The following is a 60,948-nucleotide window of genomic DNA, read 5'->3' as shown; positions in this document are numbered from 1 at the left end:
CAGACTAATGATATGTTTCAGAGTTTTGATAAACCAGCAGAACCAGCATGAAGAGACATCGCATCCCAGTACTGGTGAACTACATATGTACACCCACATTGGTATGCCTATAATACAGTTAGTTAGTCTCCTCAAGGTCTGGTACAGTAGTAATGTGAGAAAATTAAACAGGTTCAGTTTCATATACTCATAACCTGAAATCACTCCATTTGCACTGCAGTACTTTTTGATGATGCGCTGTTTTTGCTTCCTTTTCTTTGCCTTTCGACTATTTTGATTCCTGATGACTAAAAGATAAAAAGAGGAAGTGGGTAAAGACGTCTGCAGTAATTCTAACACAGTAGAGCAACAGGATTATCAGTTCTCCACAGCACAACAACAAAGAAAGGTAAGATGACTAATGTCTCCTGGCTCATACTTTCTTGATACTTTTTTCTTGATTTGGTTGTGATTTGGTTGGTTGTGAAGCTGTCTAATGTTAAGGAAGTCATGATTTGAACGCGAAGTTTGTTCCACAGTTTAGGAGCAGTCACAGAAAAGGCTTCTTCACTCCTTTCTTCACTAATCTGGACCTCGGGAAAGCTAGGAGCATTTGGTCCACAGACCTCATTGATCTTGCAGGACTGTACCAGTTCAAAAGGTATGAGTGTGCTAATATAATAATAATAATAATAATAATAATAATAATAATAATAATAATAATAATAATATCATAAAATCATAAAGTTAATGCAAAAACTGACTGGCAGTCAGTGTAAGGATGTTAGTATGGAACATATGTAATCTCACTTGCATGTGTTCAGTTAGTAACCATGCTGCAGTGTTTTGGACCAGCTGCAGTCAGCTAACCGATGACAGACTGACACCTAAATAAAGACTATTACAAAAGTAAAGGGGTGTGCATTTCAGAGGGTTGTTGACCCACTTTTAATCATGTGCATCACTAAATGAGCCACTGTGAGACCTTGTCTCACCCTATCATGGAACAAACATGTAACTAAAGAAGCCTCTTCAGTGAGGTGAAACATCTTCCAAGTCCCGTTGCCTTCTTTTCAGCCTCATAAGACTGTTGCCTTCTCTCTTTTTACTGCAGATAAAATGAGATTCATTGTCTTGATCACCATCCTCGTCACTGTAGCCCTTATTGGTGGAGGCAGCAGTATGATTGCAGAGCCTTCATCACCGTGTCAGGACAAAAGCCCCAAAAGTCATTATAAAGAATTTCTCAGCAGACACATCCTTCAAGAGGAATTTGACAGAAATTCCCTAGATGCTTGGAAAAGGTAAATTAAAAGTACATCATTCAAAAAAGTTTAGTTTTATTGTGTGCAGTAGGAAACAACCTTTAAAGTAACAGCTTACAGGCTCCAGAGGGTTACATGCTGCTACACCACACGGTGCTGCTTTATGAGCATCTTCATGTGATGTCATTAAACTCAGCATTTTATGTGTCTAGAAACTAGAAGGTTTAAAGTAATAATGTTGTGGAGGAATTGTGTTACAAATAAGCGAACAGATTTCTGTATCCTGCTCCACATCGAGGCTTAGTGTTTATGAGTGCATATTGTTACCTATTAGAGGAATTGTAACACTGGGAACATTAGAAAATATTGAAAACTAAGCAGAAGTTGTTTAGCAAGCTGAAAACTGGCGTACTATCCATGATGTGATAATATGTACTGAATTATTGATCTATTAACGCAGGTATTTGAAAAAAGAACACCTCTGGTGCAGAACTACAGTGCAATCGTTCCTCAATAAAAGTGATCTGGAGAACGTGATCAGAATCTGCAGCAAAGACGGTCGACGCTTAAGCAAGACGGATAACTATGCAGGGAACTTGTGCATCAGCAACTCAGAAATGCTGATATATGAAGTCATATCCACAAAAAGCAACAAGGATTGTAAAATTACAGTTGGTGCAAAGAAAAGGGTTGTGATTGTGGCATGCAACAAGGTTGGAAACCAATGTCTCCCTGTTCATTTTCAGAAATATGAACAGCAGAGAGCAAGCAATATACCCTGCAGTCCTGCAAGGAATTTCAGTATTGTGGTAGAATAGCTTTCCACAGTCAGACCAATGATTCTGTGACAAACTTTGCTTGTTGCTATACTGATTATTAAAATTTCATGATGAGTTAAGATACATTTCTAAATTCAGTGACTTTGGATGGTGTTAGTGCTAATAATGAATTTAGTTTTCTTTTTGGTCCATTATTGAAATAATAATCACACAGATTTCAATAACAAATGCTGATTCCACATTTCTAATATTTAATCTATGAAAGAAACATCTGATTGATGAGCACTTCTAACTAGCTGTCTAATATTTGGATTTTGGAGCTACTTGGTTTGTACTTGTGTTTTTGACTGTATGACCACTCCCACTTGTAAGAAAAACTGAGGGATTTTTTTTTTTGTATCCTCGAAACAGAATTGTGTAACTTTGAGTTCCCTTTCTTCCTGTTTATTAAAGAAAGAAGTGTAACAGGAAACGGTATATTTGCTGTTAGACGTACGCATGCAAATGTTTGTGGTCACTATGTCCTCAGCCAATTTATTTTTAATTTGTACACTGTTGATTTTGGTTTGTGAAAATTGAAACATATACATGAGGTGTATTTAAGTTTCAGCGTTTGTCAGTTAAATAAGTTAGCACAACCAGACGAGACCAGGCCTTGGCTCATATGTTTTGAGGCTGGGGATTTGACATTACTGTGAATCAGTTTCTGTTTTAAAGGCTGTTTCTTGCTATAGCTACTCTGACCGTCCTCTGAACTTCCTTTTTTTTTTTTTAATTAAACTTTAGGCACGTATTCTTCTCTTGGTAAAATGTTCATCAGCTCTTCTGACTCTCCAGCTTTTATTTCAATTAAATATAAAACCCTCATTACCATTACATTACCAGGAACTTCTGATATCCTTACAGTTCCACAAATAAACATATCAGAAACTTGTGTAATCTGGTGTGGTGCAGTGTTGTTTTTTCTGTCCACTAATGCTCATTAAAAGCTATGGTTATCTTTGAATGCAAAAAGGAAGGAAAATGCAGTTAAAATGTTTGTCGTATTTTTGCACAAGACACAGTAGCAGTGAGATGAGATCAGTATCATATTCTTAACTGGCTGACTAAACATAAAATACAGAAGTATATTCAACACATAGAGGAAGTGTTACTTTTAAGTTAACCCTACCATCTTACATTTTTACAAGGGAAATGGTTGATGAAACATACACACACTGTCATGGTCCTGGGCCATGTGGGCCCAGTATTCTTAGTTTTCATGTATTTTTGTATTTTGTTCTTTATTTAGGCCATGCTTCCTGGGTTGATCTGTTACGTTGTTCCTTATGTGTTTTCCCTTCGTGACTCTTACCCCCTGTGTGCCCCTCTGTGTATTTATGAGCCCTCGTCTCTCTTTGTGCCTTATTCTATGTTTTCCCCAGCCCGTTATGTCTGCGTTCTCCCCGTGCTCTCTCTCCTCCTGTCTGAACCTCTGTGCCTGTACCCGTCAGCGTTATGTTCACCCCGCCCTGTCTCGTTATGGTTATCTGTGTCACCTGTGTTCCCCGTGTGTTCCCACTTTCCTCGTTAACCCTCTGTGTATTTCTGTCTGCGTCTTCCTCTGTTCGGCGTCGCGTTCTCCCTCATGCCGTGTGTGGTTCTCCCCGTGTCTTCCGGTATATGTTACTTTAGCTTTTCCCAGTTTAGTGTAGTTTTGTATTGCTTTTGTATCATCGTTATTGTTTATCACTTATCAGCAATAAAGCTGCATTTTGAGTTTATCCCCCGTGTCTGTGAGTTTGCAATTTGGGTCCTCATTCTGCCTGCCACACGGCCGAAACATGACACACACAAAAGCTTTAAAACCTTAAAACCACATTAAAAAACCTTCCAGTCAAGCAAACAAGCAACCGGTCAAGCTGTAACTTACAGCCATATTTGCCCATAATCACAAAACCCTGCTTTAGTGTCAATAAGTACTTGACAAAAAGCTTTGAGTCAAAAAAGTCACAAGTGTTTTATGTTATTGAACATTTGTGTGAACTATCAAAGTCAGAATCACAATCAGAATACTTTAATCATGTGGGTTACAGTTGCTCCAAGGAATAACAGCATAGCTGGACTGGCCATCAGGCATACCGGGCATTTGCCCGGTGGGCCGCTGGCGATTTTTCGTTTTTATGGGCCGATGGATTTTTTTTTTTTTTTTTTTTTTTTTTTTTAGGAAGGGTGTATATAATGACAGGTGTTGGATTGGCCAATTGGTCATGATCGACTCTGGGCTGGACCAATTACAGCCGAGGAGGCTGGATGCACCCTCCCCCTTGTTTAGCAATCACGTGATTTTCGCGCATTGCATGCCGGGAACTCGTGGCAAAACAATCCAAGTACCGCATCAAATGCAAGCATTTGCAGCACCGCAAAACGTTCATTCTCCGGTTCCAATATCACCTTGTTTTTTCTTTGCCGCACAAAAAAGGAATGTACAAAACAAAAGGAGAACAATGCCGGTCCGTACAAAGACAGACTCGACGAAAAGACAAAGAAAAATACGAGGAAAAAATCAAACCAGTGAAAGGGTCAGACCCATACGAGCACACAGAGTGGACAAAAGACGTCAGCGTGCTGCCCAACTTTCACCACGCTCATATTTATAATTATACGGTTCTTGGAGTGAGTGCATACACTCATGAAGTTTAGTAACTTCAGGTCACTGCAATAAGCCCAGGTACAGTTTACCGACGGATGGGTGCAGGACCTTGAAATGCACCGTGTAGAACGAAAGACCATCGTACGAACAAAGGTAAGTTTACCAGTCTCACAAATCGTCGTCATAGATACACATTCGTTAACCGTTTATTAATATAACCTTTGAGCTCAACGGTAATTAATTAGTAGTGGAAATAATTTCTGGTAGCATTACAGAAATGTAGCAATGACAATAATATTGTATGTTGTAATCGCACTGGACAATTAGTGATACAAAACAACTGTTTTACCCTGTGAATAAAAGTATATGTTTTTGTCAATGTACCATGGCAATAACAGAAGCGAAACGCAATATTGTGTCAGGACAATTCACTATTTATGCACAATAAACACAATAAATTAAGGAGCATAGCGCAACAATTTCTGTTCAGCGCCAGACTTGCTTGTAACCTATATCACCAATTATGTTAAGAAAAATGACGTATTAACTACTACAAAACTCTGACGTTTGTGGGAATGCTTGGAGCAGACTAACATGTGAGCTGGAGTGTTCTGAGACATTATATTTGGTATATCCAGACCATCTGTCGGCTCTTACTTCGGAAACATGGCTTAAAAAATTTCTCTTCAACAACGTAATCCGATAAAAAAACAAAAAACGATCTCTTTACCCGTCGGCTTCCCGTGGCTGTCATGCGACCAGCTATTGCAGTTAATAATACAACAGCTTCTTGGCATTTTTTGGGTTTCTTTTTATCGCTAGTACCTCTTGCCACAAGTTCCCAGAATCCTTTGCGGTTTTACCCCTGAATGACGTCACATTTTCAATCTTTATCCTGGTGGGCCGGTCTCTAGTCAAAATGCCCGGGCCGATTTTTTGTCCCAGTCCAGCCCTGAATAACAGTAACACACTAAACTTAAGCTTAAGATTGCAAACTTGTAAAGTGCATGATTAAAGATATTCTTCTGTTTCTATACTCCTCCCCTACATATCAGATGGTGGGGGAGGTTATAGCTATAGTGTTTACTGCAGGCACATTCCATGTGAAGACTCTGGTTTCCTTATTTGATAAGGAATGTTTACTTCCAGCCATTTAGGGGCATGCCTATGCTTTTATACGGTGTACCATTAAAGTGAAGCCATATACGGGTGAGCTGTAGAGTTAAAGAAGGGGCATACCATAACAGCAGATTTATGATTAAGGCCACCTTCCTGTGAGGAGGATGTGAGGAAGTGTTATGTCTCTTAGCTTGTTAAGCTTGTAACCCTCCATGCCTTTTATGAACAAATATCATCATGACAAATATCAACACGTGTAGTATCCACAGAAATCTCAGCTAAATACTAAGAGATAAGATAAGATAAGATAAAACTTTATTAATCCCTCGGGTGGGTTCCTCTGGGAAATTTGGTATAAATTCGGTGGTTGTAGATAAACCATATCTACAACCACCAAACACAACAAAAACAAGTGATGATTAAATGTGCAAAATTACAAAAATGCAGACTACACTCTTAAGTACTGTTACGTTCTAAGTCTAGGCAAGGATTGAACGAAACAAGAAAATGGCCCTCACTCATGCACCACCCAAGAAAGAGCAAAACAGGGGAGTTTTGACAGCAGGAGTAACTGAAACAAGCTGCCTGCTTGTTGACACATGCGCACAAGCAACTACCTCATGATAAGCAAAGGCTAGCTGCTTCCTATTTTTCTGTGTTATGCTTCACCCACAGTGACCCAGATAGCAAATTTCACACGTACACTACAAGATTGCACTTCTTCATATACACAAATAGCACTGATCATTTTCCGACACCCAATTTGTATCAGGAAATGGCCCCATGTTTCCCTGCACGCTAATTTACTGGTAATGAAAAATAAGAAAGATCTGAAATAATTAGTCTGGGGTTTTTTTTCTTTTGTTTTTTTGGTTTTCTTGTCACCTTACCGGGACTGTTGTGTCTGTTTGCTTTTCCAAGCCAGTGATATTACAGTTTACATCGAGTTGTAATATGTTGTTTGTCCAGAAACAACATATTACAAGAAAACTGTATCGGCATTATGGCTTTTTAGTCATTTGTATAAAATAAAGCTATAATAACTATATGTGTGGATAACATGCATGATAACAACTAATTTCACGCTTACAATGTGTTCTCACTAGACTGAACTCTTTTTTTTACACAAATAGCATTCCCGCTATTGGGTGCTGTCAGTTTTGGTCAAGACGTAGTCACGTGTTGGCCTACTTCACACTAATTTACTGATAATGATCATCACCACATGCTATATACTGAGTGGTAAGATTGCAGAACTGTGAGTGGCTGCTTGCTCTTGTGATGACTGGTTGTGTGCTAGCATAGATAAGACGAGAGCAGGTTTAAAAAGCAGAAGCATTTCTGAACTTTTGTCAGAAAGTAAAACTTCATATCTCCTCGTACTACAACAGTTACGCTGACAATAAATAGCATCTATCTGATTGAACAGGTAAGAAAACAATTTTAATTATTACGCAAATGTTTGCAATTTTACCAGTTTACGGCCTTTTGTCATCTTTCTGTTAGTTTATTTATAAAGCAGAAGTGTTTCATATAAAATACATGAAAAACACAAATGCAAAAGCTGATAGGTGGATCTGCATAAATGGTTTGCTAGGTTTACTATTAAGAAACACAATGCCAGCATAAAGAATAAGACTGGAGATGAGGCCTGGATAAGTGAGAGAAAATGGATTGATGGATGGATAAACTTGCAAAATCATGTAGCTTACTAAATCGGCCTCGGCAGACAGTATGGGTGAAGTTAGCATAGACAGTGGTTCTAAACATAAGCCTCCAGCATACAGTAAACCCACATCTAATTGTTTTTTCTCCATTATTGGCTTCTCCTCAATGGCTCCCTGTTAAATCCAGGATCAAATTTAAAATCCTTTTTTAGGTTGCTTGAAGACGTTTCACCTCTCATCTGAGAAGCTTCTTCAGTTATACAGCCACTGGTGGAGAGTCCCAGACTTTAAGCCCTATGGGAGTGTTCCCAAGAGGGACATGGGCCCCCTATTGATCTCCTACCAAATCACCGGCGCCAAGGTGTGAAAATAGGTGTAGAACACAATCAGCCAAGGTTTTGGGTGAACCCACTGTGAAACCTAGTTCTACCCTATCATGCAATTTACTGAGGTCAAATCGCGCAGGATGGCAGTTGGCATCAAGGCGTCTGGGAAGGGACCTTCAAACTGGATCGTAGATGGCAGACATTTGGTGTATTAAGCCACCGCCTCTGTTCAAAGTTGGTTGTTCAGAGTGGACATAGATGGCTTCTTCCACTCCTCTTTCAAACCATCTGTTTTTTTTAGCAAATGAAAGCTTATGTTTGACAATGACTTATATTATCCTTATAATCAACAAAATGAAATAAAAGACTTTTATCCATCCTCTTCCACTTATCCTTGTCATTGTCACGAGTGGGGGGGGGAGGTAACGTGTCTAGCTTTTAAAGGCTAACTTCTCGTCTGTAACACAAGACAGCAAACATTTTGATACTGAATGGCTGTCGGTTAAAATGTTTACTGAACGTCTATTCATGTTTGAAAAACTGTTCCAAAGTGAAAGTGAAAATCTGGGTCAGATAAACCAAGTTTAGTTTATTTTCGTTGTGCTGACTTTTTACAGTTAGTCACAATAACTCATACTGTGTACTAGCTAGCATGACGGAGTTTCTATACAGCTGGGTGGGTGCTATGATGTTACTGATAGTGAAATTTATTAATAAGGTTAGTTAGTAGAGTTGCCAACCGTCCCATAAAAAACAGAATCGTCCGGCATTCAGAGAAAATATTACGCGTTTTGTATTGAGCTGAAATGGAACAGTTTGTCGCGGACCTCAGCTAGGATGAAAAAGACACAAAGCTGCGGTTATTCTGTTTCTTTACGCTGTCAACTGCCTCTTATTCTCTCATTCTCTCCCCCCTCTCTCTCCTGTTGCTACTTCAATCATGAAACTGATCAGTGATCAGCTGATCGGCTTTTCTCTCTTGTTTATTTATCGCCCACTTTGCGCCAGATAGAGGAAACCAGCGGATGTCGCGCTAAACAACAGCAGAGCATTTAAGTTTGATCAGCTGTTGTTAGAATTTATTTAATATTAATTTCTAGTATCAGCTGATGTTTGCTGGAGCCACAGCTGTAAACCTGCTGGTCATGATGTCGGTTTGTATATGTGGTGAGAGGGAAAAAATGAAGATGAAACCAGGAGATGTCCTTAATGAATCATCAGAGCTGTGATGGAGAAACAGGTTTACCTTTTAGGTGACATGAATGAGTTGAAGGGAAGTTATGAACTGTTTCTGAGAGACAAATAACACCAAGATCCTTTTTTATGTAGCTGACAGCTGGTAACTGTGCAGGGGCGGGTCTAGCAAAGTTTTGCCAGGGGCCAGGTAGGGCATTAACAGGGAAAGGGGGGCACAAAGAAATACTTTTCTTTCTTATTAAAATGTCTAGCTTTTATTAAATAATTATCTGAATCTTACAACCAAAGTTTTTTATCTGATGTAAAATGTATAGAAATCATACATACATCACACAATGAAAACAAATGCTGTCACAACAGCGTTTGTTTTCATTCAAAGGCTTTATGGCTTTTCCTATAGTACCTGGTGGGCCGGTCTCTAGGCAAAATGCCCGGGCCGATATTTTGTCCCAGTCCAGCCCTGCCAACTACACATCCAAGTCCTTGCCTCACAGTATTGATAATGCTGTGCTCTGTGACTAGGCCTCCATATGCATTGGTTCAGCAGTGTGCATTGTGATAACATGATCATTGTTGACCCTGGAAATTTTGTTTTGACTTAATGTGGCACATTACAATGCTAATATTACAATGTGATCTTAAAATGCTACAAAGATTTTTAAAAATACCACTCTTATGTAACTATCTGTGTTTTGGGTGCTTTCTTTCTTTCAGTACAAGTAAAATGAGCATAAACATTTTGACTGCCATCATCTTCACTGCATCCTTTTTCCCCTGGGCCATCAACATGACTGAATATCCAACATTCCCCTGTTACAACAAAAGCTCAGAATACAAATACAACAAATTTGTCAAAAATCACATCCTCCATGACAGCTTTGACAGAAATTCTCTAGATGCTTGGAAAAGGTAAGTTAAACACAAAAAAGCCTGAAACTGTGTGAAGTTCATTTGATTCTTCTATTTCTCTACACTTTGTTTGCTTACTCTGACTTACTCTCTACTATGTAATAATAATAATAATAATAACTATAATAGTAATGATGATGATGATGATGATGATTATTATAATTATTATTATTATTGTGCAATGGAATCTTGATTTATTCCACAGGTATTTGAAAAAGGAAGGCCTCTGGTGCCGAACTCCAGTGCAGTCCTTCATCAGTGACAGTGAGTGGAATGTCGACAGGATCTGCAGCAGTGATGGTCGTCGCTTGGCTGACTCAGTTACCTACGCAGGCAACTTGTGTATCAGCAACTCAGAAATGCTGATTTATGAGGTCACAATTAAGAAAACCAACAAGGGTCGTAAAATTAATGTTACTCGAGCCCAGAGGCCTGTTATTGTTGCGTGCGATAAGGTTGGAAACAAGTGCCTCCCAGTTCATTTTCAGAAATATGAGCACCAAACCCCAAGCAATATACCCTGCAATCCTGCAAGAATTGTCAGTATTGCAGTAGAATAGGTTTTCATTATCAAACGAATTAATCTGTTGCAAAAGTTTCAACTCATCATCTTTGAAGGGTGTTATGCTATAATCACTATGTCCCTTGTTTGTTACATTCTAAAAATAACCCACGATAGGTGAAATCTGTGAAGTAGTCACCTTTATTTTATTTTTACAAATATTATAGATGTTTTAAGGCTGTAAAACCCCTCACTATACTTTATACACTTTTCTCAGACAGGCATGAACATTTCTCTCCTTTTTAAACCTACATGTATAGTGAGTTCATTAGAACAAATTGAAGACTCTCTAGCACAATTCATAATTTATTCAAAGTCAAAGTCAAAGTCATTCATTGCTGAAATAAAGATTAACACATCTTCCACGTTACCTTCAGAGTAAAAAAAATGCATTGCTTAAATATCTTATGTCTTGCCTTCTATCAGTGTCTGTAAAATAAATATTTTATTATTTATTAAGAATGATTATTCATTAATAGCTCTCGACATTGAGGATACTTCAATTTATAGTTGTGAGTAAAGGAACCAGTCTTAATTTTTGCCTGCGATTGAGTTCTTATTCTATTAATTTTTCATTGTTTTCACACTCATTCACACATGTTCCAATTAAGAATGAACTATGAAAATGTTTCTGTGCTCAGCAAGCAGCTTCACACTGTATTTATTATGTTAAACAGATTTATCATTTCGGTAGTACTTTATATTATAGCTCGATGATAAAGTGTTAATCAAAGATTAACAAGGCAGAAGAACGTTTTGTATTATATTGTAAGCTTGTAATGTATTACCACTCAATTACCAAAGTAATAGCCAGGGGGCGTTATACTGCAGTTTTTTGTTTGCTCTCAATTTTGACACGCCCTATTAAAGACTAATGTCAGTTTGTACATGCTTTTTTCAAATTCTTCAACCCTTTAAGACCTACCATAGAACCAAGTCCGCCAGAGCTTATCTTTATATTTTTACATGCTGTAGTGCCATTTTTGGGAGCATTTCAAGTTGCTATACATCAATACAACCATTATAGCCCAAACTTTAATTATATATATGCATTAAGTGTATAATAAATTGCAAAAATAAATAAATAAATAAACAACAAAAAAATTGAAAATTGTTTTTGGTTTTTTACATATATTTCTGGTTTAATTTAATTTCAGAGGTTTATTCCTCAAAACTGTAAATAGAAAAAAGTTGCACAAAATAGTTTCCAACGACAGGAAATTTATTTTGAGTGTTTTCATAGCTTTATTTTTGAGATACACCAATTTTTATATATTGCAGGAAAAACGAAGAAAAAAAGTATTATAATGCAAATTTGCAAAGAAACAGCATGTGCATCAAAATAAACAATTTCCAGCAGTGCAATTTGAGTTCTAAGCATAAACTATAAATAAAAGCATAAAATCAAACATGACTTTTAAAAACACCACAGATTTCTGCAAAAATGGCGACACTTCCGGTTTCGGGCAGGTAATGGCGGACATGCGATTCGCGCTGACGTCTGTTTCAGCTGTGCTGGCGTTTTTGCACTGATCATCACCTGCATTCATGTATATATCAATCTGCTTTTTAAATTTTATGTTTAGTTTTTTTTTAAGTGTTTGTCTTAAAGTGTGTTTTACAGTTTAAAGTTTAAGTACAGCAGCAATTTCCTAATATTGTAAATCTGCTCAACCTTTAAAAATAGAAACTTTTCTGATTCTGATTCTGATAAGACATTAGTAAGGGTTTTCTCTTAGGCAGCAGTCCTCCTTCTCTCCTGGATCACCATCATTCTTTGGGTGCCTTGCAGTTTTGAAAATATCCAGCTGGAATAATCACACTTACTCAGGGCCGTATTGATGTGATGTTCTTCTGCTTCTCTGGCTGGGTCTGTGGGGATGGTGTTCGCTCTGTGTTGTAGCATCCTGATGATATCTCGTTTGTAGCATGGTTATTTTGTTGGCTTCAATCTAGTGGAAATTTTTCCAACTGGACATTTTCCAACTTGAAAATGTTCTACACAGTGTTGAGAATGTGTTTATAAAATACCAGTTAGGGAAAAACATGATAATAGCGGGAGTTTAAGACAAGCAAGGGAAGAACACTACTGTCAATAGGATTTCACAAGGAGGAGGTTGAACAAAATGTGCTCATTTGCAAAACATGCCGTAAAATTGTTGCCCCCTAACTATTGACGCAAAAGGTAGCAGTACAACAATTTTTTTCCACTGCAAAATGAGGCTGTTTTTAAACTCCACATGCGAACATCTTCCCACACACACCAAATTAAACATTAAATAAACCAGCTGTGATTCCTGTGACTGTTCTTTGTCAGTCGTTTTTATAGTCACTATCTAGAATTTTGTTTTAATTTTTTTTGTAATTTAAGGTCATCAAATTTTTATTTTACTATTTTTATATGTTATATGCACAAAAGAGCACAGTTTTAATGTCAGGTTGTTATTTTGTCTTACTAATTATTGCTTGATGTTCTTTGTTATTACAGTGATCTTTTGTTTGTTTAAGGTCTGGATCTAGTTCTAGAATTTCAATTCAGTTTGATTTTTTGTATTCTGGACTCAAACTGAGAGGGAAGGATTCATGGCAGCTAACTAAAACTATTTGTTTATTTGCAATCTCTTGTTGAAGACCATGAAAATAATATATTACTTTTAGTCAATTTTTTTTTTCTGTAATTGTACTTATATTTAATATTGTGGCATACTGGTTCTCATGGGTTGACAGAGCTGGTTCATTGCTATTTAATTTGATACATTTTGATATTTTTTTTATAAAACAATTTCCTTTCAAAAACTGACAGTAGGGTGAAAACACAATAAAATGTCTTTGTTCAGCAGGTCAATCAGCTAAATATAAACTGATATTTAGGGGCACTTAATTAAACGGAGTTATGACTTTCATTCAACCTTTATTACATTTGATATTTTTAGAATGTTTTTTACAGTTTTTTGTCACATTTACCATGAAGAAAAATTTGTCATTGAAGATGTTTGCCACATTTAATCAGATTTGATTGATTAATTGACAAATCAACAACATTAATATCCACTTCATGCATTCACCTGAAACGAAGCTCCATCAGTGTTTAGCCCATCTTCTCAGTTCAAAAAGCTAAAAAATGCAAAAAGGTCTGATAAGTTACCTCAGTGCAGGGCTCTAGCCTAACTTTTTGCCACAGTTGCACTGGTGCGCCTAACTTTTTTTCTTAGCTGCACCAGCACAAAAGTTAGCTGCACCCAAATTTTTCAACCCCATCGCTTAACACCGCAGCTGTACATGTTTACTTTAAAAAATGCTGTCCATACAGACAATATTGATTTATAAATGATTAACTAACAATCTTGTCAACACAAAGTTCTTTATTTGGAGCACATTTATACAAGAAAGATACCTTACCATATTATTTGGACCATAAGGAGCACGCGATTATAAGGCGAATTAAGCAAAACCAAACAGTTGGGTTAAAATCAGGTGTTAGCCATTCAAGAACATTCCACTTCTTTGCTTTAATAATGTCCTTGGTTGCTTTGGTTGTATGTTTTGGGTCATTGTCAAGAAAGTGTTAAGAGAAAATGAGCAGTGTAATTAAATCTTTAAAGACGATGAAGAAAAGGATCATTCATAACACAGCCAGCCTTTTTTCATCCTGCCTTATGAGCAGCGTCACAAGTTGAACAAGTCTGTAAGTCATTTCTAGTAATCAAAACAACGTGTGGGTTTATTTATATAGGAGTGTTTCCGGAAACCTTCTGTACAGCATAAACTTAGGCATTATAATTCTTAAAACATCCTCATTCAGTTCACAGGAAAAGAAAAACACTTTGTAAAAGCTCTGTGACTTTGAGTGGATCTGGATGAAAATTTCTACTGCAAGACACCAACAAAAGAAAAACTAAACAAAAAGAAAGAAATACTTTATCTTAAAATGGTCACCTGCAATGGATACTGGAAGAATTTATTTAAAACACACACATTGAAAAATCCTTTCCTATTCCTCTGATCTTCAGCTGGACCCTATCATCTGAGCAAACTTAAGCACATTGTATTCCAATCATTGTTTTCTTGTACTCACACGTACCATTGATTCAAATCCACGCTCATGTGTCCAGATTGATTTCTGTACTAGAAATGGATAAGTGACATTTTCATTGGGAAACTACCAGGCTTTGTGACCTTCACTTCACCGGGCACTGACAGCGATTCAAACATCACCTGCAGAGGTGAAAATTTCACTCATTTTACCGTGTGTTTTTGGAAATTGAGTAATGTAAGTGCTGACAAAAATAGCACACACACACAGAGATCTTTGTAGTTGAATATATTTATTTGTATTTAAACATTGTTCTTTTTTATGCATGAAACAGCATTTCAGACATCATAACAAATTTCAAACACTGACACAGGAGAAATATTTTGTAAAATACAATTTATACATCCAGGAGACTATAGACTATATTGAAACGATGAAAACAGCTCTAAAAATCATCCATTCAATTTTAATTTTGGTGTCATTATTTTTTAATTATTTAATTGGATCAAAAGTAAAACCTGCCTAAGTTGACTATTGTGGAGCGACGGGACTTCTGGTAATTGTTTTTGGACGGATCCAAAATGGAAAACTGCTGTTAGAACCCCCTTTGTTAGATTAGATCAGAATTTAGACTGTTTTCTCATACAAAGATTTGTTGTTTCATAACTCAACTCTCCCTCTCTCTGTGAGAAAGGTGCCCAAACATGTGTGTTTTAATTGATTGATTCTGGCTGGGTTGCAGAGGATCAAATACTTATTTTACTCAATTAAATGCAAACTGATTTGTAACTTTTGCATAATGAGTCTTTTTTTTTCTTTATCTATTAAAATGAAACCGCCATACTTATTAAATACAGTTCATTTCTTTGTAAGTAGAAACACACACACCCTTGTAAATTAGTATGCGGTGCTGTGAAGAACTGTTTTCTGTCTTCCTGGTTTCTTTTTTTATTCTTTTTTATTCTTTTTTTTTGCATATCTGTCACACTTACATGTTCCAGATCATCAAATAAATTACAATACTAAACAAATAATATTAATCTGACTGAAAACAAATTGGATTTTTCTAGCAATTATATGTCATGAACTAACCTCCAGATTTTTCTCTTGGTCTTCAGTTGCTGATGCAACAATACCCCTGAAGATGGACACACATTTTTACATGTAGTTCCATAAATGCTGAGACAGAGAGAACTTATTTTCAAATTTTGGCTTTGTAAACAGTTATTTTTTAAATGAAACGATTCAGATTCAGTTGAAGGACAGATTCTCAGCTTTGATTCAGTGGATTTAAAATCAAGAATAAAAATGTGAGGAACTAAAGCACTTTTTAACACGATTCATTCACTCCAGGGGTTCAAAAGTAATTTGACAAATTCAATAATTTAAAATAAAATGTTCATTTTCAATGAAAGCCTGAAGCCTTAAAATCATGGACATCACCAGAGGCTGGGTTTCCTTCTTTGTAATACTCTGCCACGTCTTTACAGCAATGGCTTTCAGTTGCTGTTTGTTTTCTTTTCTTTTCTATGTTCATCGTGAAGGAAATGTCAAGAGAAAATGAGTCATGTCATGTCATCTTTAACAATGAGGAAATGATCATTCATAACTCGACAGACTTTTTTCTTCCTGCCTTATGAGCAGTGTCACAGGTTGAACAAGCCTAGTAATTCATTTCTAGTAATCGAAACAATGTGTGGGTTTATTTTTATGGGAGTATTTCCAGAAACCTTGTGTACAGTATAAACTTAGGCATTATAATTCTTAAAACATCCTCATTCAGTTCACAGAAAAAGAAAAACACTTTGTTAAAGTTCTGAGACTTGTAGATGAAAATTTCTGCTGCAAGACAACAACAAAAGAAAAACTAAACTAAACAAAAAGAAAGAAATACTTGATCTAATAAATAATATGTTTTTAATTTATTAAATTAAGAGCTTAAAAGATTAATCAGTGTAATTAAAACCTTACACTGATCAAATATGCATGCCAAATATCCTTGAGCAAGAGCATGTGATGGAAGCAGTTACATAGAAAATGTATAGCATGCTGGTAGGGTAACTATGGCATAGTGGCAAGTTGCTTTGAGTGCTATGAGGAGAAAAGTGCCATATAAAAACAAACCCATTTACCCATCACTGTAATTTGAGAAACTCGAAACGGCAAAATATTTTCCATTTTCAAATTTAGATCATTTAGTTTCAAAATGTTGAATCATTGTCTCATAAATATATTGGAGAGAAAGATGCAATTCCCCTCAAATATAAAAAATGACGTAAAAGGAAAGTACTAAATTACTATTGAAGTAAACGTATTTAAAGTGTGTATTCAGGTACAAGACTTAAGTAAATGTGTTTAGTTATATTCAACCAGTCCAACGAATACATGGAGCAACACAAGAAGAACACAGAGAGAGGTGAAGTGAGTGAAGTGGACCAGGTTTTCACCACTATCAATTTTACTGTTACCTGTGGTGGAGGTAGTGGCGGGGACAGCAGTGGGGACAGTGGTGGGGACAGCTGTAGGGAAAATGGTGGGTGTAGTAGGAAGGGCAGTGGTGGGCACAGTCGGATGGACAGTGGTGGGGAAAGCAGTAGAAGAAGCAGCAGTGGGTACAGCGGTGGGGACAGTAGGAATAGCAGTGGTGGGGTTACTAGAAGGGACAGTGGTAGGGACAATTGTTGAAACCGTGGAAGGGACAATGGGGGAAACAGCAGTAAGGGCAGTAGTGGGAACAGTAGGAAGTGCAGTGGTGGAAACAGTGGTGGGGACAGTTGAAGGGACAATAGGGGAAACAGCAGTAGGGTCAGTCCTGGGTAGAGAAGTAGAAGAAGCAGCAGGAATAGTAGAAGGGACATTGGTGGGGACAGTGATTGGGATAGGACTAGGGGAGGTGGTGTGGCTAGGAGTAGTAACAGTGGTGGGGACAGTGGTTGGGATAGGAGTAGGGGAGGTGGTGTGGCTAGGAGTAGTAACAGTGGTGGGGACAGTGGTTGGGATAGGAGTAGTGGAGGTGGTGTGGCTAGGAGTAGTGACAGTGGTGGGGACAGTGGTTGGGATAGGAGTAGGGGAGGTGGTGTGGCTAGGAGTAGTAACAGTGGTGGGGACAGTGGTTGGGATAGGAGTAGGGGAGGTGGTGTGGCTAGGAGTAGTAACAGTGGTGGGGACAGTGGTTGGGATAGGAGTAGGGGAGGTGGTGTGGCTAGGAGTAGTAACAGTGGTGGGGACAGTGGTTGGGATAGGAGTAGTGGAGGTGGTGTGGCTAGGAGTAGTAACAGTGGTGGGGACAGTGGTTGGGATAGGAGTAGTGGAGGTGGTGTGGCTAGGAGTAGTGACAGTAGGTAGGGCAGTGGTGGACACAGTCGGATGGACAGTGGCGGGGAAAGCAGTAGGGAGAATGGTGGGAACAGTAGTGGGGAAAGTGGAGGAGAGAATGGGGGGGAAAGCAGTAGGGACAGTGGTGGGCACAGCAGTGTGGACAGCAGTGGGGGCAGTAGTTGGGACAGTGGTGGGCACAGTAGAAGGGGAAGTTGTAAGGACAGCAGTAGGAACAACTGTGGGAACTGTGGTGGAGACAGTGGAAAGGACAATTGTGGAAACAGCAGTAGGGAATGTCGTGGGGCCCGTAGAAGGGACTGTGCTGGGGGCTGGAGTAGGGAGAATGGTGGGAACAGTGGTGGGGACAGTAGAGGAGACAATAGGGGAAACAGCAGTAGGGTCGGTCGTGGGGACAGAAATAGAAGAAGCACTGGGGATAGTAGAAGGGACAGTAGGAGGGACAGTGCTGATGGCAGGAGTAGGGACAGTTGTGGGGACAGTAGCAGGGACAGTGGTGGGGAAAGCAGTAGGGAGAATGGTCGGAATAGTAGGAAGGGCAGTGGTGGGGACTGTGGTGGACACAGTCAGATCGACAGTGGCGGGGAAAGCAGTAGGGAGAATGGTGAGAACAGTGGTGTGATCAGTGGAGGAGACAATAGGGGAAACAGCAGTAGGGTTGGTCATGGGGACAGAAGTAGAAGAAACAGTGGGGATAGTAGAAGGGACAGCAGGAGGGACAGTGGTGGGGAAAGTGGTTGGGATAGGAGTAGTGGAGATGGTGGGGCTAGTTGGGATAGGACTAGGGGAGATGGTGGGGTCAGTGCTGGGGGCTGGAGTAGGGACAGTGGTGAGAACAGCAGTAGGGACAATAGTGGAAATAGTAGGAAGGGCAGTGGTGGGGACAGCAGTAGGGACAGTAGGAAAATCAGTGGTGGGGTTACTAGAAGGGACAGCGGTGGGGACAGTACAAGGTGCAGTTGTAAGGACAGCTGTAGGGACAATTGTGGGAATTGTGGTGGAGACAGTGGAAGGGACACTGGGGGAAACGGCAGTAGGGACAGTGCTGGGGGCAGGAGTAGGGATAGTGGTGGGGAAGGTGGAAGGGACAGTGTTGGGGACAGCAGTAGAATAAGCAGCAGTAGGGTCAGTTGTGGGGATACTAGAAGGGACAGCAGTGGGGACACTAGAATGGACAGTAGTGTGGGCAGTAGTTGGGACAGTGGTGGGGACAGGAGTAGAGACAGCGGTGGGGACAGCAGTAGAGACAGTGGTGGGGACAGGAAGAGTTGATGATGTTGGACAGGTGAAATAAAAGTCACTGTCAGGGCCCAACGAGGTGAAGGTAACAAAGTTTGGTTGAGTGCCAGTGACGGTGTCCTTGATCCAATTTTGGTACTCTGACACACGAGTGAAGACTGCAGGTCTTGCACAGTCATCATTAAAAGTCACAACTCCACTCTGGAGCCATTCAAAGCCTCTCTTTGTCATTAGTTGTCCCCCTAAGTTACCCTGTGAGAAAAGAAAGATCAAAGTTCTGAAGGCAGAGAAATACCTTTTAGTTACACCTGTTTCTGTGTTGATCCTGCTAAAGCATGAATATTATGAACGCTAACCTAAAATGCAGTTTGCTTACCTGAATCTAAGCTATTATTTTATTTATGAGTCTGTAATTAACTTTAACAGTCACAAAGACAGTAACAAAATGAAACAGTCAGCCCATCTAAAAATGAAAGGAGAGTCTCTAAGTAAGTGTGAACGATTTCTACAAGCTGCAACTGGATAGCTATCAAACAATCACAAATATATTTTTGATTCGCTTATATGTTAAGAGGAGGCTTCTTCAAGGACAGAAAAAGCTAAACAGACACTGAAGCGCCTTACTAGTCCCCACTGAGAATTAATTTTAAAGCTTGTTTTTGTGGGGGGGTTTATGGGTTTTTTTGTGTTTTTGTGGTTGACCTGTTGCACTTAGGCACTCAAGTGCATTTACGACTATGATGTCACTGATAAAAAATTTCCCAGAAGTTTCGATAAGATATTTTTTGCATATCCAACTGTGCTGAAACTCGATTGAGTAATAAATCATCTTGGTTGAGTCGTGAAAGCTAACAGTCTATAATATCAGTAAGGTCGATACAATAACAGAAAAAACAATCCAATATGAAAGTAACACATAATTCTCACAGCACTAATCAAGGAGTGACATTATACATGAATCTTTGGGATCACCTGACATGAATCCTTCTCTCCAGCGCTGAGCCCAGCACAGATCATGTTCTCCATGATCACTTTGTCACCTTCATAGTAGCACTGACACTCATTGTTTCCCACTACTGGTACATTTACTTCACGCAGGATGTTCAGGAAGGAATCGTTACCGAATTGTAAAAAGAAATAGAAGAGCTTTAAAAAAAAACCTGTACATTCCTAGAAAATTAAAAAATATTTTATATACTTACCATTTTCACATATATCAGTAATCCAGCTGCTTGTCCCACTGTGGAAAGTGCTTTTTGATGAGGCTAAGCAGACTGGCTGAATGTAGTCTGTGAAAGTCACAGGAACTGACAGCTTCAGAAGACAAATGTCGTTCTCATGTGTGTTGTTGTTGAATTCAGGATGGCAGATGATGTCTTCTAATGTTCGAGACATTTTGCTGGAGCTTAAATCTGACTGGTTGTGGCAGCCGAGATGGACCTCTGTCAGGTTACTAAATTTAAAAATTGTGAAAAAGAATGGTTTGTTGTTTTTTTTCTTTTCTATTAGCTTGATTTGGTCAAGATCACATTTCAAACCAGGTACTGTTCATGTGATCTTGAAAATGGACACATCAGTGATTTATTGTGCAAAAATGGAATCATTACTTTCAAAGCTCTTTTTTCTCCTTGTGTGTGTGTTTCTGTGTTTGGGGTTAATTATTGGCAGGGATAATGATTTAAAGATATCTGTGAAATTATTATTATTATTATTATTATTATTATTATTATTATTATTATTATTATTATTAACAAACAGCTAGGCTAGCCTTTCCCCATTGTATGTCTTTATGCTAAACATTTTGGACAGCAGTTACATCTCAGATTTGGACAACCTCCAGAAGCGATCTGCTTGATCCCATCACAATAGTGAACTCACGTGGTCTGCCACGTCACACTGAGGGTCCAATGATTCTTGTTGCCCTAAAAAATTGTTTCTGGAAATGTATTTCTGTAGAATAATTTTTTTAAGATATTAAAAACTCCTGACCTTCAGAAAATAAGTAGAATGATAACCTGTAAATCTTAACCTCTTAAGCCCCAAGCCTACCTGATCTCCTGCCTTTTGCCCCAGTATCAGGGGGCATTGGAGCTTAAGAGGTTAAGCTAGTTGTAAACTGAGGAGTAATGGTCATTTGCAACATCATCACACAGAAATTTAAATTGGCAACAGTGACTTACTGTGATATGCAGGAAGCAGCTGTCAGCACCCACTGGTTGGTGATTAAGGACCCCCCACACCGAAACTCTCCATTGTGGCTTATAGTGACCTGCCAGGGCCAACTTTCTGTGCTTTCCACAGCCCTGCCGCATGCTGGCAAAACAAAAGATCACAGCTAACTGTAAAAACTACTTTTCCATGTCACAAGGAGTCGCCACAGTGGGTAGCTCGTCATGTTTTGTTTAGCTGAGTTTTATGCTGAATGTCCCTCCTGATGAAAACCCAAAGGGGATAAACCATAGATAACTGTAATAGGCCCATTTCACTCTAGTCATTGGTCATATTGTACACAAACACTGACATCACCACCAGTGTTGGGGAGTAACGGAATACATGTACCGCCCTTACGTATTTAAAATACAAAATATGAGTAACTGTATTCCGTTACAGTTACCGTTTAAAAAGGTGGTATTCAGAATACAGTTACTTTGTTGAAATAAATGGATTACACTGCGGTACTTTCCTGTTTCATTTTGTCGCGGGTCAGGACTGTTTGGGTTTTGTTTGACAGCTACGTTCTGTTGTTCCAGGCGGCAGCGTTACGGTTGCTGTGGTTACAGGGCGACGCTCTCTCTCTCTCTCTGTGACTGTGTGTTTCCTGGGTGAGAGAGCGCCTTTTCGTTGTTGTTGTTGTTGTGCTAAGCTAACAGGCAGAATGCTACAAGCATAGCTCTAAAGAATGTAGCATCATGGGCAGTGTAGTCCGTGTCGCGGACCTTCAGTAATAGTAATAAATCACACAGCAATAGTACATTCACGTTGTTGTAAAAAGCATGATAATATATTAAGTAATCCAAAGTATTCAGAATACGTTACTGTCATTGAGTAACGTAACGGAATATGTTACAGAATACATTTTGGAGCATGTATTCTGTATTCTGTAATGGAATACATTTTAAAAGTAACCTTCCCAACACTGATCACCACAGCTCCCTTCTAATGATAGAAGCAATGAGGGTGTGTTCCTGCAGCAACGTGGGCTGAATGAGGAGCCTCTAGCGCTGTCCCACAGTTTAAATATCTGCATCATTTAAGTTCCAGCTGTCATCAAAGACTGTTCCCCAGATGTTATTGTGATAAATTTCTACTCTGCATCAAGTTAATCCAGCTAATCTGATTGGACCTTTTAAGCATAAGTCACAAGACAAACTACTTTTTTAATATATGTAACTTATATTAAATATACACATACATATAACTTCAAGCACTAGGTGCAGTGACTCCCAAGCTTTGCAAGTGGCTCCAGCTGATCCCAGAAACAACATCGGAGATCTATGTGGCTCTATGTGAAGGATAGACCTTCCACATATATGTATGACACTAAAGACACCATGAGGAAATTGTTCTCTATCTATAAGTTGTCTCACCTGAACAAATGACACTAACATCGTAGTGATGTTCACTGTAGTAGTTTCCCCATCCAGAGTGTTGACATTCAGTTAGAGAACTTTCATTTCCTGAACAGGTCACATCACCAAGCCAAATCGGTCCCAATCCTTCACCAAAATAAGCAAGTCGTGGAACCTCTAGTGCTGACCCACAGTTTATCTGTCTGCAAACCACATCAGCATCGTTTAGGTCCCAGTTAAAATCAGAGACTGTTCCCCAGATGTTATTGTGATAAACTTCTACTCTGCCAGAGCATCGAGTTGATCCAAAGCCAGCTAATCTGATCAGATCTATCAGACAAAGGACATAACAAAATTTTGATATGTTAATTTTATTATATATAAAAGATTTCTCATATGACACACAAGAATAGGCTGATCTATAATGTCTTGAATATTTAACAGTTTTCTCACCTGAACAGATGACACCAGCATCCTGACCATGTCCACAGCTGTGTGATCCAAATCCACTGTGTCGACACTTAGTGAGAGAGGTTTCAGTACCTGAACAGCCCACATTATCAAGCCAAATCTGTCCAGTTCCTGCACCAAAGTGAGCTGAATGAGGAGCTTCCAGTGCCGTCCCACAGTTTAACTGTCTGCAAACCACCTCTGCATCATTTAAGTCCCAGCCATTATCACAAACCGTTCCCCGTATGTTATTGTGATAAATTTCTACTCTCCCAGAGCATCGACTCGATCCAGATCCAGTTAAGATCATTGGTACAGCTGAAAACAAAACACAAAGATAAGGTTGGGATAGTTCATGCAATACTTTTAATGTCCAAGCACAGTGTAAAGTCTAATTGTTGAATGTTGTCATTGTGCTTCTTAAATTTTTAAGGTCTTAGTTCAATCTATAGGTTCAAGACATTCCTTTGTCTCGGACCACTGGCTGGAGAGGCTTTTATAGCAGATATGTTCTCTGGATCTGGAAGATCTGTTTCTTGTGATGTTGCTTCCTGCTTTTATGATTATTTTGGTGAGCAGGAAGTCATGCATACAGAGACACACACATTCTCACACACTCACTCAAACACACACGCACACATTCTCACACACGCACACACACACACACACACACACACACACACACACACACACTCTCACATGCATACAGATGTTTACACATACACACACATAGTGCCTTGTCTTAGAACCATGTGGGAGGTGCTTTGCTGTGATGTGTATTGTGTGAACTGTTTTCCCAACAAAAGGCAGCAAGCGGAGGCCGTCGTTGGGAAAACAGGATTCAGAGTGCTTTCTGAGACACCGGCTGGGGCCTCCCTTGTTAGCAAGTAAAAGATGTTCATCTTGTTTTTGTCGTTAACGAGAATAAGTCTCTAGACTAGTGGGGCTTGTGGAAACACAGACCCAACATACAGTTACCCCAGTTTACAATATTATTTCGAATGAGATAACACTGACGGTTAAAACAGGTGGATTAACGAGCTCCATGTATTTGCTGGGCTCAGTGTCTTTCCTCTGGGTTAGACCACATGTTAGCTCTCTGCCAGGCTGCTCTCTGCTCTGTTCCGGATCTTCAGGGTATATTGGGCACTTCAGACCATTAGGAAGACAGATTAGCTGGTGTCTACTTCCCTGAGGTGTTGGGCAGAGCCTTGTCTCTAGTATCATCCCATTTCTTCCATGTCACTTTACTCAGATTTGTCTGAATTTTCTTGTTTGTTTGTTTGTTTGTTTTTCAACTCCAGCGCACCTCTTGTGTGGCAGCCTGTTACAGAAGCTCTATTCATTTCTGTGTCCTTCCTAAAACTTCCCCTTCTCAATCGCAAGCAGAGAGTGTTTGTTAGCGCCATCTGTAGAAAACACCGTTTTTACCGTTCTTCCCGCTGTAAACACCACTGTTTTGTTCAGAAAAAAAACAATGCGTGTATTTTTTATCATAACTCTGGTTTTATGTCGCCCATCGACACAATTCAAAAACTGGTATATAGTTTGAAGTCCGCACTTTCGACCCAAGTTGAAATGGAGACTCAGAGTCGCTACATCTTGTAGCTGTGTTGTCTGAAATTGGTCATGTGATTTTTAGGCGCCGGTGCGTCCCTCGACCCCAGAGGGTTAAGAACTGTTTTGAGTCCACTGTTTGGGAGATGCTCTGTGACGACCACTGGGAGGACATTGACAGCCTTGCGACCTGCATTATGGATTACATTAACTTATGCATGGATAACACCGTACCCACCGTGCAGTGTTTTTCCAAACACAAACCTTTGATCACCCGAGAAATAAAAGCCGTTCTGAAGCAGAAGAGGAGAGCCTTCACTTCTGAAGACAAGGAGCAACGGAAAAAGGAATAGAGAGAGCTAAAAGGACTGATCAGGAATGGGAAGGACAGCTACAGGCAGAAGATGGAGAACCAGATTCAGTAGAACGATGTTAGCAAATTCTGGAGAGGCCTTAGAACCATCTTGCGCCACAAAGAATAGAACTCTGCCGGGGGGGGGGGGGGCGCTGCCACAGTAGCCAATACACATCCAGCACACGGCTCCAGCTTGTCTCTCTCAACCATCCAGGTTATGAGAGAACTGAGCAGGATTAAAGCCAATACCCTAATGAGCTCATCACTGGACCCACTTCAGTTTGCCTATCAGCTTGGAATTGGAGTAGATGATGCCATCATTCACCTCCTACATCATTCCCTTTCTCACCTGGAGACCGCTGGGACCACTGTGAGAATCCTGTTCTCCAATTTCTCCAGTGCCTTCAACACCATTCTTCCCACAGTCATGAAGGAGAATCTGGAGAACACAGGAGTGGACCATCACCTCGCATACTAGACTACCTCACTGACCGACCACAGTATGTGAGAACTCAGGACTGGGTCATCAGCAGTACGGGGGGCCCCACGGGAAATGGTTCTGGCTCTGTTCCTCTTTACCATCTACACTGTAGACTTCTCTCACAACTTCACCCAGTGCTTCCTGCAGAAGTTCTCTGATGACTTTGCAATAGTCGGCCTCATCACTGATGGGCAAGACAAGGATTACAGAGAACTGACCCAAGGCTTTGTGGACTGGTGCCAGCAGAACAACCTCCAGATCAACACTGAAAAAAACCAAGGAGCTGGTGGTAGACTTCTGCAGGCACAAACATCCTCCACTATACTAAACACAAAAGGTATGGACATTGAGGCTCTGGACAGCTACAGGTACCTTGGGTTCATCTGAACAATGAACTGGACTGGACTCATGATTCAGATGCTCTCTACAGGAAAGGGCAGAGCAGGCTGTACCTGCTGCAGAGACTCAGGTCTTTAGGAGTGAAGGACCCGCTGCTGAAGACCTTCTATGACTCTGTGTTGGCCTTGGCCATGTTTTAACATGTGGTCTGCTGGGACGGCACCATCTCAGCTGGAGACAGGAAGAGACTGAACAGGCTGATCTGGAGGGCCAGCTCTGTTCTAGGATGCCCTCTGGACCCAGTGGAGGTGGTGAGTGAGAGGAGAATGGTGGCTAAGCTGTCATCCCTGTTGGACAACATCTCCCACCCCATGCAGGAGACTCTGACAGCACTGAGCAGCTCCTTCAGGGTCAGGCTGCGGCACCCACGGTGTGGGACGGAGAGACTCCGCAGGTCTTTCCTTCCTACTGCTGTCGGACTCCATAACAAGAGACTTTACAGATTACCACATATGCACAGACAGACATACACGTGCAATACCACTGAGTGCAATTTTTCTGACAACATAGTATTTTGTTGTATATAGTATTTTATTCTATTGTATTGTCAAGGTGAGTAACAGGCAGGAGGTGTAGGACTCAGACCCAAATGTAGGACTCAGAAATTGAGTGATTAACTAAAGGAGGCAGCTTTATTGCTGGAGAACATACAAACATGAAATACCCGGGAACTAAACTAAAAACATGAATATCCAACTTAAAAACTGAGAAACTAGAAAAGAAACCAAGAGACAGAAAGCTAGAACATTACTAGAAACACGGAGGCAAAACACAGCACGGTGAGGGAATGACATGACACAGTGCAAGGAAAACACAGGGCTTAAATAAACACTAGTAATCAGGGAATGGGAGACAGGAGGGAAACACAGCTGGGAGAAATCAGACTTAATGAGACAAGGGAAGTAAAACCAGAAACACTGACATAAGACACAGACTTCCAAAGTAAAACAGGAAACACACAACAGGCACAGAGGCATGAACTTGACACTGAGCAAAGGGAACACGGAAACAAAACCTGGGAACAAAGAACAAAGGACTAGAGCTAGAAATACAAAACAGAAAGCAAAACACTTTTAGTCAAAACATGAGGAAATAAAAGTACAATACTCAAAAAAATGGGTCACCAACCTAGGACCATGAGATTTATATAGTAAGTTATTATTTTTATCTTATTATAGTATATGGTTTTTCCTCATTTTTACTGCTGCAACTTTGCACTGTCCATTTTCTGGTGTAACACAACAAATTTCCCATGTGTGGGACTAATAAAAGTGTATTTCTTATCTATCTTTTCCATCTCCTTCTCAGGCTTGGCCTTCACATTGGGCAGAACCCTGATCTGTTGCCTAGGGTATAGTGCCATCGACTCTAGGGGTGTCTAAAAGTGTTATACTGTACATAACTGAGTGAAGAGAGAGCCTCGATGTGAAAGCAAATGTATGGTTTCTTTAATTTTTTTAAGCCCCTAAATTAATCTATGTCTCTCTGAATCGCAACTGCATTTACAGAGAATGATGGAACACTTCATTACCGAAATCCTACAGAGTATGGTTACTGTACAGCTCAATTTGACTCCTCACAATGAACGTAATCTAAAACACACCAATGAATGGATGAAAAAGCTCTAAAACAGAAAAGTTACATTTACATGGCATTACTAGACATTGAGAAGATCCAAATGTATCTCACCTGAACAGATCACACCAGCATCTTCCCCGTGTTTACAGGTATTTACTCCAAATCCACCGTGTTGACACTCAGTTAAAGAACCTTCTTTTCCTGAACAGGCCACATCATCAAGCCAAATCTGTCCAGTTCCTGCACCAAAGTGAGCTGATCGAGGAGCCTCTAGTGCCATCCCACAGTTTAACTCTCTGCAGACAACTTCAGCATCATTTAGGTCCCAGCCATTATCACAGACTGTTCCCCAGATTTTATTGTGAAAAATTTCTACTCTGCCAGAACATCGAGTCGATCCAGCTAATCTGATTGGACCTTTTGAGCATAAGTCACAAAAGAAACCATCATTTTGATATATGTGCCTTACATGTGCCTTGTTTTTTTGTTTTTTTAATGTATGACACTGAACAGACTATGAAGCAAATTGTTACATATCTAAAAGTGTTCTCATTTTGTCACCTGAACAGATTACACCAACATCGTAGTAATGTCCAGAGTAGTAGTTTCCCCATCCAGAGTGTTCACATTCAGTTAAAGAACTTTCATTTCCCAAACAGGTCACATCACTGAGCCAAATCTGTCCAGTTCCTTCACCAAAGTATGCAAGTTGAAGAGCATCTACTGCCGATCCACAGTTTATCTGTCTGCAAACCACATCAGCATCATTTAGGTCCCAGTTATAATCAGAGACTGTTCCCCAGATATATTTATGATAAATTTCTACTCTGCCAGAGCATCGAGTCGATCCAGAGCCAGCCAATCTGATCAGATCTATTAAACATAGGGCATAAAAATGTTTTGATATGTTCTTTACATTATATAGGAATGATTTTATATATGACACACAAGAACAGAATGACTTATGATGTTATCAATATCTAACAGTTTTATTACCTGAACAGATGACACCAGCATCCTGACCTTGTCCACAGCTGTGTGATCCAAATCCACTGTGTTTACATTCAGTTAGAGAACTTTCAGTACCTGAACAGCCCACATTATCAAGCCAAATCCGTCCAGTTCCTGCACCAAAGTGAGCTGAATGAGGAACTTCCAGTGCCGTCCCACAGTTTAATTGTCCGCAAACCACCTCTGCATCATTTAAGTCCCAGCCACCATCAGAGACTCTTCCCCAGATGTTATTGTGATAAATTTCTACTCTGCCAGAGCATCGAGTTGATCCAGACCCAGCTAACCTGATAAGATCTATCAGACAAAGGGCATAACCATTATTTTATATGTTCATTACATTTTATAGGAGAGTTTTCATTTGTGGCACACAAGAACAGAATGACTTATAATGTCTTCATTATCTAAATGTTTTCTCGCCTGAACAAATCACACCAGCACTCCGATCATATCCACATTTGTGTCTTCCAAATTCACTGTGTTGACACTCATTTAGAGAACTTTCGTTTCCTGAACAGTTGACATTATCAAGCCAAATCTTTTCAGTTTCTGCACGAAAGTGAGCTGATCGAGGAGCTTCTAGTGCCGTCCCACAGTTTAATTGTCTGCAAACCACCTCTGCATCATTTAAGTCCCAGTTATAATCAGAAACTGACACCCAGTTATTATTGTGATAAATTTCTACTCTTCCAGAGCATCGAGTCGATCCAGATCCAGTTAAAATGATTTTGGCTCCATCTAAAAAAACAAGAACAAAGAACATAAAAGAAATGTGGTGGATACAACATACCATGCTTTTCATACTGAAGCATAGTTGCCCACACAGAAGTAAGAACCATAAGACACAAAACATAAAAAGAACAAAGAAAGCTTTCTCAAAGAAATGTTATTACACATTATTGATAAGCGTATACATTGTTGCATTATTTTTATGAAAAATATTGTACTGCTGATGGGAGAGCTGGATTAGAGAAGAAAAAAAAGTAAAAAATAATGCTTGAAAATTACTCACAACTTAAAATTATTTACAGTAGGCTATAACACTACTAAAAATTTCTGCTCAAAAACTTATACTTTTTTTTTGTTAAAACTCATTGCCTCTTAGTGCTTAGTGTTAAAATTGCATGCTAATCTCAGGAAAATTACATAACACATGCATTGTAAATTTAGGAGTTATTGCATACTAAGTCACTGGCTCTATTATAGAATGCAACCGATTATGGTATTTAGTATTTTTCTCTTGTTGCTGTAGAGCTGACATCTGGAAACGTGTTCCAAAAAAACCATGAAAGTTAACAAAGACAGAGCTTTTGTTTGCTCACCGGGCAGCTTTGAAGCACAACCTGAAAAGCAGAAATGAAAGACAAAAAAAAGTTTAGTTCAGATAAAGACATATCTTCATATCACACATGGTTATTTGGGCAGGACCTCTTAAAGTTGTATTGTTATGCATTGTGTACCCCAAGCATCTATTTAAAAGGGGTTAATACATTAACATACACACCCCACTTTTCAGTTATTTATTTGTAGAAAAAATGTTTGGAATCATGTATGATTTTCGTTCCACTTCTCCCGTGTACACCACTTTGTGTTGGTCTTTCACTTGGGATTCCAATAAAATTGATTCATGTTTGTGGCTGTAATGTGACAAAATGTGGGGGCGAATACTTTTGCAAGCCACTGTAATAACTTTTGATGTTACAAAGCAGTATTTATAAAGAGAAAAAGCTCTCTTTATTTTAAAAAGGTAATTTCAAAAGAACTTGCATCACCACCTCCAGGTTCACTGTTCTAACACATATGCCACAACTATCACATCCTTGTTTTCGCTTCAGCCACTGCCCCAGTTGTGTTCTGCATGGCCTGTCGGTACCTATCAATTGCTTCTGTAGTCCCACAAGCTAATCAAGCCCCATAGGACTCCTTCTTCAGTCTAGTTACTCCCTTCACCTCTGGTGTTCACCATTTGGTTCGGGTATAACCACCACAACAGGCACCAACCACCTTGTGGTTGCAGCTCAGTGCTGCAACTTCGACAATGGAGGTGCTAAACATTGAGTCCATTCTCATTTTTTTTTCTCATCACCTTGAGGCTGAGTGTACCACACCCTCTACTTTGAGGCAATTGCAAAATGATCACTGCATTATTTGACATCTTGATTCACCACAGTAATTTTGAAGGTGTCAACTGATCTCAGGTGGTCACAAGCTTGGTCTCAGTCATTGAAACAGATATATAGATGACAAACAATTTGCAAGCTCATTGGACATGGTCATGGTAATTTTGGTTGTTCTGTGATGTTTTCCCTAGCACAAGTTATTGCAGTGTATTAGGGCAGCATTAATGCTGATTAATAATGCTGACAGCCCTAATACACTACATAAAGAGCATCAGTCTATTTTTCTTGGTGACACATAGTTTGGGTTTTTTTCTGGTCAGGTTACCAAGAGGCCATTTTCAATTGCAGGGTGCACTTCTACAAACAGATTGCATAGTCTAGTATGAGTTATTATGATGTTTTAGCGATAGATGCAAGCCAATACTAACCAGTTTAGGTCACTTGGTTTTGAGCTTGTGGTTTAAAATGTTATTTTAAGGCTCTTCCTTGTTACATTTAAATAAATATGTTCCTGTTGCTATAGTTCCTTATGACTCTTACATTTAAAAACATATTTGTTTTTTACATAGCTGTGACGTCGTAAGATTCTTTCTGAGGAACATTATGGAATGTTTTTCAAGAGACGCACTTTAAACAGATGACTCATAAACTACAATATTAGTTTTAAAAATACAGTTCATTGTTCATTGTTAGTTTTGAATAAAGCTATTATTTTAGCTTATTGCTCGGATTGAAAAGAAAATGTATAGTACATACAGTGAGATCAACCTTAACTTAGTTTTATTTATTGAACACTAAATTGTTTGTGTGTATGTGTTTATATATGTATATACAGTAATTAGTTAGAAATTAAAATATACTTAGCATAAAATAATCTTGTCAATCTAACAAATGGTAGTCAAATACAATTAGCATTAAAAAAACCTTTACATTTTACATAACCATTTAATTTCCAATAAACAGATGGTTTCTATAGATATTTGACAGGAGTAAAAGGCATAAGAACAACATAAAAAATCATGTTCATGTTACGAAAAAATTGTGAGCAGTAATAACATAAGACACTAAGGTTGACGATATACAAATTAATTGCATGTAACTGATATACATATCTTTGCAATGTTCATCTAGCAGGTTTTTTTTTCAGTGTATTTGCTCAAGTAGTACTGAGAGTGATCATTGTCAACATGAACACTGCAAAAAATAACCTACACAGCTAGTCCGTTTTAAACTGAAATTTTAACCTTGTATATAAAACCTTTAAGGAAAGAAAGACTGGCTGAACAGAGTCAAACACAATGATACTTACAGAAGTCTCTAGGCTTGTGAAATGCAGATTTTAATCAGTGATTGAGTTTAATTAATTTGGTTTGTTAATATTATAACATTGGATACTTATGAGAATAATACAGTATCGGAATAAATATTATACTATATAATATACTTTACTATACAGTGTAGTTTACATTTGTGCCTCTAATTATTCTTTTACATCTGCTCCAGAAACAAACTATGTAATGAGAAAAACCAATCTTTTTTTCTCACCTTTGAAAAAGAGTACGATCATCACACTGAACCAGCACACAAGCTGTTGGAGCTCCATTGCTAACAACTACAGTCATTGTCTTAGACTTTAAAAGACAAAAGAATATGCTCAGCTTCTGTGATCACGTTTTACCGTAATCAACGCCTACACTTCGTGTAGTTGATGAGGTATTTAATAAAAGATAAAACCAGAAGAACCAGATGTCATACTTTGTCTAAATGCAGTGAAGGAATGCATTTACATGTCTAGACAACTGAGACACAGTTGGAAGGTAACCTGGTAAGCTATGATTGAGATTAAGAAGTCTTAAGAATAAGATTTAATTAACTTTTTATTACTATCTTTGTTCTGGTTGGCTATGGTAGTGGTTTTTGTTGTTATCATTCAGGTCTGCTTCTTATTCATTGGTAACTTTAAAGTCAATGAATAGTTAAGTTTCCAGGACTTCCGTGAGTTTCCCCCTACATCTAAATTTAGCCTCTTGCTTCCAATCTACTGGTGTATTTGTGGGCTGGCTGTTCCCGCCCCGCCTCCAGGCAGAGCTTCTGTTTTCTTAAGGCTGTAGCTGTCACACTTCTTTCCTGAGCTACAAACAACCTTCAGGTTGAAGCTTAAATCAGTTTTTTGGCAAAGTGACTTTTATTATATATCCTTTATTAATCTTTTATAAAAAGCATCATTGACATTAATTTTTTAAGAGAGCTCTGACAATGAGGGGATCAGAAATTGCAACAAATTTAAATTATCTGTGAAGGTTCTCAGTCATCCAAGTCATTGTAATCTAAGGAGATCGGAAAGAAAAGCGTCTGGATTTCTTTAAGTTGCTTGAAGACGTTTCACCTCTCATCTGAGAAGCTTCTTCAGTTCTAAGGTCAAATGGTGGAGAGTCCAAGATTTAAGCCCTATGGGACTGTCCCCCAAGAGGGACATGGGCCCCCTAATGATCCTCTACTTAATCACATGAGCCAAGGTGTGAAAACGGCTGTAGGTCACAATCAGTCAAATTTTTGGTTGAACTCATAGTGATGTAATTCCTGTCATGTAATTTCCAGAGATCAAATTGCTCAGGAAGTGAGTGGGCGTTAAATGGCTTCTTTTACTCCTCTTTCAAACCATCTGTCTTCTCTGTCCAAAATGTGAATATTTTAATCCTCAAAAGATTGACCTTTGTCCTTGCAGATGGACAGCTGAGTCTTGTCTCATGGAAGTGGCTCTTCTATGTTGTGCCTTGCGTTTATGAAGTGGTTGTTTGATCTTTCCATTATAGAGGACTTAGCATTCCTACAGCATTGTTAAGTTTGTGTTTAGGAGTTCTGTGACTGAACTAAACACTCCTAAATAAATTTAACGACAACGTATGTCCTTCCATTTTTTATTGCAATTTACACATATGCACTCCTTTGTTACTTTACAGTATTAATACTGTGTACATACTTTTTCCAAACATATCTCACATATTCTTAATATGTGTTCTGTTATCAGATAGAAAAAGAGAATTAACACATTCCACTCTCATAGACAATAGCCTTGTCTGATAGCCAATTTTCTTGTGAAACTTGCTTCAAAATGAATTCTAAAAGCATAAATCTCAAATGTTCCAAAAGAATGGTGTAATCAGCACCAAATTGATATGTGCACTGAATTTAAGTAAACACTTTTTGGCTAAAATCACGCGACTGAAACTACGTAGAAACACAAAATAACACAGACGAACTGACAAGGAACACAGGCAGGCACACAGTATAAATACAAACAAGGTAACAAGGGAATGACACACTAGAGGGGAACACAGCTGGACCTAATTAGACACGACGAGACACAGAACTTCAAAGTAAAACAGGAAGCTCACAAACTGTTTTACAAACACAAACTCAGAGACACAGACAGAGCACAGGAGAACACCGGTAGGAATAATAGAAACTAGAAGAAACTAGAAAATCATGACAATAAACTCAGAAACGCTGGGTCAGCGACCCAGGACCATGACAGTCTCATCCATCCCACTAGGGGGCGGGGTTCGAACTGCCACTCCAGCTTGACTAACATCTGATTCATTACTGTGCAAAGTAAGTCAAGACAGGTCGATCCTAGATAACTGATTGCTATGAACTGGTGAACTATGAACTATTTGTGTGCAAATAAGTATAACTACATATATAGTAAACAAACAGCTTCACTCTGCCATTGTCATGTTAAATCTATTAATTGTTTCTCTTACATCAGTGAGAACCATTTCATATCTGTGGTTTCCTTTGACTTCTCTATCATGAAGCAAAACTCTAAGTTAACCATTACTTTAATAACATCAGTGTGGATGTGAGTTGCTAACCCTTCATGACCTATTTAGTATTTGATTAAACAGGTGGTTTCATGAAGGACCCTGGTCTACTGCTTCCAGTAAAGTGGTACCTCCCAGCCTCATAGTAGATGCACCTGTGGTATGAATTTCAAAATCCTATGTTGTGTCGTTCTAAAGTTATTGCATTCACAAATGTGTGTGTCCACACACCCAATGGGTTGCCTACAATACTCCAGCCAAGTCAAACACACAAGCAAAAAACGTATATATATATATATATATATATATATATATATATATATATATATATATATATATATATATATATATATATATATAAATTAAAAAAAACACCCAGCACGCCCCTGCGGGCGGTTTATCCTTCAAGCTCGGGTCCTCTACCAGAGGCCTGGGAGCTTGAGGGTCCTGCGCAGTATCTTAGCTGTTCCCAGGACTGCGCTCTTCTGGACAGAGATCTCCAATGTTATTCCCGGGATCTGCTGGAGCCACTCGCCTAGCTTGGGAGTCACCGCACCTAGTGCTCCGATTACCACGGGGACCACCTTTACCTTCACCCTCCACATCCTCTCGAGCTCTTCTCTGAGCCCTTGGTATTTCTCGAGCTTCTCGTGTTCCTTCTTCCTGATGTTGCTGTCATTCGGAACCGCTACATCGATCACTACGGCCGTCTTCTTCTGTTTGTCTACCACCACTATGTCCGGTTGGTTAGCCACCACCATTTTGTCCGTCTGTATCTGGAAGTCCCACAGGATCTTAGCTCGGTCATTCTCCACCACCCTTGGGGGCATCTCCCATTTTGACCTCGGGACTTCCAGGTTATACTCGGCACAGATGTTCCTGTACACTATGCCGGCCACTTGGTTATGGCGTTCCATGTATGCCTTGCCTGCTAGCATCTTGCACCCTGCTGTTATGTGCTGGATTGTCTCTGGGGCATCTTTACGCAGCCTGCACCTGGGGTCTTGCCTGGTGTGATAGACCCCAGCCTCTATGGATCTTGTGCTCAGAGCTTGTTCTTGTGCTGCCATGATTAGTGCCTCTGTGCTGTCTTTCAGTCCAGCTTTGTCCAGCCACTGGTAGGATTTCTGGATATCAGCCACCTCCTCTATCTGCCGGTGGTACATACCGTGCAGGGGCCTGTCCTTCCATGATGGTTCCTCGTCTCCCTCCTCTTTCTTGGGTTTCTGCTGCCTGAGGTATTCACTGAGCACTCGGTCAGTTGGGGCCATCTTCCCAATGTATTCTTGGATGTTCGTTGTCTCATCCTGGACTGTGGTGCTGACACTCACCAGTCCCCGGCCCCCTTCCTTCCGCTTAGCGTACAGCCTCAGGGTGCTGGACTTGGGGTGAAACCCTCCATGCATGGTAAGGAGCTTTCTTGTCTTTATGTCAGTGGCTTCTATCTCCTCCTTTGGCCAGCCTATTACCCCAGCAGGGTACCTGATCACGGGTAGGGCGTACGTGTTGATGGCCCGGATCTTGTTCTTACCATTCAGCTGACTCCTCAGGACTTGCCTGACCCTCTGCAGGTACTTGGTGGTTGCAGCCTTTCTAGCGGCCTCTTCATGGTTCCCATTTGCCTGCGGGATCCCCAGGTACTTGTAACTGTCCTCTATGTCTGCAATGTTGCCTTCTGGTAGTTCAATCCCCTCAGTTCTGACTACCTTCCCTCTCTTTGTTACCATCCGACTACATATATATATATATATATATATATATATATATATATATATATATATATATATATATATATATATTTACTTCCGTCTCACTGGATTCACATGAAACTATGAAAGCATAATTTTCACTGTTGCTGTTGTGTTATCAGTTTCTTTGGAGGCTGCATGGACATAATGTCTATTATGACATCTTCTATCTATTCACGGGCACACTACAAGATAAAATTTCTATTGCAGGTCTGTTTTTAATTGTAGCTGTGGGTGAAATGCTCACATTTACAAGGCGACATGGTGAAATATAGAGCAGTGACTTAAACAAAGTATTGAAACAAAGGTTTTTTTTTTTTTTATAATCAGGCTATTCTAATAACTCAAATCATTCCAGCCTATTACCCTAATTAGTAGTGCAATCGCTTGTGGCCAGGGGGTGGCTGGATTTCTCCTTTAATACATAACAAGCACCTTCAAAGATACTGCTTTGTGGCTGTGTAATACACATATATTAGTCACATGTTTGTAGATTTTAGAGCATGTTGTTTCTGAGTGGAAATCTCAGTGGTTGGAGTTTTAAATACTAGTGGATGAATCGTTCCCTCTACTGGAAGAAGGGCACTTTGCATGACACACATGAACCATTAATCTTTTCTTGAGATCAGTCAGTTGTTGTTTTAGGAACCTCTGCGCTTGAATGCCCAAGAACCCAACAGCACCGACTTAAAATACAAAATAAATTAGAATCATGAAGGCTCTTATGTTTTGATTTCTTAGGTAAATGACTATGTGATAACAGATGTTTTTCTGTGAAAACCAAGTGTGTTTGTTTTGTTTTGTTTTAAACCCTTTGTGATCTGAAACAATTAAGAATTAATCACATATTTATTAATGTCAGATAGACTATTATTCTTAATTGAGCTGTTAAAATTTTATTTTTGCTCCTAGTCAAAATGGACACAAAACACACCATCCTGCCTCCACATTGTAGCATTTCATTGTGGAGCAGCATAAATCATGCTACTGGCGTTAATGCAATGCTCTCCATATTGCTGAAAGATGCACTACAGGCAGCAGCAGGTATACTGAACCAGTCTGTCAACCATCTTTATTACTAAAGATGGCACGATACCACTTTTTTATGTCCGATACCGATATCATAAATTTGGATATCGGCCAATACCGATATGAATCCGATATATATTTAATGGATCGGATTACATTTTTTATTTCTCTCCGATATCCGATTGGATCGGTCCATCTCTATTTACTACTGCTCTTTTTTTACAATAATCTTGGAGTTACCATTTTCTGGCAACTCTAATAGGTCAACAGCCACTTTTGTAGGTGTAATCCAAGCATGACTGCATCTCGTTACTTTGAGTTATTACTGGTTTTCCTCTGAGACAGAGACACACCAAATCATGTTTCAGTTTTATCCTGGTTTCAGAGATAGAAAAAATGAATTTATGAATCTTTCCCGTGAACTGTTTCCAGACATAATGCTGTTCTTCCACTAACTACAAATAAATTAGAGAGTAAGTTTGTACTTGTACACATTTAAACAGTCTTTTAATATTTTGACCAGCATTAAATCGTTTACCAACACAAAAGTGAAGTAAACACCACCGTAGGTATGATTTAAATGTGTTTTATTGGAGCACACACAAGAAACACTGCAGCTAAATACAATTTCAAAGTCATGTGCATCTATTTTTAATTGTTTTTTTTTTTTGACCAAAAATCCACTGAAATTTGTTAATGTGCTGGATCTATAGACGTGTGTATTTGCCTTTAAGCGCACATAGACTCTATCACCTTGCTGCAGCTGCAGGAACACTGCATTTCCTCCATTATCAGCCGTGTCAGCTGACTGGTGATCATGGATGTGCAGTATCACCTCATTGTTCTTGTACAAATGCAGCGATGTTTTACGGACACCTCCAGAATGACAGAAATAGGTAAAAAAGTACACACCAGAAACAAGTGCTGTGAAGATACCTGGTGAAAAAAAATGAGTAAACTCCTTTAATTTTTTGTCATTTTCTGAAGAAGCAGGTTTTACACGTGCAGATTCAGGAAACACCTCAGTTAAACATTTATAATATCTTTAAATCTGTTTTCTTTTTCAGAATCTGCAAATGTGAAACTAAATTTCTTATTACTGACCACAAACATGCAAAACCACACAATGCATTTTTCTTTTTTGTCTTTATTTACTTCACTTACACAAACATCAAGAAGAATCTTACCTGTGAGTTCGTTGTAGGCATTTCCAGTGTTTACAAACACTCTATTGTAGATTATAGTTTGGTCTGTGTTAAAGGGACCCAATGGTGAACCTCCCCCAATTCCAGCACTTAGCCCTTTAAGACCTACCATAGAACCAAGTCCGCCAGAGCGGACATGGTGTGGTGCCATTTTTGGGAGCATTTCAAGTCGCTATACATCAATACAACCATTACAGCCTAAATTTTAATAATATGTATGCATTAGGTGCATGGTAATTACATAAATTGCAAAAAGTGCAATAAACTACAAAAAAAATGAAAATCATTTTTGTTTTTATAACATATATTTCTAGTTAGAGAAATTTAAGAGGTTTATCCCTCAAAACTGTAAATACAAAAAAGTTGCACAAAATAGTTTCCCACCACAGGAAATTTATTTTGAATGTCTTCATAGTTTTATTTCTGAAATACACCAATTTTTATATACTGTAAGAAAAACGAAAATAAATATAATAATGCAAATTTGCAAAAAAAGCAGCATATGCATCAAAATAAACAATTTCCAGCAGTGCAATTTAAGTTCTAAGCATCCCAGAAACGACACAGAAACTCATAAAGATACCTTTTAAAAACACCAGTATAGGCTCATGAGGCCCCGATGGTAAAAAACTACATTTCCACGAAAATTACGTCACTTTCAGCTTCGGACAGGTAATGGCGGACATGCAAAAATTCGCGCTGACGTCTATTCCAAAGTAGGAAGTGTTATGAACAGCTGATCGGATCGGCAAAGAGTGTTTCTGGAATATTATGTTTTTGTTGCTGCAAGTGCTTTTTATGCAGTTTTTGCAAAGCTATATGTGGAAGGAAACCGTGACCTAGGACAAGCTGATGGCATAAGATGTAAGTACAACTTCTCCGGTTTCATATGCAAAAATAATTATTGCGCTAGCTTACATGGTTGCAGTGGTACCAGGATTTAAAAGTAGTTGCGCAAAACGGAGCGTGCCCGCTCCGACCGGCTTTAAAGGGTTAATATGACAATGTTTCTCTCTAGGGAAAAAAAGAAAAGCTTATTTCAGACTAAAAGTGTAAAAATGTTAAAGTATGACTCTTCACACCATTTTTTTTCTAAAAAAAAAAAGTGTAACATCACAAAAATACACTTCTGCTTGAGTTTTGTTCTTTACCCTTTTGTTCCAGCTGCAGAATGAGACTTCCGCAGCCTGTCAGCCTGTTTTCAATGTTCATCACCTTGATTTCCAAAGAATGTATTTTTTCTCTCATTGCACCAAACTCGTTGGCGTTATTACATGTGTGAACGCATGAATGTGATTGTGTTTCGATAGTATCCTGGGCCAAAATCAGACCACAAAACAACAAAATCAACAATAAACTGCTGAGATTCATCGTCCAAATGATCCAATTTCACCACTCGACACAATTCTGACGAATGATCTGCATTGGTTTTTATATGTCATCTCATGATCAGCTATTAATTATTAACATCTAGACGTGTACTTTTTAAAAAAAAACTTTTTTCTAAGTATTTGTTATTTAACTATGTCAACTAAGATCAATGAAAGAAATCTATGAAGAAAGAGTGACATGTTTACTAATAAAAGCATGGACTATTATAATTATAACATGAACCATTGCTGTTACTTTAAATAGACATACACTTTCTTTTAAGTATCATCAGCTTTATTTCACATTGACCTCTGCTACACTGTAACCTACACTGTTCTTTACTTTAAATCCAACACAGCACAGCAGTGCTCTCATTAAACCTTTACATGACACGGTTGGTTTGCCTTAGTTTGTTTTGCAGCACATTTCATAATATGAAAAAACATGTGAAATGTACTGTCCCAAGGTCTGATTTTAAAACTTGTAAGACGACACACAGCCTGGACTTCTTCTTCTACAAATAGGCCAAAGATCATCAGACATTCTGACCACTGAAGACAAATCATATGTAGTCTGTACATATGTGTGTGTGTGTGTGTGTGTGTGTGTGTGTGTGTGTGTGTGTGTGTACATATTGTCTTGCACTGAGTTCATAGTTAAAACATCGTAGCTCTGAGACACAACAGTCTGGTTCTTCTGATCTCTGTATTTCAGGTCACAGAAGTGAGAAATAAACAATAAAATGGCAAAATTGAACTTTGTAAACTTGATTTTGTGTTACTCACTGCCCTCATCCGTTATTATTAATAATTCACATGGCTGCATTTATGTTATTCATGATCAACTGTTAATTATTAATATCCCTTTCAACTTATGAAACTACATTATGTGCAGCAGAGCAGAATTTTGAACCATTTCAACATAACACCATACAATTACACAAAGCCAAAAATGAAAGCATATGGATTTCTGCAGACAAGAATCAAATCAGTTATTACATAAATGTAATTTGGGTTGCCATGTTGTCAAGAGTGAACTAACTAACTAAATTATGTCTTACAACAACTGAGTAAAACTTTAGATTTAATAATTAAAAATATAATTGGTACCCTTCAGTCATATAAATTATCTCCCTTCTGCAGAAATTCAGTTTCTGTGTCAGTCTTCTATCATGATCAGTGACCATGAACTTTAAGTTATATCAACAAACTTTTACTATAACAAAGAGCAAGCAAAGTATTTTAGCAGCCAAAACAAACAGTTGAAATGTAAACCATCTACTAGACACGATTCCAGTGGGTTATACTGGTGGTGAAACAGCTTAAACAGAGACCATTTTTTTCTACTTAGAGAAAAATGTTCTGTTTGTTGTTTAGGGTTGTTATAATACAAGTAGTTATTTACAATTTTTGTTACTTAATACCATTTGTCATCTTATGTTCTTTTTTAGATTAACTATTGATAATGTGGTGTAATCATTATTATTTTTTAAACAGGATGCCAATAAAGAAGTGTCTAAAGATAAAATTATATATATTAATATATATATAGGGCAGCACGGTGGCACGGTGGTTAGCACTGTTGCCGCACAGCAAGAAGGTCCTGAGTTCAATTCCACCATCAGGCCGGGGTCTTTCTGTGTGGAGTTTGCATGTTCTCCCCGTGTTTGCGTGGGTTCTCTCCGGGTACTCCGGCTTCCTCCCACCGTCCAAAGACATGCAACTTGTGGGGATAGGTTAATTGGATAATCCAAATTGCCACTAGGTGTGAATGTGCGAGTGAATGTGAGTGTGAATGGTTGTCTGTCCCTGTGTGTTAGCCCTGCGACAGACTGGCGACCTGTCCAGGGTGTACCCCGCCTCTCGCCCTATGACAGCTGGGATAGGCTCCAGCGCCCCCCGCGACCCCGAAAAGGATAAGCGGAAGCGAATGGATGGATGGATATATATATATATATATATATATATATATATATATATAATATAACACTTTTTAAGGAACTGAAGAAGTCACTTTGATCATGAGAAATCATTCTTTCCATAATTTGTAGCTATTATTTCTCTAACGTTGCTCTGCTTTTTTTTTTTTGCTTTCTTTTTTTAAAGAAGATACGTCCTCTATCAATAATCAGCCTTTGGTCTGTAGCACAAACATTCCTTCCAATTTAAAGACAAACAAATCCCCCCCCCCCCCCAATTAGAAAAACAAACAAAACAAAAACACATCTGGGAAACACTGCCACAACTAAAACTTGGATACGCAGCATTTATATATATTTTTAAAATATTTCCTTTACAGCTTGTCTTAATGACTTTTGTCTTATATACGTCTGCCTTCCCTTGGACTGTTCTGATTGGCTGTTGTTTAGGGAGGCTATTTGGTTGTGAGGTTATAAAAGAGGAAAAAAGAAATGGAGTTTTAACTGACTACACCTCCACTTCATTTCCCCAACACCACATCAAAGAAAGGTAAGCCAACTGTTCTGTCTCTTATTCTGTTGCTCTACATATTCATATTTAATGTTGTTTATGATTTGTCTGTCTGTGCGAGTGTGAAATAATTTTTTTTTATTTTCTAAATGTGTGTCGTCATTAGGAACAGTTGGAAGTGCTGTCATACTTTACAAGAATAATAAAAAGCAAATATGGGAAAGGAAAAATGACTGACTCAGTTATTACAAAAGTTCAGTTTTCATCAGCCCTGCGTGTTTGTCTCAATATACAAATAATAATGATAATATCAGATGTCTATGGTAACAGAATAACACAAACTAGTACTGCTGTTCATCATCCCAGCTAAATTGATTTTAAACACATTACTCGGTCAATGTTGTTTTCTTTCTTTCACTGTAGACAAAATGAACTTTGCTGTCTTGACTGCCATGGTCACTGTAGCCCTTGTCCATCTGGGCACTACGAACTCTTTACCTTGTCAAGGCACAAGCCTCCGAAGTAAATATGACGAATTTATCAGAAGACACATCCTTCAAGATGAATTTAACCGAAGTCTTCCAAGAGAGTGGGAGAAGTGAGTTAAAAATTAATAGTTCCCTCCTTGTAAGGAGCAAATTAATATAATATGGAGACAGCTAAAAAAAAAATAACGTGATGATGATGATTATTATTATTTTTGTTGTCATCAAGAGGATAACTGATTTGCGATTTAACTAGGTCACGTGAAGATGTTTAATGAGTAATGTGTAATGTATCTTGATTACTGTGAAATGGAATACTGATTTAACAGATATTTGAAAAAGAAAGACCTCTGGTGCAGAACTCCAGTGCAGTCCTTCATCGAGAGCAGAGATCGGGTGAATATCGATAGGATCTGCAGCCGAAATGGTCGACGTCTAATTAATGCCTTCCCAGATAACTTGTGTATCAGTAGTTCAAACATACTGGTACATGACATCCAGTTTGTAAATGGTTGTGAACTTAATGTGATATCACATCAAAAGCCTGTGATTGTAGCCTGCAATAATGTTGAAAACCGCTGCCGCCCTGTGCATTTTGAGAGATACCAACAGCAAATGCCAAGCAATATGCCCTGCATGTAGCCACAGTTTTGCACTATTTGATGTACTAATTAGTCAATCGGGCTTTTCAAGTATAATCTCAATCAAATAAATGAATAAATGTATCCTACAGAGCTTGCTGAATGGTGCAACTCTGAGTATCTGTCTTCCTGTTTATTAAATGTAACAGTGAGTTCCTGTTCAAATAATGTGAGTAAATGTTCAGAGTCATTATTGTCAGTCATTGTTTTCATTTTTAGAATGTTGGCTTTATTCTTTGTCAATTTGGTTAAATATTTCAACACAATTAACATAAAGAGTGAATCTTACGCATTTTTGTTGTAATTGGGAAGTCGTCATTACTGTGATTCAGTCTTGTTCTCCAAGTGCTGTGCTATAGCCAGTCTGGCTTCTATCTGGAATCCATTTTTAAGCACATGTAAAACAATTATAAAACAGTTGTCAGCTTTTCTTGTCTTTCAGCTGTTAATACCAACAAATATTTGGGGGGGGGGGGGGGGGGGGGTTGCAGAGCATGTCTGTAAGACCCAGTGACTATGAGTTATGAGTTTTGCATACAGCGGCATAAATTTGCTTGTCTTGCTGCAGCTGCAGGAACACTGCATTTTCCTCTGTTATAAGCTGTGTTACATGCTTAAGTAAATTATAAATGATGCTTTTCTATTTGTCTCTCCTTCTTTAACCTTTCAGTTTCACTTTTGAGGCACCAAACTTGTTTAGGACATGTCACACGTTGGGACAGCATGGCAGACCACTTAATAATTATGAACATCCTGTTAGTCTTTATTATACAGGAATGTGAACCATTGCTGTTACTTTAAATAGCCATACACTTTCTTTTAAGTATCATCAGCTTTATTTCACATTGACCTCAGCTACACTGTAACCTACACTGTTCTTTACTTTAAATCCAACACAGCACAGCTATCTTTTGTTTAAGATAAATTTTTAAATTGGTTCTTTGTTGTAATATTAGCTGTTAGTGTGAATTGTATGAAGCCTCCCATAATCTTTAAATGATCTCCATAGTACTGAAAGTTACAAAGCGGGCACCAAAGATTTCATCTGTTTTTGGTATGTGTCCACCAGGGGTGGGGGAACGCCAGTTCTCAAAGGTCACTGTCCTCCAGGTTTTAGATGCATCTTTGATCCAACACAGTTGATTTTAAATGGCTGAATAATCTCCTCAACATGTCTTGAAGTTCTCCAGGTAATGAACTAATCATCTGATTCAGGTGTGCTGACCCAGGGTGAGATCCAAAACCTGCAGGACACCGGCCCATGAGGCCTGGAGTTCCCCACCCCTGGTGTAGACACTACACTGATTCATCCTTTGAATTAGGTACTTTTTTATGCCTATAATGGCAAATGGACAAAATATAACTTTTTTTTTTTTTTTAATAACTTTTTAAGGACCTGAAAAAGTCAGTTTGATCATGAGAAATCATTCTATCTATAATCTGTAGCTATTATTTCTCTACCGTCGCTCTGTTGTTTTTGTTTTTTTTGTTTTGTTTTTTTTTCAAAGAAGATACATCATCTATCAATAATCAGCTTATGGTCTGTAGCACAACCATTCCTTCCAATTTAACAACAAACGAACACCCCTCCCCACCCCCCCCAAAGAAACAAACAAACAAACAAACAAACAAAAGACAAAGAAACAAAACAAAAACATCTGGGAAACACTGTCACTGTCACGGCTGCCGAGGCGAGCCGTGTGGAGTTGGATGAAGGACCCAAGATGCAGGCAGTGGATGAAATGCTGGTGAGGTTTATTTACAAAGGTGTAGTGGCAAACAAGCAGTGGGGCATAACAAATAACTGAAAACACCTAAACTGGGAGAACTAAAATAACAGACCTGGGAGCATACGACAAAGGGATGAGACGCAGAGAGGCAGACGACGAGCAGGACACCGAGTAACACAGACTGGCACAGAGGAACACAGATGAACCGGCAACAGGCAGGAGAACACACTTAAATACACACACCAGTAATCAGGGGATGAGAGACAGGAGGGCAACACAGCTGGGAGGAATCAGAGCTGACGGGACAGGGGAAATGTAAACTGAACACACTCACATCAGACAGAGACCTTCACAATAAAGCAGGAAACTCAAACACGGGGAACCAAACAAGACACAGAACTAAACAGACAGCTTCACAAACAGATGGGTTGACACCATAGACAGACAGAGACACAGACGCAGACTCAAAGGCAGACCGAATATAACACATAGAACTCAAACAATAATAATCATCATCATCATAATAATAAACTAGAAAATGATAATAAACTAAAAGCGCTGGGTCACCGACCCAGGACCATGACAGCCACAACTAAAACTTGGATGAGCAGCATTTATATACATATTTTTAAATATTTCCTTTAAAGCTAGTCTTAATGTCTTTTGTCTTATATACGTCTGCCTTCCCTTGGACTGTTCTGATTGGCTGTCGTTTAGGGAATGTGGTGGCAGATTTCTTTTGTCATGTATTAATCACATATTTAATCATATCACATTAGTTAAAGTAATATCACTTTCTCACTTTACCATAGTAAGAGCGCTCCTGAGACCAGTTTACATGCATGTGGAAAGTTAAGACAGTGAGGCCATTGTAATGGGAGACACAGATAGTGGGACTCCTTCTGCTTATCAGGGATGTAAATCCTTAGGTGACGGCTAAGCAGAAAACAAGGTCATAATTCTCTCTGTGAGGGAGAAGGTATAGCCCCCGTGTGAGAGGGGCCAACATGTGAGTTTGTGCTATGTTCTTTGTCTGTGTGTCTGTATATAAGATGTAAGGGCGGTAGCCACAATTTAGAGATGGTCCTGGTGTTTCACTGGGATGCTCTCTCCACATTGCAGTGTTTATTAAACCCACTTCAAATTAAGCTCACTGGCTGTGTTGCAGGTTATTGTTAAATTTTCCACAACAATTTGGCGTTGTCGAGCAGGGTTCCTCCGGTGAGTTTCGCTGAATCATGAGCACGCTGTGACTGGCCATCCTGAGGTAAAATTGCCTCAGTCCCACCGTTGTTTTCAAAAAGGGGGAACTGCGGGGTGTGTTTCGGCGACTCACACATTCAGGAATTTTTAAGAGAACCAAGAGATGGACTGCAAAGGATTTGCAATGGTGAGCTGCTTTGATTTGGGCAGGATTTTTAACCAGACCGACGGGAAAAGTCTCGGTTCCTTATTATTGCAACAAGTAGATGCAGGGTCCTAGAAACTCAACGAATTTGGATATCCTAATCTGAGAAATTGCACCTTGTTGCGGTAGTAAGTGCAGGATCTTAGAAGTTCAATAATTTGGGCGTTCTAGTGTACGGTATTTTAGCACTTTTGCACCAGTGAAAAAAGGCAGAAAGGCTGAACAGCGGACATGCTTGTTTGTACAAAGGATGCTGAACTCAGCAAAACGGTTACTGGAGCTGTGGGAGGCATTCCTCTACGTGGTCTGGTTGAAAACTCCAAGTGTGTGGAAGATGGTTGTGTGATAGAAAGAGATGTTGACATGGATAAGAGCTTTTTGTTTGTAGTTTTTTTGTTTTGTTTAGTTTTGTTTTTTGTTTTGGATGGGCCACTGGGAGGGAAACCTCAGGAATACAACATCTGATTTCAGGACTGTTGTGGGAAGGACTCTGTCCTTAGTTTATGGTGTTTAACACTTTTGCACCAGAAGGAAAAGGCCGGACAGTGAACGCGCTTGTCCACAAAGCTGAACCCAGCAGTACAGCCAGTGAGGCCGTGGGAGGCATCCCTCCAGGTGGTCCAGGCAAATCCAGGTTTTGATTGTATGATTGAATGCAGTGAAGAGAAGTGTGGGTGATTAGACATGCCGTGGGTGTGTGTATAACAGAGAGTGATGTGTTAAAATGTGGATAGAAAATAAGAGAGGGAAAGTGATAATAAGTAGTGATGAAAATGATATTAAATAAATGTTTTAGTGTGTTTGTACAGGTGGCTACAGAACTGGATCAACGTCCTCCACAAGCACAGCGGCCGGAGCAAAATGATAGCTTAACATAATTGGAACCGCATCCAGCCGTGTTTTGGCTGAATATTACACAGCTTCACTCCATTTACATCTTAACCTGAAGAACAAGCTTCGAGCACAATCAATCTCTTCCTGAAGACCAAATGCAGTTCGAGAGCAACAGCGTCAACATCAAGAGTCAACAAGGTGAACAGACAGCAACACTGCCCTAAACCCTAAACCCTGCTAGGCTACACCCTAAAGGGTTCAGCATCATGTATAAATACCATGGAAGCATGCGCTCCTGATCACAAGCTGGGAGGTTCACCTGCGACATCATTGTGTGTGAATGGGCTTGAGAAGACTGTGAGTTTCACATTTGCCATACTGGGAGTTGAAATGGCAAAGGAAGAGACTGGAAAGAGTGAAAGTGAAAGACAAAAGGCAAAGAAGAACGGCCCACTGGACTCTGACATCCCACAACTGTGAACCGCAGGAGAGAGACAGAAGCTGTGAGTAGTGGGGAGAAGAGAGCATGGAGGAAAAATGAAGGCTGTTGTTGTTAATGTGAAAACACATGAGAATTGGGTTGGAAAACTGTGGCGGGCCGTGTTGTGGAGGTTTGAGAAAGAGTCCGTAGGATCGCAACAAAGATAAAAATAAAACACACACAAACACACATAAACAGAGAAACGCGAAGGAAAGGCAGCTTTAAAAATGTGTGAGGTGACTCTCAGAGTGCTGAACAGGTTGTTCACAACATTCACGCGTATGTGTGAGATATGCAGTGTGAGTGAAACTGTGGGATAAAAGCTATAATAATTCAGGACGAGTCCCAACAGGTGAGAGAAGAGCGGCTGCAGGATGACTCCACACTTCAGTCAGTGGAACAAAGAGTCTGGTGCTTCGAGTGGGAGGAAACCTGCTGAGTGAGGACCAGCTTTTACAACGGTTAAAGTTTTGAGATCTTTTTATGGGAGGGAAAAAACTGTTTAAGCTGAAACTGTCGGGGCTAGCGGGTTGGACTCAAGCGCAGGCAGCGGGTTGCGTTCAGTCTTTTCATTTTATTAAACACCAGGTGCTATTTACAAAAGTGAGGGATTGGGGAAGGGCTTCCACAGGTCCACGGGCAGAAGAGGAAAGGGATGGATGCTCCAAACACACGGGGTCTCAGCCGCTCCTCACACTCTGCTCTTGCTCGCAGCTCACTCACGCTCAATTCCCCAGATTGCGAGGAAACAGGAGAGTGGTGATAAGCTACAGGTGATTGAATAGTGGCAGGTGCGCATGCCAGGAGCCCAAAGAGAGCTCCGCCCCGGCCGACTGCTGCAGGAGCAGGAGGAAGGGAAAATGAAAACAAAACAAAAACATATGTAGCCTAGCAGGGCTGGCCGGGAAAACACAGGGACCATGACAGAAACTGGTTTCTGTAACAGGGCTAGTTGTAAACAATGATCTGTTACACCCAGATTTGGCAGTTGTGCAGTTGAAGCTAAAGGGAAGAAATGCTTTACCACATTTTCTAGTCTTTGGCGATGCTTCATCCTCTGGTTTGCATTTGTGTGGGAGCCCTGTCAAAAACCTGTCAATTATGCTAGCAGTGTCTAATCGTTCTTTATTATTATCTTTATTACCCCCCCCCCCCCCACCCCCCTAAGTGTCCTCTTTTTAAAAAAAACAAAATATGGTCACCCTACTACTGGTCCAATTTTATTAGCCGGATGGAAGTCCAGTCTGACCGCACTGGCAGGGACCTCATTAGGTCAGTATTCCACCAGAGCACATGGAAAAAGTGGATGGTGCTGTCACTTGGTGTTGGCTCTCTCTGTGGTACAGTATCACTTCCTGTTCCTGTTCTAACACACAGTGGTGTTTTTGCTGATCTGTGTAGCAAATTTCATTGAAAACCTATTGATAACTTCTTGTTTCCTCTTGTGATCTTTGTTAGTACCCTCAAGTTTTAATAAAGCTCAACTTGTTAATTAGACACACCCTTAACACACGCTGCAGTACTAACAAGGATTTCATCAGATAAAACATGATTCATACAAACTGACTTCTGTGGATGATCAGTAAGAAAGTCTCGGATCCAGTTAATAATTAATTACTGCAATAAAATGTATGTCCTCATTGTTTTAAAGTCAAATCAATGAATAAAATTCTTGCCTGAGCATCTGTAGCTGTATTAACTGAAAGCAGCGTTGCTCCTTTGTGGCTTTCAAGCAAATTTGTGACAGTGAAGAAGAGTTGCAGTCCTACATGCCTCTTTGCAGCTTGTGTCTGTCGAATCCGGAGGCTAGTATGTGTAGATGGACCCAAAATGCATTTTTATAACGTTTACACAGATTGTGAAGGCATTTAAAAACAAACATAAGAAATTTAAAAGCCAGTGAGGCCAGCACAGGAGCTGGTGAGCACCCTGAATGGTTGTGAGTGAGGTTGGCAGGACCTGTAACATACAGCATGCTCTAATGCACAGGTGTCGAACTCCAGGCCTCGAGGGCCGGTGTCCTGCAGGTTTTAGATGTGTCCTTAATCCAACACAGCTGATTTAAAGGGCTAAACGACCTCCTCAACATGTCTTGCAGAGGCCTGGTAATGAACTCAGGTGTGATGACCCAGGGTGAGATCTAAAACCTGCAGGACACCGGCCCTCGAGGCCCGGAGTTCGACACCCCTGCTCTAATGGTTCTAATAGGATATTATGTTCGACATGTCTGTGAAGGTTCTCAGTAATCCAGGTCAGTGTTAGAAACACCTGCTGAGAGCGTTCAAACCTGAACAACTGAATAAAGAAGTGAAAGCAAACATTCAGCTCTGTGTTTAAGTCAGAAAGAGGACGTCACTTTGATTAAAGTCCTTCTGGCAGCAGCCATCATGTCTCTGATAATAATGTGTCTGATTTTATCAAACGTTACCTGAACACAACACTGATCCTTTTGCTTTATTCCTGATCAGTAAACACACCAAACCACGTTTCATAGTCAGACCAAACTGGATATTCAGCCTGTTTATTAATGACAGGTTAAAACTACTGACTCAGTTTGTTTTCACTGTTCAGATTCACTGATGCTGAGTTTAAATCAATCACACTGACCTCAGACATTCACCACAACCACACCACAAAAACACACTTACTACACTAACACGTGATGTGTGTCTCATTAGCTGCCTAAACTCCCACACATGATACTCACTGGAAGGTTACAAGGCGCAGACAACATAATGAAGCTCTGTTAGCACCATTTTACTGTCTCGCTCTCCTTTTCTCACCTTTGCAGCTTTTGTCTTTGTAACAGCTGTTCTCTTACTCATCTGCCCCTTCCTGCTTCTCGGTGTGTGTGTGTGTGTGTGTGTGTGTGTGTGTGTGTGTGTACATGTTTACGTATCTCTGTGGGGAACAAGAGCCCTTATGGGGATAAAATGGAGTTTGAAGGCATTTTTGTTTTCGTGTCAGGGTTACGGCGAGGTTATGGTTAGGTTTGGGCTCAGGGTTAGAGTTAGGCATTCATTTTTGATAGTTATGGTTAAGGGAAGTAGCTCGGGAAAGCACTAAAATATAAAAACATGACTTTGTATGTGTGTTTGTGGGTGCTTTCTTCTAATGACTATTTAGTACTGACTCTCTGACATTACACACATCACTGCTGTGTGGGGACTCTCACCTGCTACTTTAGGGTCTACCTTACAGTATAAAGCAGCATCAGGTGACTGTTGTTGTGATTTGGGGCTGGATAAACACAACTGAACTGAAAAATGAACCTGCACCAAATTTCAGTGCCTCGCGCATAACTGCAGTCAAAAAAAGCACAAAGACCAACGAGTCTGACCTGATTCTTTGGTGGGGCCCCGATAACTGCTGGAACAGGCGGAACTGGACATAAATTTGACATGTTTAAAGTCTAAGATGACCTGAAACAGGTGCAGTTAACCATGGCTCTCCAACAGTTTGTGCTGCTTCACTGTGGTGATCATTTTCTTCTGCAAAGGTGAGAAAATGGTTTGATTGGTTGTTTTCTTTCTTTAAAGCAAAGACATGTCACTTGAAGATGAACTTGTAGGATAATATTTAAAGGTTTTCTGTCAAAATTATCAACATCATCAATGACAGAGTTGGATTTTGTCTCAGCAAAGATGCAGATTTTCTTAAAAGCTGTTTTAAATATAGAAACTAAACCTAAAGATCTACAATCCTCTCCCCCTTAAAAGTGTTGTGTTTAGCATGATAGGTTCTTCGAGTTGGAAAAAACAATCAGTGCTTACTTTCACAGGTTTAACAGGTTTATCTGTGTTTTTTCATTTTCAGGTTGTCACTCACAGCAGCCCAGTAAGCATCCAAAGACATTTGAACCTTGTCTTCCTTCTGTAAGCTGTACAGTAATGAGCACATATAAAACTCTGATGTCCACATTTGTTTCAGACTCTGTTTTCTCTGTAAACTGTGATTTTGTTCTGTAAAATCGTCCAGTTTTCTGAGACAGAGGAGGAACATCTGTGGATCACATGTAAACCACAGTCTAATGTTAAAATAACATCTACATGAATGTCACTGCTCAGGATCTCCCAGCAGAGTGTTGATTAGTTTTATCTATCTGAGTGGTTTTAATGTGCTGGCTGATCTGTTTAGCTGTGCTCTCTCTTCTTTGTCAGCATGTGGCAGCAGTGCTGTGAACAGCAGCAGCATCACAGGAGTTCGTGATGCTGCACCAGGAAGTTGGCCCTGGTTCACTGCTGTAGACGCTTTTTCTGCAGGGTCTCTGATCACCGACCAGTGGGTGCTGACAGCTGCATCCTCTGTATCAGAGTGAGTCACTGCTGCAAGTTTATACTTTGTTGAGGCGTAATATGATGATGAAGGTGAAGTGTAATATTTATGTGCACTAGAGATATTTTTAAATATTTCCTCACTTATTTTAACATTTAAAAACAACAAGCTGTTGCACAAATTGCTGAACTGCAAAGTACAGAGTTGTCTGCACAACAATCAAACCAGATATCACAGTAATTTAATTTCATCCAAGAGTATAAAGTCATCGTTCTTTGGGGGCATTGATTTGTCAAAGATTTGCTGTCACATGAAAATATTGACCTTATTCTGTCCATTCATGTCAGAAGATGGTTAGCTTAGCATAAAGACTTCAAACGGGGAACCTGCTGCTAATAAATACAACTACGCACCTCTGTAAGGCTCATTAATGAACACATGATGGGAAAGACTAGGGGTGGGTTTTTATAATCGATTCATCGATTAAAATCGATTCTGGCTTGGATAACGTAAAATCGATTCATTAAAATCCAGAATCGATTTTTTTAATATAAATTTATTTTGCCCGAAATGCCAGAATCTCTGGTGACATCTCACAAAATTTCAAGAACCACCAAACAGTTAAGACATTAAATGAGAGCAGGTACAGGGATTCTGCACATAGACTTAAACACACAGCGCGACCTGCGGATCAGAATCAGTTAGATGTCGCCTTTCTCACGGTCGGGGCTGAAAGCCGACAGCTCGCTGATTCTGATCTGTCGGCGGGTCCGCGCTTTGTGTTCACGCCCTTTATGCGCTGATTCTAAAGCTGTTAGTTTGATCTCTCTCCAAACAATATTGACCGAACCAGGAGCAAAAGAAGATCCAAACGCTTCACATAAACATCGTCATGAATTCACTCTGACTTTTACTGTTTTGCTTCGACCATGATGCACAGCTCTCTCTCTCTCCCTCTCTCTTCCTCTCTCTCTCTCTCTGAACTTCAAGAACAGTTTCCCTTTCTTCATTATTCGCTTGCTTGTTACGCACAAGTCTACTGTTGCTTACAGCGCTGTTTTTTTCCCTTTTACATTTTACATTCTTCCGAAAAGAAAACCTCATTTCTGCTGTTCAATACTGAACAATTTTTTTTTTTTTTGCCTGTCCCGTTTGGCTCTTTTGCCATCAGAATAATTGTCTAAAGGCAAAGAAAGATGCCCAACGGATTTACTTGACCAAATTGACCATCCCAGCCTTGCCATAATGGTCCATTTGATTCACCTTTTGTTTATTTTATTTTCACTTGCTGAATACGGGACAGACTTGACTGGAGGAAAGAAGGGGAGAAAGAAAGAGGGAAAGAGAAACAGCTGAGAAGAGGGACGGGGGAGAAGGGCAAAAAACAAAAACCAACAGAATGGGCAGGAAAAAAAAATGCATATATCGATCACCTGTTGAGAAAGAAAAAAAGAAAACAAGCAGAAGAGAACAAGAGTAATAGAATAAACAACATCACAATGATATATGGGAATATGACAGTAACAAATTTAAACTTTTTAAAATTATTCAAAATGCAAAACGCTTAACCGTGTCTCTAATAAAACCGCTGTAACGTCAGAGGTAATGTTCATATGTTGATTAATGGTTTTCTTTCGTTTTTGATGTACTGCAGAATATTTTTATAAAATCCCAGGCCAGGAAAATCACCTTCATGTTTTTCTGTGTTTTATCTTCAGCTGCTTTGACACAAAGGCATCTGCTGTAATGCTCACACCTTTGATAAAGTCTTGCGTGTGTCAGCTTCCTTTTTATTGATACAAAAATATGCAAATGTACTGATCTGAACTATAATATTTCTGACTGTCAAAATTTCCCAGATTTAAATCGAATCGAATCGAATCGTGGATCGAATCGATTCGGGACCTTGTGAATCGGAATTGAATCGATTCTAGAAATCAGTGACGATACCCAGCCCTAGGAAAGACTCAGTCACACAGTCATTTGTTTTGGGAGTTTCCTTTGCAGCTGTGATCAGCTGATGTCACGTCACAGTCACCACTCAGTTCAACAACATATAAACAGATGTTACATGAGCTCTTTGGCTGATATCCAAAGCCTGCACTCTGTAACGCCAGCATTCAAAAGAGAACTTAAGGATCGGCATAAATTGACTTTGACGTCTGCTAACCTTGGTGCACTCTAACACTGACCACGCTCTGCACCGAGCACCTCTGTAACCTTCACCACAGCCCTGCAAACTAACCAGTTTAACCTCAACTAATCTGATACTTTCATGAAACTTTTGGAGAAAACAGAATTATCAGCAGCACACTCACTGATCCACGATCTGATTTTAGAAACTCTAAAATGAATCATAAAGATGTAAGTTACATATCTGGACATGTTGGAAAACGTTCCTGCTTTAAAAAAGTATCACACACAGTTTGTGTGTTTGCTGATCTTCTCTAGCATATGGAGACTATCTCTCCACACCGTTACATATTCCATATGTACGGGGAACGACCCCTCTTGGTCGTGGCGTGTGGATATTTCTTTAAGACACTCCGGCACACCCGGCTACACCCCACAGCTTACATATAAAACAGCTGTGCAGACGTGACGCGGGTGATCGTTTGATCTTCACTTGTGTTGTGTGTGTGTGTGAGTGTGCAGCTCGGCTGCTATGTGTGTTCACACACCAGGGATACGGCTTCAGCGTTCCAAGTGTTCGCTGTTGGCCTGCTTAACATTGTGGGGAATAAACATAATAGACAGGCTACGGTTTGTGCCGGCCTATCGTTAATCCAACCGGTTAGCCTGTCTGGCGTGTCGCCCGCAGCTTGCGGGTTAACGTGACCAGCAGGGCTTGGCTCGTAGCTCGGCTACATTGGGGAGATGTGTCAGAGTTCCAAGCATATTCTTTTACCTGTCAGCACTGTGACGCAGAAGCTTAGAAACAGTGAAGGGGGAATTCAAGTTGTGTCTAGTGCCGGCTACCTGTTGGTGATTGGAGCATGCCGGGTGTGGGAATTAGCCCTTCCTAAGGTCCCATCTAGTAGAGTGGACCTCAAGGTTGTTGCTATCATGCAGCCTCAGCAGTTAAGGTGCCGCTGCTGCCTGGTTGGCCTGGTTGCAGGCAGTGAGTAAATGAGCCCTGCCTCCCGGCATTTTTGACCCCTTGCCCGCAGTTGGATGCTGCCGTGCATGGCGGGTGTAGTTGCCTTTGGCCCCTCCCCCGTTAGCCCTCCGGGCCTTCCCTGGGCAGGGCGGCATGAACTACAGGGTTGTGTGGGTTACTTACTGTATGCTGTGCTGGTGGCCATTTTGTTGCTCCCTCTAGGGGATGGAGCTTGAAACGACAACTGCAGATCAGCATCCTGATGTGGCACACCTGTGAGGTGGGATGGATTATCTCAATATAGCAGATGTGCCCACTACCACACATTTGGACTGATTTGTGACCACTGTGTGGGAGGGATGATTATATTGTGTATATGGAATGAATTTTAGGTCTCTACGTCCATCCCATGGGGAATGGGAGCAGTAACAAAGGTGTTGCGTTTATATTTTTGTTGAGTGTATTTAATGAGAAAAAAATCTTTTGAAGAAAAATCAATCTTTTTTTCTCACCTTTGAAAAAGAATATGATATATGCTCAGCTTCTATTGTCACATGCTTTACCGTAACCAACACCTTGGTTACCATAGATTTTTATCTGTGAAAAGCTCTATATAAATAAATTTTACTTACTTACTTACTTACCTACACTTCGTGTAGTTGACGTGTGATTTAAAAGAATAAAAGATAAAAATGTCACGGCTCGGGTCAGTGGTCAGCCACAGGTGGTGAAGCAGCCACAGGTGGCTGGACGGGCTCCTCGGGCCCCCCAGCCGACGTGGCATGGTGCTGGACAGGCTCCTCGGGCCCCCCAGCCGGCGAAGCAGGAGGCTGGACGGGCTCCTCGGGCCCCCCAGCTGGCGAAACAGGAGGCTGGACGGGCTCCTCGGGCCCCCCAGCGAAAACAGCCGCAGAACCAGCGGGCACCGGGGCCCCTGGCACACCCAAAACAAAACCAGCAGGCTCGCGGGCCTCTGGCACGCGTGAAACAAAACCAGTAGGCACATGGTCCTCTGGCACACATGAAACAAAACCAGTAGGCACATGGGCCTCTGGCACACAGAAGGAGGGCCGCAGCTACGCAGAGCCCTGACCCTGCTCAGGCAGTGACAGCCCGGTGCAGTTCACAGCTGGCATCTTGGCCTCCAGGGGTCCAAAGTAAGCTGAGGGCTGTAACCCAGCCTCTGGGGAAGCCCCGGAGTGAGTAACGGTCTCTAATGTTGCCAGCTTTTGAGGAACAGGTCCGTTGTGAAAACATGCGACTAAAACTATACACAATAAATGTGGAGCTGATCAGTAACATTACAGAACGTTGGGGGTGTGTGATCCAAACTAATATGCTACCCTAAACTTTTTGAACCGTGTGAATCCAAGTAGAGTGAGTACCTTCTAACTGACCCATAGAAATACATTTTATTTTCAGTCCGAAGTTTTTCTCAACACCAAAAAATACTTTTTTAACTTTTTTAAAATCAGATCTGGGCAGTTGGAGTCAGTTGATGACTTTTAGATTAATCTTTTCTGACTGGATGATTAAAACCTGTCAGCATTGACTTGTCTGTAGTGGATTTTTCCCACATTTCAGTCATTCAGTGATTTAAATAAAATGAACTTGTCCCTGCGGCTGTCTTTATGAATACCTTGTATCTGTCAGCCTCACCCATCAAATTCAGAGCAGGGGGGGGGATTAACACTGCCACTACAGATTGTCTAACATCTGATTGGTTATTGTGCAAAGTAAGTCAAGACAGGTCGGTCCTAGATAACCGACTGCTATGAACTGGTGGTAGTGTAGACTTGGGGCAGCAAGGTATCCAAGAATGCATTTCACAACACAAGAGTCAATTGTGTATGCTCTCAAATTGTGGTCATAAAAATGTTGTACTTGTAAATCAGACTGCATAGTTGTGAATTGTTTTGCAACCTTATAAACCAAAATATTTGAAAATTTTATGTTTGTGCATCTAAAGATGAGAATTTGTGTGTCTGTAAAAAAAGATTTGTGTTTGTAAAACATATTTATACAAACAAATTTACATTTTTTTGTTGAGGTCTGGTTATAGATACAAAGTTAAATTTGCATGTAACACTGCACTGAAGTTCCCTCGCTTCTGTGTGAGTTTCAACTTTGAGTTGTACAAAGTTGTTGTTGCTGGTTTTCTCTGAGACGGAGATGAACAAAATAATGTTTCAGTTCAATCCTGGTTTCAAAGACTGGTAGAAAAAATGTCTCAGTTGGCCTGAATATTGAATGTTGAATATTCCCCGTGAACTGTTTCCAAACATAATATTGTTCATCTACTAGTTACAAATACATCAAAAACAAGTTTACTAGCATTTCCACGCAAAATTTAAAGAGTCTTTTACTAGTTTGATAAGCACTAAATCGTTTAACAACACAAAAGTGAAGTAAACCCCATATTCAGCTGTAGGTATCATTTAAATGTGTTTTATTGGAGCACACACAAGAACCACTGCAGCCAAACACAATTTCAAAGAAATGTACATCTCTTTTTAACTGTTTTGCTTGACCAAAAATCCACTGAAAGTTGTTACTGTTCTGGCTTTATAGACATGTGTACCCTGCTTTAAACGCACATACACTGTATCACCCTGCTGCAGCTGCAGGAACGCCGCATTTCCTCCATTATCAGCTGTGTCATCTGACGGGTGATCATGGATGTGTAAGATCACCTCATTGTTCTTGTAGAACAGCAGCCATGATGTATGTTCACCTCCAGAATGAGAGAAAATGGTAAAGAAGTACACACCTGAAACAGGTGCTGTAAAGACACCTGGAGAAAAAAAAAGTAAACTCCTTTAATTTTTTGTCATTTTCTGAAGAAGCAAGTTTTACACGTATAAATGCAAGAACACCTCAGTTGAACACTTGTAATATCTTTAAATCTCTTTCATTTTTTCACAATTATCAAAAAAGTTTCAGTATTATGAATCTGCAAATGTTATTACTGAATGTAAACATGCATCATCACATGGCGCATTTTTTTTTTGGCTTTATTTACTTCACTAACACAAAACTGTGAAGAAGAATCTTACCTGTAACTGGGCTGTAGGCATTTCCAATATTTACAAATGTGTGATCGTAGATCATAGTTACGTCTGTGTTAAAGGGCCCAAATGGTGAATCCTCTCCAAATCCAACACTGAATATGACCGTGTTTCTCTCTAAGAAAAAAAAACATGTTTATTTCAGATATGTGTTAAAGTATGATTCTTCACATCATTTTATTTCTCCAGATGTTGAAAATCACAAAAAAAAACCAAACGTCTGCTTCAGCTTTATTCTTTACCTTTTTGTTCCAGCTGAAGGATGCGACTTTCGTAGTTTTCCAGCCTGCTTCCAATGTTCAACATCTTGACTTCCAAAGAATTTAATTTTTCTGTCATGGCATTGGTTTCGATAGTATCCTGGGCCACAACCAGGCCACAAAACAACAAAATCAAAAATGAACTGCTGAGATTCATCTTCGAAATTTCACCACTTGACAGACTTCTGACAAATGATCTGCTGTGGTTGCTTTTATGTCATCTACTCATCCGCTATTAATTATTAACATGTACACGTATACTTTTTTTTTTTTACACGTTTTTCTACGTATTTGTGATCTAACTATGCCAACCAAGAACAATGAAAGAAATCAATAAAGAAAGAGCAACACAGCAGTCCTCAACCTTTTTTTGTGTCTCGGACCAGTTTAATGTCAGACAATATTTTCACAGACCGGCCTTTAAGGTTTCAGGGATAAAGAGTACAACAAAATAAAATGATACGACCAAGACAAAAACTGTGGTATTAATAAAAACGAATTCACTGTGTAATTGTGTAAATTTATTAGAAAGTGTCCTCCTGAAATGCACCGACAACAATGAGAGTAACATCCTCCTCTGTGCCCCTTAATGCTCTCTGGTTGCTATGGAAATGCGTAAATATTTCTTTTAAAATAAGACACACAACTACAAAACAAATATAAAGTACATGAAATTGCAAAATTCACCATGACGCTAAATCAGTGACAGCCCTGTGCTTGTTTCTCTGGAATGAGACAGTCCCACCTGGGAGTAATGAGGGACAATGACGCCCGAAACACTGTTCAGAGTCAGATAATAAAAAAACGGAAATAATGTAAAGTTATTTATTTTTTCTAAAAGAACATTTATTGATATCACAGAGGAAAAGACCCAGGGAAACCGAATTAAAAATAAAAACCCTGAAAACCATATATTTCACACCTGTACCAAATGACTCACAGACTGGTGCCGGTCCATGGCCCGGGGGGTTGGGGACCACTGGAGTAACACATTTACTAATAACAGCATTAACTATTATAAATGTAGCATGACCATTACGGTTACTGTTATAATACATAGGCTTTCTTTCTCTGATATTAATTTCTGTGGATTTGCACTAATACTAATACATGGCATCATTGTAGATTTTCTGTCTTTGGCAAGAGTCAATACTAAATGAAAAAAAAAAAATTTGTGTTAAAAAAATTGTCACAGTGTAATTGGTGTCATGGGGCAATGAACTCTATGTTGTGTCAACACACCAAATATTATAGCTAAAATAAACAATGTAAAAAATATAAATGGTGCATTAGATATAGTTTTTCATCAAACTTGGGGGTTCTTGCAAAGTTCAATCTTTTAGTGAATGATTCTATGTATCCTCAGCTTAATTTCAAATATATCTCTGCTACTCTGTAACCTACACTGTTCTTTACTTTAAATTCAACACAGTACACCAGTAGTCTCATGCAACCTTTAGATGACACAGTTACGTGCCTTAGTTTGTTTTGCAGCACGTTTCATAATATGAAAAAATATGTCACATGTACAGACCCAATATCTGACTTAAAAACTTGTAAGCTTTAAATTTCAAGTTAATCAAATGCCACTGAGCAGTTCTTATTTTTAAATATAACCCCTCTTCTTCCTTTCCTGTCCTTTTTTTATTCTTTTTTTTATTCCTTCTTTTTTTTTATCTTTCTCCATCTCTCAGTGAAGTTCTTTTTTTTTAAATCTTCCTGTGAAGCAAAGCAGCTGAAACTTTAGCTAGCAACAGGCTGCACACAAAATGTTTGTGTGTTTGCTGTTGTTTTTAGAGTTCTTTGAAACATTGCATTTGAAATTACCTGCCACTTAACAAAAAGTTACTCCCTTTATGCTTACACAGTATTTCTAGCTAGATGCAAAAGCACCGGGACTGCAACGTCATAGGATTGTGTTACTGTTCTGGTTCAAATCAGTTTGATGTGACGTGAAATAACTACCCTCAAATATGTTAAACCAAAAGTTACAAGTCTGTTTTGAAAATATAACTACAGACATTAAACATGTAGTAGTGGGACTCGCAGACTCTATGTGGACTCCTAGGTTAACGATTTCATGAAGAGCGACAGAATCAGCACTTCTAATGAGCGTCCTAGAAAATGCTTTGTCTTTGACATTGTATCAGATGACACACAGCCTGGCCTCCTTCTTCCCCATATTGGCCAAAAATCATCAGACACTCTGAACACTGAAGACAAATCATATGTAGTGTGTATGTGCACGTTGTCTTGCACTGAGTTCATAGTTAAAACATTGTTGCGCTGAGACACAACAGTCTGTTTCTACTGATCTGTGTGTTTCAGATGCATTCTAGTTCCAGGCTGGACTCGGGTCTCAAAAATGAGAAAAAAAAAAGGGCAAAATTCTTCTTTGTAAACTTGATTCTGTGTTACTGACTCCCCTCATCTCTGATTATTAATAATTCACATGGCTGCATTTATGCTATTCATGATCAACTGTTAATTATTATTA

General features: G+C 39.6%; 2 long non-coding RNA genes and 1 pseudogene across 3 annotated transcripts; 2 read left to right on the top strand and 1 right to left on the bottom strand.

Moving 5' to 3' along the window:
* Positions 1-7,048: 7,048 nt before the first annotated feature.
* Positions 7,049-11,322, top strand: LOC146714357 (uncharacterized). Its single transcript, XR_014918808.1, has 3 exons — positions 7,049-7,203; positions 9,679-9,873; positions 10,079-11,322. It is a non-coding gene; the product is annotated as an uncharacterized LOC146714357 (long non-coding RNA).
* Positions 11,323-13,834: 2,512 nt separating this feature from the next.
* Positions 13,835-32,207, bottom strand: LOC146714356 (uncharacterized; annotated as a pseudogene). Its single transcript, XR_014916514.1, has 14 exons — positions 32,109-32,207; positions 29,766-29,786; positions 28,864-29,181; positions 27,994-28,725; positions 27,544-27,849; positions 26,815-26,869; positions 25,324-25,413; positions 24,858-24,940; positions 23,032-23,380; positions 22,631-22,911; positions 21,193-21,356; positions 20,261-20,483; positions 20,016-20,170; positions 13,835-19,295 (listed from the first exon to the last, which is right to left on the bottom strand). The product of XR_014916514.1 is annotated as an uncharacterized LOC146714356 (transcript).
* Positions 32,208-42,123: 9,916 nt separating this feature from the next.
* LOC146714355 (uncharacterized) lies at positions 42,124-43,583 on the top strand. The gene is made up of 3 exons (XR_014918800.1): positions 42,124-42,208; positions 42,593-42,767; positions 42,984-43,583. It is a non-coding gene; the product is annotated as an uncharacterized LOC146714355 (long non-coding RNA).
* Positions 43,584-60,948: the final 17,365 nt, after the last annotated feature.

The sequence above is a fragment of the Copadichromis virginalis genome, linkage group LG3 (assembly GCF_057382275.1).
Source record: "Copadichromis virginalis isolate Kocher_CV1m ecotype Utaka linkage group LG3, C_Virginalis_male_GT1.1, whole genome shotgun sequence".
Taxonomy (NCBI): Eukaryota; Metazoa; Chordata; class Actinopteri; order Cichliformes; family Cichlidae; genus Copadichromis; species Copadichromis virginalis.
Note: the sequence above shows the minus strand (reverse complement) of the source record. Positions and strands in the feature narration are given on the sequence as shown.